Raw genomic sequence first — 72,089 nt, 5'->3', positions numbered from 1 at the left:
TGACAAAAACTTGTTGGGTGCACAACAGAACAAGCAAATAATGCCTCCCCAACTTCTTCCCCAGGAGACATTTTCATGGTCTGCTCAGTTGGACCTTCTCTCCTCAACACCGTAGCAACCTACATCTGGTGACAAGCCGCAGAGGCACTGTAGGGGGACATCAGACCTCCATCTGCCCTCCGAGGTTTTCACCACCTCTTCTGGGCATAAACTGGTCAGCTGCCCGGCATAGCCCTCCTTCTCCTGCACTGTCCCAGTCTCCTTTATTCTACTTTTCTAGCTTGCTGAAGACGTTGGCACGTTTATGGCACTGCAGGGTGAAAAGGAACTGAGATTTACGTTTTGCAATTCTTAAAACAGTTTTGGTGTCCTTTGGACATTCCAGGAATCATGGTCCCCACCCCGCCCTGTCCCTACCCACAGTCCATGGTGGCTCTGTCCACAGATGAAAGAACAAAGGAGGGTCTTGCTGGGGACTGTGTCAGGGACTGATCTGGGGGGTCAACCAAGGCAGCGTAGAACTAAGCCCTCCTTTAATCCGGGTGCCCAACACCCTCCACTGAGCTCTGGTTTTGAAAAGTACCCCTTTGAACCTCCCCGTACAGAGGTTGCTAGGGGTCCTTGCTGACGCTTGCTTGGATCATGAGCCGCCCTGTTCATTTACTTGAAAGTTTTCCCATCTCCCGGTTTCTGGACAGCTCTGGCCCATAAAGGTGCCTGTGAATTTACGCCACCCAGGGGACTGGTGCCAGTTGTCAGTGGTGACTGAGGGCTCTGCTGCCTATTTCCCTGGAGGCTCTTCTTAGAGAGGGATGGGCCATGCACTTCCCAGGTAGCCTTCTGCACCCACCCCACACCTGTCCTTGCAGAGTTGCTTTCCAGCCTCCACAGCTGGGGCTTCTGGGTGGCTGCAGCTCCACCGGGCTTGCAGTCTCAGCAGCCTAGCAGGAGCTGGTGGTCGAAGCATGATGACCTAGGAGGCACTGGAGGGCCACAAAGAACCATGAAATGTGGGCATGGAAGGGACGGGGACCTTGTGGGCAGCAGAGGAGGCTGAGGCAGAAAGAGCAGACCAACTTTCGAGGCAGAGGGAGCAGACAACTTTCAGACGTGTCCATCCCTACACCTATACAGTGTCTCTGCCCCCCTCCATGGCCCTACCAGGAGGTGGCCGTGGCCGACTGTGCACAGAGGTGGGAATGAATTAGAACTGGAGTGAACACCGACCCAGGACTGGGCACCCATAAGCTGCTCAGCCACTTACAGAAGGGCTTGGGGCAAAATACTCTGACCCATGGGGGTGGCGTTAGCTAAGCCAGTCAGATTTGGACCAGACTAGAGAATACAGAGCAACTGGGCTGTTGGGAGCAAGAGAACAGAAAGGCCACCAGATATCCCAGAGCTGAGCTGTGGCTGTCTCCATGCTACTTTAAGTTGCTCTGACCTCAGGTCCTAGTGGACCACAATTGTGCTCTTTCTCCATCACTGTTCCCATCCACTCCATGGCTCCCATCATGGTCACTGCTTTTCCAAATATACCAAAGTTCAGGGTTTCTTTTCACCCTCTATTAGGTTTATGGTTTCACATTTAGACCTATGATCTATTTTGAGCTAAATTTTGTGTATGATATGATCTATAGGTGGTGAATCATTTTGGCTTACAGATTTTATTATTTTTCTATGTTGCATCATAAATTGCCACGAACTTAGTGACTTAAAACAATACGCATTTTATTATCTCATATTTTCTGTCAGAAGTCTGGGCACAGCTTAGTTGGGCTGTCTTTTTAGGGTTTTATTAGGCTGCAATCTGCATGTTGGTTGGGCTGCGTTCTCATCTGGAAGGTTGACTAGAAAGAATCCGCTTCCAAATTCATTCAAGTCGTTGGCAGGATTCCCTTGCAGTTGTGGGACTATCCACCCTGGCTTCTTGCTGGCCACCTTCAGCAACTAGAAGGCCCAAAGATCCTTGTCATATGGACTTTCCAAACACAACTGCTCATTCCATTAAGCCAGCAAGGGGAGTGTCTGGAGCAAGTGGCTAGCAGGATGGAGTCTTATACAATGTAACAGTCATGGGAACAACATTCCACCACTTTACCATAACCGCTTGGTTAGAAGCAAGTCCTAGGTCTCACCCACACTCAAGGAGAGAGAGTTACATGACCAGGAAGTGAGGGTATATGGACATACCATTTCTGAAAAGAATATCCTTTCTTAATTGAATATCTTTGCAGTTTTGCAAAAAAAAAAAAAAAAAAGGATTATATATATGTGAGCCTATTTCTGCATTCTCTCTTCCATTTCATTGATATGCATCTGTCCTTTTGTCAAACTATAATGTCCTAATTCTGATCTTTATACTAAATTTGGAAATCAGGTAGTGTGAGTCTTCTCTGTTGTTCTTTTTCAAAATTGTTTTTGGATATTCTAGGTCCTTTGCTTTTCTGTATAAATATTATAACAAGCTTGCAAAGTTTACAAAAAATCCTGCTGGAATTTTGATTGGGATTGTTTTGAATTTATAGAAATTATTTTAAAAATTGAGCCATGATTTAAAAATTGATTTGAGTTTGCATTTTAAAAACTCCAGATTTCTAGGTTTTCTTGGAAAGCTGGATGATCAGGTCACGATCTCAGGGTTATGAGATTGAGACCCATGTTGGACTCCATGCTCAGTATGAAGTCTGCTTGAGATTCTCTCCCTCTGCTCCTTCCCCTACTCATGCTCTCTCTCTCTCTCTCTCTCAAATAAATAAATAAATCTTTTTAAACTAAACAAACAAACAAACAAAAAACGCAGGATTTGGGGGCAAATTTAGGCCTGCAGTCCTTCAGGGCACTAATCACTTCCTCTCTATGAATATGGGCCTTCTATGCTCAGTGCACCTGAGGTCTCCACCACTACAGTGACTTGGGTGTCCAACGCTCTACCTTCCACCATTGCTGTTGCTCACCTGGCCTCTCCTAGACACCTTGTTTTGTGATTATTGTTTCAGGTTCTCTATGTTCTGGCTTTTGGGGCAGGATGCTCTCACGTATACTTTTTACCTGGTTAACATCTTCTGATCATTCAGAACTCAGTTCTGTACTCATGGCCTGTGAGAGGCCTTCCTGGACACAAGTGATGGGGGAACCCCAGGCATGTGAACTTGGAGCTCCCTGTGCTTCTTCTCAGACCATGGCCCAGGGGTGAAGTGCTTTTTGGTGTGATTAATTGTTCAATATCTCTGTCTGCCAGAGATCTCCATAAGAGTAACTCATGGACCTTGGTCATTGCTGTATCTCCAGTGCCTACCACAGTGTCTGGCATATAGGAGATGCTCAATGAATGCTCAAAGAATAAATGAGCCCCTTTCCCAGGCTGTAGCTAATGATCTTATAAGCTGTTCCTCATGAACTTCCTCCCCGTTCATCTCTACCCCTGTGGTCTCCTCCCTTAATGAAATGCCTATGAAAGTGGCCAGGTAGGACCCTTGGTCCATGGCCTGGAAATGGCTAAACATTAACAAGACAAACAGGATCCTTAGAGGTTGGGGCAGGCCTCAGCTAGCAACCCCAGGACCAGCTTCCCTGTGTGGCTAGTTTTCTCTCTTCCTTTTTTTAAGTTTTAATTAACTTTTTAAAATTAAGGCATTGGGGCGCCTGGGTGGCTCAGTGGGTTAAAGCCTCTGCCTTCGGCTCAGGTCATGATCTCAGGGTCCTGGGATCGAGCCCCGCATCGGGCTCTGTGCTCAGCAGGGAACCTGCTTTCCTCTCTCTCTGCCTGCCTCTCTGCCTACTTGCAATCTCCATCTCTCTGTCAAATAAATAAATAAATAAATAAATAAATCTTTAAAAAAAATAAAAAATAAAATTAAAGCATTATTTACATGTATTAAAATGCGCAGATCCTAATTTTTCAATGTTCTGACAATTGTATGCACCTGAATAATCAGCACTCAAAGAAGATAAAGGACATTGCCATCAGCCTGGGAAGTTCCCTCTGTCTTCTCCCCTTATCCACTGCTTTCTGATTGCCATTCCCAAAGAGTACTTTTGTCATTTCTAGAACTTCATATAAATGGAATCATACAGTGTGTACTGATGTCTGGCTTTCTTCACTCATCTGTCCCTGCTGTTGTGTCTGTCTGTACAGTTGGGATAGTGTGGTCCAAGTACTATTGAGTAATTCCGTCATATGAATGTTCCACGATTAATTTATCCATTTACCTCTTGGGTACTTGGGTTACTTCCTGTTTGCTCTTAGGAATATGGCTGCTGTTAATATTCTTGTGCAAGTCTTTTTGTGCACATATGTGTTCATCCTCTTTGGTCATTACCTAGGAGTGGGATTCCTGGGTCATAGGGTAGATACGCATCTCACTTGCATATCTTCTGGTTTGTTTTCTAAAGAAGCCTCTGGTGTTCTTCCTACTCTTGGCCTCCTCTGCTCTGGATAAGAAAAAGAGATTCCAAGAGACAGGAGAGTTTGGAGCTGGAAGAGCTTTCAGAGGTCAGCCCTCCACCCCTCATCCTGAGATAGGGACACAGATCCAGGGAGGGGCAGTGTTCCTCCAAGGAACCTCTGTGAAACCTGGACAAAGCCAGAACCAGAACTGGTGTCTAGACTCTGGCCCAGTGCTTGGGAGACAGAGGTATCATGTATTTCCAAGAGGAAAGTTGCCCCATTTACTGGAAATAAACCCTAACCCTGGCCTGGTTGATTTAAATCGTATTCCCAAATACCATGTGTAGCAGAGTGCCCTGTCAGAGATTAAACCTGGTTTTACACTTTCTTTCCCCCATTTAGGACATCAAAGAGACCCTCTTCCGGGGGTGTAAGAGAGATTAGACTTGGGAGAGTTAGACTGTCTTGGGTGTCTGCTCCCACCGGACCGCGCTGGGGGAGGGAAGGGTCTGCCTTCCCTGCCCGCGGGGCCTCAGCCAGCTCCACTGTCCCAGGCTCTGAGATCCCTCAACAAAGAGCTCCTGCAGGCCAAGGGACTCATGTGGCAGCAAAGAAGGAGCAGCAGTGGGCACGTGACCATGGCAGCCACTGTCCTGCCCACCTGCTCCACCAGAATCTTCATCCTGACAATATAGTGGAATGGTCCCTTAAAAGTACAGGTAAGCTTGGTGACACCACCTCGTCCGGATGGGGGGCTTTCCTTGAGCTGTGGTGTACTCCTTAAAGCAACAGCTACTCTAAAGGTAGAGGAGATGGGTCTGGGAGCCAAGGGATGGAAGTCGTTATGGCCCCATCCCTTCCAGTGAGCTACTTCAGGGCTCAGGCTTTTTGTCCTCGTGATTTTCCAATCTTGAATCTGGAGGTCCTGGCTCCCATGGCGGGTGGTGCTTCCATCAGAGACACAGTGAGAGCCCTACTGACTTCAAGCTGTGGCCGCTGTCTGGTCACTTAGGGCCCTATGGACCCAGGGGCCTGCAGGCAGAGAAAGGAGTTAGCATGCTGGCGGGGGACCCTGCCCATCAAGGGCAGAGGGGACTTCTGCCACATCATAAGGGTAGGGAGGCATGTGTTTAGTGCCCAGATCTGCTGGAGCCCCACTTCGACCTGCCAGACCAGTTTCAACTGGGAGTGTGCAAGTACAGCAATGGGAAGGGCATGAGTCCCTACGGGGGTGAGGGTTAGGGTTCCTGCAGCAGACAAGTCATCGAGGACAACCGGAGGATGGGAATTCAGCATGTGTCATGCAAAAGGGAGATGATGAGAAGCAGGTACAGCCCCTGGACCAGCTGTAGGAGTTCATCCCATTGACCTTCCTGGGAACGCCCTCCCAGATGTCATGACCACATAGGTGCTGAGAGCTGCTGGGGCTACGTTCAAGGGGATGCAGTGGCACCACAGCCACACCCCGTGACTGGGCCAGCGTGTCCACGCGTGCTGGCTGATGCCTGCATCGGGGCTGCCTGTGTGGACGGCTACACTCCGTGACCCATCATCTCAGTGCAGAGCTGTGGCAAGGGGGGACTAGTTCGAGTACATCTCATACCCCACAGCCTCCTGTGGGGTCAGGGAAAGCCGTCTCCGCTGAGACTTTGTCCCTGGCCCCTGCTGCATCCCTCCTTCTCCTCCTGAGAACCTCCTTTGGTGAACCACTTCCCCAAATATCCCTGCAAAGCCTTGCTCTTAGGCACCTCTTTGGGTTCTCTTGGCCTCACCTGGCTCTTGGGTCCTCAGCTCCTTGCTCCTGGAGCTCCCCAGCTGCAACCCCTCACCATCTCAGTGTCTCACCTCCCTGGGGCCTCGTCTCCGCTTGTGGTGCACCTGTGTTGCTGAAAGCTGGAACAGCCCCGGTCTTGGGCGGCCCTTCCCAGGTCGGGTACTTGGCGGTTCTGGACTCGGAGTGGGGGTAACCCTTGCCACATGTTGTTACGTTGGTTCAGGGAGAGTCCCCTCGTGTATACTGTGTTTCCCACACCATTGAGCATGCACTGGGAGATCAATAAAGGCGAGCTGTGATTGCCGTTGTTTTGCGGGCTGCCCCTGCACCCCTGGGCCACAGCCAGTTGGCCAGGAGTGGGCTGCTTGGCACAAGCCGGTTCCTCAGACTCTACCTCCTATAGCGTGGAAGTGGAGCCTGGTGGTTGTAGTTGGTCCTGGTGCAGAGTTTGGAGCTGTGAGGCCAGAGAGGCTTGGCATGGCCATTTTTGCTGCAGGCACAGAGAAGCAGGGAAGCCAGGTCGGCCGCTGAGAAACAAATCCACTGGGGGAAAGAGATGGGGGGGCGTGTTTTCTTGATACCAGGAAGGGCATGGAATTTTGGTCCCAAGTGACAGGACTGACTGGCCCCTTGGTGCTGGCCCTTCAAGGAAGCTGGAAATGGAGGGCCAGAGGCATTGCTGCAGAGGGGACATCCCAGCCTAGGGGTCTCCGGGAGGACTTAGTCTTGGCTATTTAGTAACACGCTGCCATGTGACACTGACAGGCAGGGCCTCCCCAGACAGGCACTTGGGGGCCCAGTGGTGATCCCTCAGGCACAGGAGGTCCCCAGTCCCCATCCTGCCACCCACTCTGTTCCCCACAGGAATGGAGATGGGTTCGCAGGAATCTTAGGCTGCCTTCCTGTTCCAAGAGCCGACGAGGGCTGGATCAAGGGTTATCTGCCAGGCTCAGACATAGGCTCCAGAAGGGCTTTTCCAAAGAGCAGAGACTTACCCTGCTGGCCCCATGGGCCACCACCAGAAAAGAAGGCAGAACTCCTCCTTTAGGACAGAGCCAAACCCTCCTCCCTGATCTTCTCGAGTCCCTCCACCTGGCCTCCCTTTCCATGTGCTGTGTCCTCTGACAGGGGCAGTCCTCCCCATCCACAGCTCCCCTGTCCCCACTGGCTGCCCCCCAGCCACCCCATTCACACTTCTGCTCTCTGGCTCTCCGGCCCTCATCCCTCCTCCTCCCACCAGAAATTCAGAATCGGGCAGGTCTGAGTAGAAACTGACGCCGGTGAGTGAGCTGGGACACCCAGCAGCGGTTCCTGAGCCATTGCCGGAGCGCTGAGTGCGGAGGGTTGGATTCAAGTCTTGGCTCTGCAGGTCACAGAATGGTTCTGCCTCAGTTTCCAGACGTGCAAGGTGGGATAACCACTCTACCCACTGGCTGCCGTGGGGTCGGTCCCAGTAAGAGGCTGGCAAGCAGCTCTGGCTGAGACTGGGGGTAGCTGCGAGGGACACCTGGAAGGACCAGACAGAGGGGGCCTGATCTCCAGTCTGGACAGGCACTTGTGTCAAGTCCCTTGCTGCTGGGGCTGGTTCTCAGGCCCAGTCCCTGGCCCCATCATGCAGAGTTCCTGGTGATTACTCTAACAGTGGCATGGGGGCTTGGCTTGTCGGGGCAGCCGACGGACCCAGGCCTGGGTGCTGGAACGGCGGAGGGAGACTGCCACCGCTGCTGTGTGCGGGAGGGGCTCTTCCCGGCCCCCATCCCAGGGGGCCCTCCCAGGGCCGGGGATCTGGGACCGAGGAACCAGGGCACTTGGGCAGTGACTGTCCAACATCCCCACCCCAGGGGGACCTCGTCTCAGGCCGATCCTCCCTGCCAATGCTCCTGGGCGAGGGGTGCACCTGGCGGTGTCCTAGAAGAGGCTCTTCCAGGGAGGCAGTGGAGAGAACCAGTTGAGTCTTGCCTCACCCAATGCCCGACAGTTATGGGAACCCAAGCCGGCCTCTGTACACCCTGTGAAATAGGAATCCTCCCAGGCTGGACGACTCCTGTCCTTCCCGACAGTGTGTGCTGCCCCCTTGGGACTCCCAGGCCCCATCTGCGCTCTGCTGGACGGTGACTGGGCCCTCGGGGGTGTGCGTGATGGGCAGCGTGAAGGCACGGGTTTGGGGGAGAGCAGCATGCTTCATGGGGGCCAGGCGCCCCTCCCTTTGTCCTCCTTCAGAAGCTGTCCCGGGATGTGATCGGAGCCAGCTTCTGCCAGGAAGCGGATACACAGCTGGGCCGAGGGTGGGGGAAATCAAGGTCAGTCCTGCAAACAGGAGGATGCTGACAGGGGCTCCTCTGGCTCAGCGCTTCCCATGGCGTCCTGCCTCAGCAGCGTCTTGGGTTTGAAAATCCCCGAAGGTAAGACGAGGCCTCGAAGAGGAAGCCTTACTGGAGCAGGAGCTGTGTGCATCGTGAGGGGCACTGAGAGGCCTTCGAGGTGCATTCCTACCAGTGGGGATCAGGAAAGAGCAGCACTCGCCTGGGGGCCAGGCCCGCTTAGTGGGGTTTCATCCTGGCTGCAGCAACTCTCTGGGAGGGTGTCGGTTCACAATCTGAGGGCACCCCGGGGTCACCTGGAGAGGTACAGAAATTCAGATCTTGGTAGTCTGGGGGCATGGCCTGGCCACAAGCATTTTAGAAGCTCTCCCTACGGCTGACTGAAATGTGCAGCCACGGCTGCAAGACTCCATCTCCAAGGGCAACAGCATTGCCTCCATTTGGATGAGAAAACAGACCTTGAGGCTGAGTAACCTTCTCAAGGTCACACAGCAAGAAGGGCCGGAGCAGGGCCCAGGCCCTCGTGGCCAGGCCAGGATTAGAAAAGGGGCCATCTGGCTGTTCCCCCTCCCCCACTGTCCCCTGCACACATCTGCCGCTCAAGGACTGCCGGTGGACGAGGAGCTGCGGGAATCAGACGGGGGTGGGAGCAGAAGCAGGCAGAGAAGGTGCGGGTGTCCGAGACTCCCACCCCACCTCCACCCCCACGAGCCCGGCCTCAGACTCCCTAGCCACACGCTGGGGAGAAGCACGGCACCTTGCCCATCCTGGAGGGAACCCTTGGGGTGCTGGGCTGGCCAGGGGAGAGGGACCTGCTGCTGCGGAGACACTCTGGTCCGGGGAAGGCATGGGGGCCCAGCAGCAGCTCGCTGCGGGCTGTGGGAGGCCCTCTCTCTCCTGCAGCCTGCTCTGGTGTGAAACTCTAGACGGAAGCTGGAGCCAGACAGGCGGGCAGACAAGCGCATTCTCTTCAGGGCGGCCTCCTCCTCTCTGGGAACAGGATGGGGAAGGGCAGGGCCTGCCCAGGCTGACCCCAGACTGGGTTTCAGGCTGTGGGGCCCAGCAGGGCTCCCTGGGGCCGCGGTGGGGGTGGGAAGGAAAGCCCCCAAGCTGGAGTCGGAGGCCTGTGCTGGATGGAGTCTAGTGGGAGGGGCTGAGTCAAGAAGTCCCAAGGCCCCTGGGCTTCCAGCGCCAGCAGTGGCTGTGGGTACTCCTGCCGTTTCTGGCAAATCCCTGCTGGCCCGTCACGGCCACCTGCCCCTGAACCACGATGTCGGAGGACTGGAGCTGTGAAAAAGACTTCTTTCAGGTTTCAAAACCCCTCGAAGGTCCTCCTACTGATCTGCGTTGCCCTGAGTGAAGTGGAAGGTGGTGTGACGCACACATGGGCTTACTCTGGACAATGCTGGTCAACTTTTCCTCTTTGGAACTGTGTTCCTCTCCCAGGAACAGCGCTGGACATGGGCTTCGCCGAGCAGGGAGAGGGGAGGCAAGAGGCAGCTTCCTGTGGGCCCCCCTTCTGTTCACTGGGTGGGCGCAGGGTATCACCTCAGGTGCCATTGGGGCTGCCACGTCACCTCTGGGGAAGGTGATGAGTCTGGGACACGCTGGCTTGGAGAACTGCAAATCTCGCCGTAGCCCTGTGTTCCAGCTCCTCCCAGAGACCCCAGAGGAGTGTGGTGAGGATCACAAACAGAATCAGGTACAGCGGGTGCTTGGTGCCAGCTGTCAGGGTCTGCCTTCTCATGCACCCTGTGGCCAGGCGGTGGCTCTGCCCGCTTCCCTCTCTCCCCTCCCCGGGGGTGATATCAGAGGGGCCCTCCTGGCTGCCTAGCTTTTAGGAGCAGTGTCCTAGAGAGGTGACAGCTGGACTTCATGGCCCTGCTGAGGCTCTAAGGGAAGTCTGGTCCACACTCCTAGTGAGCCGGCAGACACGGAAGAGCATCAGAAATCCGGAAGACAACCTGAGCATTTGGAGACAAGCTCTCGAACTCCTGGTTAGATGTGGCGTGCACTGTACAGGTGTGAACAGTACGGGTGTCTTGGGGTTGCGCCGATCAGAGCCACAGTGATGGCTCTGAATGTCACTGAACGGGGCCAAGCGTCAGGCACTGTCGTGGATGCTTCATGGGTATGAACACACCTACTCTTCACGATGCCCCTGGCGTAGGACGTGGGATTCCATTACGTGTGTTTTACAGATGGGGGTGTGGAAGGCTACGGGAAGGTCGGGCTCGGACAGGCCTGGTGTCTGCCAAGCCAGGGAACTGAACAAAGAAATTCACATCAGGGAATTTTTCCAGACAGCCTCAAGAGGAAGTGGGGATGTTGAGAAGGAAAAGCAGCACCAGGAAACAGCCTGCTTGAAGGCGGGGGGGGGGGCTCTCCTCGAGGTCAAGTTTCAAATAAATCAGAAACTGTCAGCCTCTTACCATTTTCTGACTGGGGTGAACACTCCTAAGTTCTGTTTGCACCCATCTTTGGGATCTTTCTAAAGATACGATGGGCCTCTCCATTTAATCTGCTGAGTCTGGGAGCCGTGATAGCCATTTTACTCAAGACTCTTGATTGCAAGGGTTGTAAACCCAACTTGAACTAGCTTAAGCGAAAGGAAGTGCATTTCTCGACATCTGTGCAAAGGCATGGGTGCCATCAGGCTCCCGAGACAACAGCAGCCTGGCCTTCCTCCTAGGAATCTCGCTGTCCTGCTCCTGCTTCTCTACCACAGTCAGCTTCCCCCATGGCAGGAAATGGCCTCCAACAGACCTGGGCAGGACATTCCTCAGTCCCACCAGCAGGGGGAGAACCCAAGGAGTGGCTCTGACTCGCCTAGCTTGGGCCAGGTGACCACGCGGCTGGGCTCAGCCTGTCAGGTGCTGACCCCTGGGATGCAAGCTGTGCTGGGAGCCTTGGAGAGAAGCGGAAAGCCAGGCAGGTACCTCCCCCCACCCTTGCGGTCTACCACAGTGGAGTATGGATTCCCTGGTGCAAATGCCGACAGTGTGACTTCTGAAGGTCTTATGGCTGCCACGTACCACATCAAGAAGGCACTATTGTCCAGTTCAATTGAGCAGACGTTTATTGAGCACCTATTAAGTGCAAGGCACTGTGCTAGGTGCCATGGGAAATACAAAGAGTGAACACAGACGGTCCCTGCCCGCGAGGAGCTCACAGTCTAGAAACGGAGGTGAGACACAGTACACAATCAGCTGCGGTGACACCAGCCAGCGCGGCAAGTGCCAAAAGCCAGACACAAGTGCTGTGGGTCACAGAGCGCCATGGCGTTGCTTCTGGTCAGAAGCTTGGGCAAGGGTACAAAGAGGATGCAGGCTGGGCCTTTGCAGGGGAAGCCATTTGGGAGAAAGGGCATCTCGAGCAGAGCAAAGAGGTGCACGCGGAAGCAGGAGCCCACAGGTAACTGAGGAAATGTGTGTGGGCTGCAGCGAGCATCCGGGGAAGGGCTATTCCAAGTGGGGCAGTCACGCGTGGCCACGAGGTGGATGGCACAGATACTACACTCCGGAGCGCTGAGCTTGGTGCTCTGGTCGCGAGGCACTGAAGCACTGAACAGAGATGAGGGTGTGACCAGTGGTGTGCTTCTGCTGGATAAATCTGCGCGCACTGTGCAGTCTGGGAGGGAGAGGTGAGCTGACTGGTCAGGGACCCTCACCCATAGGGAGACCATGAGAGCATGACTGGTGGGCACTGTCAGGCCATGGACATGGGTGGATGGAGGGGACTTTGTGGCAGGGTGGAGTGGGGGTGGAGAACAAGGGACAGATCTAGGCAGGGGGTCTGGGGGCGGAGTGTGAGGACGGCATAGGGCTTCCAGGCAAGCTAGAAACATGCTCCTGCAGGGGAGGCCTAGAGGTGGGACTAGAAGTCGATGCCCTGGGTGGGGGGGAACACGTTGAGCTAGAGAAGCTGGGGAGGAGGAAGGCTGAAGTTGGTGAGCCCTAAGCGTGACTGCACTTTCTTGCCATGTGGTCCCCGGAGAGCCTGCGTGGGACACACCCAGGGAGCTGATGAAATCTTCAATTTCCACGCTTTACTCTAGGGCCACCGAATAAACAGCTTTGGGGGCTGGCTTTGCCCGGTAATCACAATTTTTACTAAGAGCTGCCCTCCCCACCCATGAATTCCATGGCTGGTCCAAAATTTGAGAACCACCTGTCAAGAAAGAAAAGGGTCTCAAGGACTGGCCTTTCAGTAAAAGAAGAGAAAGGAAGGAAGAACATTTGGGAGGGAAATTTCAGAAAATGGGGAAAATAAGGGCAATAGTATCAAATATTCTGGTCTCTGATATGGACACAAAGACTGAAGATTAAGAAAAGGCCTCTGAATTTGGCAATTACATGGTCCCTGTGACTTTTCCTAGACTATTTCCATGTGGTGGGATGAAGGCCAAGTTTGCCAAACAGGAAGTGAAGAGCGGAAAGGTGAGGGAGAGCAGCAGTGCATGGAGAGGATTCTGAGATCAGGTGCTGTTCTTACAGGATCTGAACTGTAACAACGGGGAATAATGGGGAGGTAGATCATGGAGAAACAAATGGCATGAGGCAGAGTGGCTGACGCAACAGACCACGGTTAGGAGAGGAGAGGGACACAGGAAGGAGGACAGGGGAGGACATGGCAGTGCTGGTGGAGAGCTGCAAGTAGGAAGGCCACATCTCAGAGGTGCCTGGAGGGGGCAGGCTGGAGCTGAGGGAGAAGGGTGCCCAGACCCAAACTCAGGAGGCCCGGTGCCTGGGGCATTTCCTGTGATGGAGAAGGGTACTTTGGAGCATGGCTTTCTCCGTGAATCCTATTCCCCAAGTGCCATAACAGACCTAAGGAAGCAAGACCGGCCCTAGCCCTCCTCTCAGAGACCAAACGCTGCAACAGGCCTGAGTCCCCGGCGACTCTGCCAAGCCACAGCTGAGCCTGCCAGACAAAGCTGACCCGTCACCCAGGATGGCTGAGATGCCTTCCCACTGTCTTCTAGCCCTCAGCCTACAAGGTCTCCCGTACAGAAGGGTCAAACAAGGTTTTTTTTTCTCCCAGAGAAGGCAGCGGGGGCCTGGGGCAGAAGGTAAGTCCGGGAATCATCCCGTATCACCATTTACTTAATTCTCGAACCCTGGACAACCACTCTCAGAGGAGCAGACGCCTGTCTCCTGAATGAGGTGGCATCCCCTGCCCTGCCACCTCCTTCTAGGAAGGCCAGGAAGTGCAGGATGCAGAGCCTCAGCACACTCGAGGGAGCAAGGCCGCCAACACCAGCGCGGCGGTTCAGAAATCAGCCACTGGGGGCAGACTGTCAAGCAGCGTTTGAGGAGCGCCAACACGCAGCCTAGTATAGGAGCAGGCTGAGAACAAGTAATGACTTTTTTTTTTTTAATGCTTTGTAAATTGGGTTTTTAAATTTTCAAGTTTCAGAAAGAACTGTGACTTTTGTGTTATGTTGTAATTTATCAAGGCAAGTAACTGACCCACTTAATTTCCTGCATCCTTCCTTCCTGTACCCTAGAAAGAGGAAAGGGGCAGGTAGAGCCCTCAGAAACAATACTAAAAATAGAGAGGCTTAGATAACCCAAAGGTCAAGGGTCAAGTCACTTCTGGAGCCTAGGAAACTCTGCAACGCCCAGTCTAGCCAGCCCCACCTGGTGTCACTTGAGGCCTAGTCCCCCCCTTCCAGGAAGACCTGTGTGGTTAAGCCTGGGCCAGTAAGGTTTACCGCTGAGTCCTTCTCTGCAAATAGGAGAAATACTGGATTGGGAAGGTTGTCAGACCAAACCTCAAGCCAGATCAGAGTCTGTGAGACAGCCCTAGACCTCACACGTCTGCCACACTTTTATAAACCACCAGTTCTGAAGCTGAGGCACGGGGCTGTGACTGCATCACTTCCTGCCTGCCCCAAGTCTCCTACCTCCAAACCCATAGCTGGTGGGTGACTCTGGCCACCTGCCCCAAAGCAGCAGCTGACAACCAGTTCCCCATTAGAAGGCATCTTAAAGGCATCTAGAGAGAAAACATGATTGAAAAATACAAGTCCAGCCACCTGGAGGACTCTGGATTCATCCCCTGAGGGAAGCGAGGGTCGTACACACCGGGAGGGAGGCTCCTGGGGAGGCACCAGCTCTGCTTCGTGGCCAACAAAGTCCCTTCACCATGAAGAACAGACTGGCCCCGAGTCCGCAGCAGCTGTTTCTGGGGGCTGGGAGGGGCATGACCCACAGGGCAGACACAAAACTGACCATGAGCAGCCGGGGAAGAGAAAGGTAGAAATTACAAAGCCCTTTGAAAGTCCAGAGAACAGTAAAGATGTTACGTATAATTACCCAGGAAAAGAACTTCACGGACACAGAATTTGAGCACTAAAAACACAATACTAAGATCCCAATGCTGAGACAGACTCACTGGAAGGACAGCTAAGAACACTAAAAAGACAAATCCAGGAGAAATAAATAAGGGGCTGAGCCCCCACGGCAGCTACTAATGCTATTTATTGGCTTGGGTCATTCTTGAGAACAGAAAACCACTTTTTGGCAAAGCTGAACGAACTTCGCATGGAGGCTGTGGACACAAAATTATGTTTAACAATGGGGCTCTTCATGGAATTTCCTCACATCCCACTATTATTTTCAGAGGCTAAGACATGACTGCTACTCGGTAGTGAGGCCTCAGCCTGGTGAGCGTGTCAGAGCACTGGACAAAGAGTCTGGTCCCTGCCCAGCTGCTCCACAGCTGTGGACCTGGGCTGTGTGGACACAAGTGTGCTGAGCCTCAGTTCCCTCTTCTGTTGGGGGCAGGGGAAGTAGGGTGGGACTACATGAGTTCTAGAAGCTCTTCTTGCCCTGACATTCTGGGAGTCTGTGCCCTGGTCATTAACAATGGCTAGGCACAGGTGCCATCTAGTGGCACCACCTGCCCCCTCTCACAAATGGCTCCAACAAAAGACTCACAGGAGCAAAACCTACTCCTACGACTCTAATTCAGGGGTGAGGGCAGAGGAGGCTGGGGGTGGTGAGCACACTTCATGTTAGTGGACGTTACATATTCATCTTCAAGAAAATATACTTTAAGAGGTCTTGCTTTCCCTAAGAAAGCAACTCTTTTTTTTTTTATTTAGAAAGGCTAATCATATCCATTTGTCAATATTTTCAGCTTTAAGGAAAATAGTTTAAAAAACATAAAAATGTAAATACACTCAAGAGTAACTGCTATTAAACGGTTCTGAACAGGCAGAAAATGTACTTTCCTTTTACAGAAAATGTTAAATCTGTAATAGCAGCATAATTTATATATAGAAAAAGCTGGTTTTGAAAACCCAGATTTTTTTTATACACAAAACATCTGTTTTCTATATACTACAACAGTGTTTCCACTGGGAAATCCGTCTCTTCACATTATGTGGCCCCCTGCCGCCGCGTGCAGACACGAGCTAAGAGTGCGACCTTCAGTCCAAAACCATGGCAGACAGCGCGTTCAGGTCTTTCATGTACGGATGGGCCGCCAGTATCTGGTCAATTTTCAGTCTTTGCTCTGAGTCAGGGAAGATCTTCAGCAGGGCTTCCCTCAGCTCGCTGGTTTCCGCAGGAGACCTCTGTGCCGGCATGGGCACGCTCTGCTGCATACTGGGAAGGTTCGGCAGAACTGGAAAGCGGGGCTGCTGAGGAAGCCAGTGGCTGGGCGGGGTGCCCTGAATCCGGGCGGGAGGCTGGTGACTGGCGCTGGCTGCCTGGGTGCCGGGGACTCTGAAGCTGGGGTCAAATATGCCCACATTTGGCAAGGCATTGAGTAGGGGCTGCATATCTCTGTGAACAGAGTTGAGTCTGGTAAGTTGGGTTAGGAAAGATGAGAAAGCGGCCAAAAAGGACCTGCCGCTGACCTTGAGGTTGGGCTGCTCCATGACCTTTGAAGGCAGGCTGCCCACAGATGGGTCCACGGGGAGGACGCCTGTACCACCCCCAACTGGTCATGACGGTGAGTGACAGCTCTCCACGAGCTACCCCACCATCCCAGATCTACAGCTACGAGAACGGACCCCAGCCAACCGTTGGCTCTAAGCCTGAGTTTCTTCTGGGGACTCTAATTCTGTGTGGGGGCCTTGGATGAAAGGGCTTAGAGAAAGGGCCTCCTTTGGGGAGAGGCAGCCACTTCCGATTCCTGGAGTCTCCACCCCCTCCCCCATCACCAGTCTGGCCGAGGTGTTGGTGCCCACACCTACATGTTCTGGGGGTATGTGTCTGTGTGAAAAGGGCATTTGTCTCATTAAGCAGCTTCCCAGGTGACTCGGACTTGCAGCCAAGAAATGAGGCTGGCTGAACACTTTTCCCAACTTCAAAAGCTAGACCCTCTGTGAGGGGTTATTATTTTTAACTTCTTACTCAATTAGTTAACACACTATAAAGAACGATTAAGTGTGCAGGCAGGACAGACCCTGCTGCCAAGCTGCTGAGGTGTGGAAGGAGTCAGAGAACTGTCTTTCCATGAAGTCTGATCCACGGGCACCGATGCCTGCACACAGGCACCAGGTCTTAAAAGCCCAGCAGCGATCCAACAACACTCAGTGGATGTTAAAATGGCTGCTATTCCCTTGGTGTAAGGAGAGAAGCAGAACCTTGGGAAGTAAGCCCTCATCTGTGTAATAAAACCCAAAGGCTCAAAGGAGACATCATTTCTCAGACCAGGGAGCTGAAATTACATTGGTCTCCTCTGTATAAGTACCTCTCTGTGAACTACCCCCAAATCCAAACCTAGAACTCCAAAGGGATCTGGTTATAAATAAAAAAGATCAGCTGTCACTGGGTCATACTATCTGCCAGTTGGGCACACAGAATACTTTAGTTAACAATGTCCATTACCTGAGAATTCTGAAAACAGAAACAACCACTAGCAACATATCTTTAAAAAAACAAAACAAAACAAAACAAACAAACAAAAAACCCAAACTACAATAAAGAAAAACCACACTATCAAATCAATTTCAGAAGAATATGAAATACCGGCTTCTCCTTTCAGTTGAGATAAAGAGTTCCCCAGGCAGTGATTCCTGAATAGTAAGTAAATTAACAGCAGCATAACAACTTAAAAAAGCAAATGATTTTGGAAAATGAATATAAAAGAATATGCACATGTCAAAACGAACCTAAGTGGCATTTGCTAATAAGTGACTGCCAGCAAAATCTGTGGTCTTTTTAGACCTGTCCTAGGATTAAATTAAATTAAATCCTGTCCTAGGATTAAAACCAAAAGGATCACAAATGAAGAACTGGTCTTTAAGGTGAGTGTCTGATTAGCTTTTCAAATATACTACACCCGCGCCATGTATAAGGCTAATAAAAATTTTAAAAGTGCCATCTTTAGTCCTTCAGAGACATCACTTACACTAAAGCACAAAGAAGTGAAACAAGTCTGTAAATACAAAACAGTGTGAAAAAGGCAAATACCTAAGGAAGACTTCCTTCCGAAGAAAGTCTTCTAATCGAGGTCCACTTCTTCCCAGAGGGTCATCAGGAACCATAAATATATCCCCAACGAAGGTATACTGAAGCAATCTACAACAGAGTATGATTACAATGCTGGAGAAAACATGAAGCTTTTACTGCTGCAGGAACTGAGAAGAAAGTAGCAGTGGCCACCTAATTCCAAGGCAACAGTCACCTATAAAATTATAAGGCTGCTTAATTGCCTAACGGAAAAAAACAACCAAGTTAAACCATCTGAATTTCTCTTTTGGATACAAATTCAATAAAGTAAGACACTTTAATCAGTTGGCCCTCACATTTTTTAATGAGACTTGCAGACTTTTTTTTATCTGGGCTTTTGGAAGCAGCTTCTTCTCCTAATACAACTTTGAAAACAAGATTTAAAAAGACTGTCAGCTTAGGACACAGCAGGTGCACAACAAAGGTTTTACTTTTGTTTTGAACAGTTGTGTCTACAGGCAAACCCACTGAAGATAACCTCTTAAAACAACAAAACAATATGATCTACGAGGCAAGAAAATCTGAGATCAGTTCAGTATGATTTAGTAAGTCTGGGCAAGATATAAGAAAGAAAAGAAGGCCAAGTGCTTGTGTAGGTTGTCTAGACCTCAGTTTCTGCCTTGTTTCATGAGTTCTGAAGGCAATGGGTTGGTGTACAAACATGAGTCCTGATTGCATTTAGACCTTTCAGACTCAGAGCAGTGTCCAGTAAATACTGACAATGAGTCCAGGGCAAAGATCCAACAGAAACATGTCCTCGAAGATTGATGGCTTGTTAAGTGTGCCCAGAAGGTCAAAGACCATTCTCAGTTCAGCTCTCATGAACAGCTTATTACCAGCATGTGAGTCAAAATGCAGAGAGTGTTTATCTCACACCTGGGCATTTTACAGTAAAGAATTATTTTCCAAAATCCTCTCATGATTTAGCAAAATACAAATATCAGGTAAGGGGCAACTGTGAAACCCCAACAGAGGTAAATACCCAGTTGTAGCGGTTACACACTACTACCAACACACAGCTTGAGGTATGCTGATTTACGTTTTTAGATTTGTGGCATATGGGCCTCCTCCATGGCACCATCACAGATTGGTGCTGTTAGGTAACTCGATCAGATAATGCCTGTTAACGAGAAGTCCTGGAACCCAGTGTTCGCGGATCTTCAGGCAGGCGGACACATTCAGAGTACCATCACAAATGAAACACGTCTGTGAATGCTCTACTCTTGACTTTATTCTGGATGATAATCAAACATAGTTTCAATGTACGTGATTTAACTATTGTGGTAAAGGGTCAAGAAAAGCATCACAGATTAAAAAGCACAAATATTCTTCCCACTCCCAAGAAGTAAAAACTCAACCAGCAGGTTGATTTTGGTCCCAACCTCTTGCTGGAATCACAGCTGTCATTAAATCCAACCTTCGTATTTCATGGTTGGTCAAGTACGGATGCCCAGTGAGCTGCCAAAGTCTCTCCTGGCATCCAGGGCAAGGCCAAGGTAGGGGCCACTTCTGCTCCACTATACTGTTAACAAGAGTTAACCACACCATAAACATGGGCCTCGTGCCTCCTGTCAGGGAACACGGATCTCTCAAAGACACCCTGCAGCCACCACAGTGTGCCTATACATCCCCTGCTGGTTTTGTGGCTTTGTACTGGGACCCCCACTTACCTAGAGGGACCAGCCATAGTACGGGATGGGGATGATTCTTATTTCCCTATACTGCTTTCTGCAGGGCCAAGGTGGACACAAAACAAAACCGAACAATGAACAACAAAAAAACACTTTACCAAAGACAAAGAAGAAAATATTACCTTTTTGTAATAATTTCTCTCCAAGAGAGTGACTCAGTCACAAATTCTCTGAAGTTATCATTTGTTACAATTATGCCACCAGTTTTGTCCGCTAAGTGTAGTAGAAACCTATAGTAATATAAGAGGTTAAAATGGGCAAGCAGGCATTCCTGGCTTATAGAAGCTATGTTATAAGAAAACAGAAGGATTTCCTCTTCATAGGAAAATCACCAAAGAATTTAACTATGGCTAGGAGGTAGAAAAGTTAAGTCCTTGTCAGCTGAAGATCAATCTGAAATACTGAATACCTCTGAAATTATTAGTGTGATTATAATGAAGGTCTGGTTTTCATACAATATTATTCTCTTTTTAAAAATGATCTCAACCATGATTTACACATTTTTCTAGAAAAGCTGTATTATCAACAGATAGCGGTCCTCAGATGATCCATGAGGACTAAAGTTGAGAATAAATTCGAGCTGACAAGCCTGTGAAATCACTATTCAAGCTTTGGTTGCTAAGCTACAGTACTCTGGTTCTGAGGTTAGCTACTTGGTACAATCAGCCTTGCATTAAAAAAACAAAAACAAAAACCTACAGGTTCACATCTTCTGCTGGGACTTGTGATGTTTAGAACTATTAGTGTGTTTAGCCCAAGTTAGAGATTCACTCAAATGCCATTTACGAGAAGCTGCACTGGTGATAAGGAAGGGTAAGAATTCAGTATTGAGAATTCTATTTCATTGCGGCAGATTACTCATGCTCAAACCCTCTTAATGAGAGATTTGTGAGGATAATAATGTTGAGTTTTATCCCTCAGTCAGGGAGACCGCATCTGTCTAAGGCAATGCAGACAAAGACAACAATACATTAAGAGAATCACTAGAATCAAAGGTGCGAACAACTGCTTTTATTAGTGAGAGTGAAAACTTCAAAGGAATGAAAAAACAAGCCTCATTAGTTTCAGAAGTCTTAGGATGCCTTGGAAAGTGTGAATACACATTCTGATTTATTACGGAGTATTTTATAAACTAGTCCTAGCTGGCGTGAATTGCAAGTGATGCGGTTCACTCATAGGTATTAGCAAAAGTAGTTAAGGCTTCTGAGTGCATGTACTATGAATCCAGACATAGATCCACGTCTGCTAAAGAAACAGAGTCATAATAAATTAAGCACAAGCTTATTTAGTCTGCATACTTGCACAGGACTTCAAATTCTGCAGGTGTGCAGCTGAAGGAACTTCACGAGCCCCGCAGCCCACCTGACCCTCCACCCGAGCCCTGCAGGGTCTGAGGCCAGTACCACTGAACTGGAGTGGGACCTGGTCTCCCAGTACTTCCTCACCCCTGCCCCACCGACGTGCTGTTCTCCTTCCACTTCCTCTCATGCCATTCTATTCTCTCACATCAACTCTGATTCTTCCCATCTGATCCGGCCTCTCATCCCAGCCTGGAGGACAAGGGGCTGTCCGTGAGAAGGCCCTCTGAACCTTCTGCTTAAGGAACATCTGCTGTCATCCCTAGTCTCTCCCCCAACTCCCTACTGCCGGGCTCCCCTCTTTTCATCTCTCACCCATCTGACTGTCATTCACTAGTCTGGGTTACAAGCGAAACACGGTCTTCGATGTAGGGGGACCACTTTGGTGGAATACTGAGGCAAAACCACCAACACACTCTAAGTGCTTCAGGCCAGAACACCATAAAGGGGGTGAATGCAGGAGTGGAAAGAACAAGAGGCCACTCCTTAGGGTCCCAGATACTGGTAGGGTTGCTACTACTGAGTTCACTCCAAAGAGGAGGGTTTGAAAAACTGGCCGTCACGCCACTGGTCATGTTTGGGACCTTCTCTTATTCAACCACAACAACCCACCCCACCTTATTTATTTGTGTGCCTTCTTTAGATCACAAGCTCCTTACAACAGGACATGTGTCTGAAATCACGTGTCCCCAGAGCCTAGCTCTGTGCATTGTACTTGGTAAGACTGCTAGAAAAAATGAAAAAGACAATAGGCTTTAATTGTCTCCAATGCACTAACACCTGCTTTCTGAGTGACCCACCAACCTAAGAAATGCAGCTTACTCTTATCACACTTTGCGTCAGCTGAGACCATCTTTTATTACGTGGAAGAAATACTGAGGGCTCAGGTATGGCAATGGCAAACTAAGTCACTGATCAAAATCAACCAGGAGGAGATGAATCATGTTTGAAAAGCATTCCTGAGGCTGACACCCTAAGACAAGACAAACTTTACTCAAACATTATTTTTAGTATGCATCAAAAAAGAGAACTCAAGGGGCGCCTGGGTGGCTCAGTGTGTTAAGCCTCTGCCTTTGGCTCAGGTCATGATCTCAGCGTCCTGGGATCGAGCTCCGCATCGGGCTTTCTGCTCAGTGGGGAGCCTGCTTCCTCCTCTCTCTCTGCCTGCCTCTCTACCTACTTGTGATCTTTCTCTCTGGCAAATAAATAAATAAAATCTTTAAAAAAAAAAAAAAAGAGAGAGAGAACTCAATGTCTGCTTTTACTTATGGTTTCTCAGTTATGTTTTATTAAGAATACAAATAAGCATATAAACAAACATTCTAACCAAACAGACTTAAGGTAATGTTCCTAAATCCATGTAACAACAACAACAAAAATAACCCACTGAGTATATAACCTTAATGACAATAAACATTAAAATTCTCAAACCCCTGGATCTTTTAAGCCCCTTATGCATGGGGGTCCAAGAGCACCATGAACTGTCCAATGGAGCAGGTGGTGGGCTCCTCAGCACCCCTCAACCATCTCAGGAAGCAAAACAGCCTTTCGTACCTGTCATCATGAGAAGCAATTCTTTCTCCAAAGACCATCCGGGCAGGAGTTAAAGATAATATTCCAAGCTCCTGGAGCTGAGTTAAGAAGTGCTGTTCTGTTCATGGAATAAGTTGAATACACATTCAGAAAAAGGCTATCTTGCCAGATGTTCAAATAAATGAAACTACCCCCAAATGTTTCACTTGGAGAGTTAGGAAAACCTTTACTGACTCAAGAAGACTCAATGTACTAACTCACTGGGTAGGGGAAAAAAAATAAATAAAAATAAAAAACAAGGAACATACATAACTAAGGCAAATACAATGTAAAAAGTGACCTTAGCTAATTTTTAAATATAAAAAAGTTCAACTCATTTGCTCCTGAAATTAAGAGTAGGCCATAAACCTGTATTTAATGTATCCTACCATCCAGGAATTTTTCACACTCATATCACAATCAGTAGGACAGACAGACTGACTACACAAGTTCCAGAGAGAGGGTTGGGGTGGGACAGGAAATAGGGTTGGAAGCAGAGGGTGTGGCAGGGACACGAGGCTCTGCCCCATCCCAAGGAAGGCCTGTGTGGACCCCATTGCAAGAGTCTGTCAAAATATCCCTCTAGCTGGCACTGTATCCAACTGCTCTCAGTTATCTGCACGAACCTTTACTGACTTTCATGACACAGAAGAAAAGAGGGTCAAAGCCAAACTGTAGAAAACCAGTCAATGGGCAAAAAGCAGCTAAACTTAGCTCAGGGTGAGGGAGTATCCCCTGCAACAGTACTCACTACTGGCTTAGACCGAAATACTGCCTCCCCTCCCCCACCCTGGCCAGTGTTTTACTGTCCTAGAGATGCACAGCATGGAGGGCTCACAGGAGGGATCACAAGATGCTCTCACAGGTCCTACTGCAAAAATTAGTGGCTCTGCCTCAGTCCTCAAGCAACCTCAGTTAAGACAAATATGCTCTCCAAAACGAGAGAAGTTGGGACACTTGAGAAATGTGTGGTCTTACCATTTCCACCTCAACAGTGACTAAGTTTCACTTCCTGTTCAAACGCTGGGTGAGCTCTGTACTCACCCTTTCTCTTCCCAATCTACCTTTTATGCTGTCTGACACAGTCTGAACACTCCTCCTACCGTGACCTAGGAAACAACCTTAGGTTTCTCTGGGCTGCTGCACGATTCACTAAGTTCAAAGCTCTGTATGCGGCCTGCCACACGATTAAAAGACGTAATTTATGTTACGCTATTAAACAGACTGCTCAAAAAACACTCTCTATGGGGGTTCCCAAATTTATCAAGTGACCATTTTAAAAAAGACTGTTTAATGAGGCAGAAGCCCAGACTAATGGAAAGATAGATTTAACTTAGTTTTCAGAAAGTTGGGAAAATTTTTGTATGTATAAAGAACTCTAACATAACTTTCCATATAAACAACTATGTTAACTTTCCATCCTTCCCCCAAGTACTTCTTATGCTGTAACACACTCCACCTGATGTTCTACTGGGCGCAACAGATTTACCATTTTGCTTTTAAAGCTACTGTCTAAGGCACATGGCTCTGCTCTAAGTAGCATGTGTTGCAAATAGAAGCCAACTCGTTAAACATCTAGAAAAGGAGAAATCTGGAAGGATCAGTTTGCCTTACCTGTGACATTAGGATCACGCCTTGTTCTCCACTGTGGGACAAATACAGTGATGTTTCTGTTGCCAAGCTTCCAAAAATATTCAACTGCAATTGCAATTCCACGACAAGAAAAGAACTTTTTCAGACCATGGCTAGAAAAAAACAAAACTTATTTCAGCTTAAAGTAATGTTAAGCTTCACCATGAAAAAGTGAAAAGGTGAACTCCATATATAACAAAAACAGCTGCAACAAAATTCCCTTTAATACGCTCTTATATTTTTTGGCACCAAACTGCATAGTTTATGACTTTACAAAGCCAAGACAGAAGTCTTTGCATGAGATGTGATTCTTAATAGCTTTATGATTTTTCTTGTACTTTGTTCAATCTAATTGAACATGCTATTGGGATAGAAGGCAGTTTGAGCTTCATCATAATACTTGTTTATTGCACTTTTTATTGTTTTCGCTCTTTTTAGAGAGCCCATTCCAAAAAGTCCTGCATGGTCATTTGACCTCTAAGAGCATTTTACACATTTTATTAAGGAACTTGTTGCTGGGGGCACTGGAGTGGCTCAGTTGGTTAGGCATCTGCCTTCAGTTCAGGTCATGATCCCAAGGTTCTGGGATTGCTTCTCCCTCTCCTTCTCCCTCTGCTGCTCTCCCTGCTTATGCTCTCTCCCTCTCTCTCTAATAAATAAACTCTTAAAGGAAAAAAGAAACTTGCTGCTGAAGCATTAGTAGACATGACTCTTCCATGGTCCTCACAACTTCCAAAGGCTACAGATGCCTCCAGCTCCAGGGTTCCATACCCTTTCTAGGGAACTGTGAAACCTACTCAGTTTACAGCTTCCCAGAGATAAGTTGAGGACACAATTCCAGTGGAATTAACTGGAGGCCATGGCAGATGCTTTTACTGAAGGAAACAGAAAGTGTGGGGACCAGATGCAAACAAATAATGAACTGTATAGAATGTAAGTCAGGATACGATTTTCTGTAAAGGACCAGATAGGCCTTGCAGGCCATATGGTCTCCGCTGCTCCACTCAAGTCCGCCAACTGGAAATGAATGAGGGTGGCTGTGTTCTTTATTTACAAAAACAGGTGGTAGCCAGATTTGGCCCACAGTTTGCAACCCCTGGTATAGTGGATTAAAAACTGACCCCACCCAAAAATGTGGTAACAAATTTCAAAAGAAACGAGAAAAAATATTTAAACTGTATCTTCCCATATAAGTAAAAGTGGAGACTTAAAAAAAAAAAAGGGGGGGGGGTTTCAAAGTTGGACATTTTGTTGGTGGTGATCCATTTTCTAACCATGAATATTAGAAAGAAAGAAAAAAAAAACAAAAACTCAAACCCCCAAACTGTGAAGCTACAGTTTATGAAATGAGCATAATCTATCTTCACTATTTCAATAGTTACTTAGGTTCTAGTGACAGGAAATCCTGCATCTTCAGTCCCGTCTTCTCTTCATGTCTAGGGTCTCCATATCAAAATTACCCGGTGGAGAATTCCATCACTTAGAAGTCCTGCCACCTCAGGCACAATGTGTCCCAAGTCAACCCCAGGCTCTCCTAATTCCCATCCCTCCTCAAACTCCAGTGAGACCCTGAAATACAGCCACCAGGCCTTCGATCCTGCTCAGGGTCATCAGTGGCAGCATTCCTTTCAACGAACTCAGGGCACGGCTTCAAGGTCCCCTCCATACCTCTCTAGTCAGGAGGGATCTAGCTATCACCATGCATTATCACACTCGTTTCTGGCCAGGTGGGCTTGCCATCGCCCTCTTCCTCGGCAGTGAGCTTTCTTTTCGCTGCTGTCTTTGTAGACCTTCTCTTATACCTTTCTCCAATGCTCTAGGCACACAATTCCAGACCTTCCTCTATGGCGCCATTTCTAGAAACAGGTCCTCAATCATCTCTCCTCTTTCCTGTCTTGCTATCCTGTATCGTCTACCGGAAGGACAGAATTTAGAAGAAGGAACGAAGTTAGATTCCTATTAGATAAAAAGAACGAAAGCCCTGAGAGGCTGAGCAACTTTCCCAGGCTGCACTGCCACAGGGTGGTTGTGCTGGGATTACTCAGGCTTCCTCACTCCTAAGCCAGTGCCCCTCCTACCACCCTACACTTGGACTGTCCCCAGGTAAATCTACATTCTCACGAAGGAGAAATGGGCTGGACATTCAATAAACATCTAACACTCAGAAGAACAGCTCAGAAACTTCTCCTTTAAGAGTCTAAAGCCCACTCTCTCTTCTCTGTGAGCCACAAATAAGAGACTGCACCGGCATCAGCTCTGCTTCAGAAAACATGCAAGTAAACCTTCTTGATGAAGTAACTCAGCAGTGATCTGTTTATCTAAAAGCATTCAAAACATGGCAAGAATGTAGCAACAGGACATCTGCTACTGGAGAAAGGCTGGAGGTAGTTTTTGTAGACGTCATCTTAAAAAAAAAAATCTTTAAAAACCATTCTAATTGCTTAACAGCAAGAACACACCCAGAGTTAATGTCAACCACAGCCTTAACATGAAAATAAAAAACAAAACAAACAAAAAAACAAACAAAAAAACCAGCCTATTGGTTCTTAGAAAAACCAAGGGATATGTATGTTATTTAAGTCCTGAAAAGAACAACCCTTGAGAGAAATGCACTGAAAAGGCTTGTAAAGTTTGGCTTATTCATCAGCTACAAATGTGTACTAACTTTTTCCCTCCCTCTAAAGCTTCTTTGGAGTGCAACAGTAGAAAGTAGGTGGAATCCAGCTCTGTCCCACAGGGTCCTGGGGGAAAAGGAAGGGAAATGCAAGTAGATGCAATCCCACTGCGCTATACCACGCCAAACTTACAGTGGAAGAAATGGCATTTCCGGAAACATTAGCTCTGTACTAATTTCCAGTGTTATCCTTAGTGGTAAGATCAAATCACTGTGGGTACCTTGAAAAATCTTGAGAGCTGTTTTAGGAATAAAAACGGCAGTTCAAAATTCTGGTGGAAAACACATAGATTCAGCCAAAAAATGCAACTATACAAGAAAATCAAGTGCAGCCAAATTCGTGTTCTCCAAGTAATACAGAAGGTCCCTGTTGCTTCCTACTTCAACTCCCCAACATCCTGGCTAGGCAGAAATGTGCCTCCTCACCTCCCTGCAGTCAAGTCAGAGGAACCTGTTGACAGGTAGACCCAGACCAACTGTCTATTTAGACTCTGAGACAAAGGGTTTACATACCGTAACTTCTCCTCTACTTCTGGGAAGGCCAAAGGTCTGGGGCTTCCAGCTCCGAATGCAGAATGAACAGATTAATAGGCCCGAGGGGCCAGGTGTGTTGGCTCTCAAGGGAGATTTAAACTCCTATTCCATGTAGTTGGAAACAAGTTACATCATCTGGTTGTTTTCCATATTATAGCAGGCATTAAACTGGAAGGAAGAATGTCCCAAGCAGAAAGGAGATGGGCAACAGACGCTGGATAAAAACTCACAGTAGTGATAGAACCAGACCATGCAATGTAGGGGAAATGGTGAAAAAACTCTTTTGGAGTTACCCCGGAAAAAAGAGTCATTTCCTTCTATAGTTTCCACTAATAAAAAAAAGCCATGGGACCCTGGTACAGAAGACTAGCATGAAAAAAATGCTGAAAATATATAGCGCTGAAAAGTGAAGGGGCAAACCTCATCTACACAGAAAATTATCTATCCAGATAAGTCAGGTGTCCTAATGCTAAAGTTTCAGAGTGACCGAGTCTGAGTGTTATCTAGCCACCACTGTGATGTCTAGCCGAGCGCCACAAACAATTTCCATTTACTCATCATTTGACTCATTCATGGTTACAAGGGGAAAAACCAAGTAGAGATACGCATAATTAGCAGCATGAAGTGGGTATTTTGGAATTTCTCACAGTGTATATGAATTGCAAACAGCATGCTGGATAGGCTAATATAATAAAGGACTGGCAGACACCCAGAGATGGGTAGGTCTAAGCTGCTCCAGAGTAGGATCAAACCAACAAATCCTATTATTTAAGAGTTCAAATTTCCTTTTTAACTACTTCCGCACCAGTTGGGTCAAATAAGTGAGGTTTACTCAGCAATGCTTAAGCAACTCAAGACTTAAGTACTCTACATTGCCAAGGCCTGAAAATTCCAACCTCATTTTCGATGGGAGGAGGCAGGATATATGATGGCTCTGGGAGTCTGTGGGCCCACATCTCCTATCTGTGAAATCTTGGATAAGATTTTTAAGCCATTTTATGTTATAAAAGTATAGATCATTTTTATCTCACAAAATCAGTGTGAAGATTACATTTTAAAAAAGAAAAGTACCTAAAACATAATAAATGTTTCGGTTTTAAGATTTCAAATATTAGCTGAAAAATGTCTCAGTTAAACTTTAATCTAAATTGATCACTGGAATAGGAAGTTATAAAAGAGTGGGGAAAAGTCATTTTAAAAATCCTAACATTTAAGTCTTTAGGTCATTCATTCAACAGAATGTTACTGAATGCCCACCATGTGCCAGCACCATGGACCCTGGGGGTATTTCAGTTAACAGGACACATACAAATCACTTCTTCCACGGAATGTACAATCTAGAATCCACATTTACTATCAAAATGATCTCAAACAAGGATCAATTTTGTCCCAAATTTAAAAAATGTTGAGTTGAAATTCACATAATATAATCATTTTGAAGTAACAATTCAGTGGCATTCAGTACATTCAGAGTATTGTACAATCACCACTTAGATCTTGTTCTAAAACATGCCATCACTCCAAAATAAGACCCTGTCCTATTAAGCAGTTCCTCCCAGGATAAGAGTTAACTTTAGTTACTGATATTTTCAGATCAATCTTTATCAAATTAAGTATAAGTCTATCTTTTTTGGATAATACATCCTTATAAATAAATGTTGCTTCAAACACAGACATCTGTGAATTCAAAGAAAACTGGAATCCTCCCCAAATAATCAGCTTTTAAAAGGAAAAGTAATGAAAGTCTGCTCATGGCTCCCCTTAGTGCACTAATTCAGTGGTTTTCAAAAGAAATGGCACTGCACCCATGAGTGTTAGGAAATATGTGCGAGTGTTCTGGGGTGTCATACTATGGGCAAAGCAGGAGGGACTAGATATGCAAAAAATCCTGTCATGAAAGGCAGTACCACTCTAGCAGTACCACTCTAAATTCCAATAGTGACCCCTCTGAGAAATACATTAATTACTACTCCCAAACGTTTTTAAATAGTGGCATCATCACCGCTCGTTCTATGTTAATTTACATTTCTTAGTCCTTCAACACCAATTTGGGAAATCTTTCCAGTTATAAAAATTGAAAAAGGATTACTATTACTCACAATCATGACCTAAATTTTATTATCACCACTTGCTAAAGAAATCATAACAACGAGGAACTGGTGCTGGGCTTGGACTGTGGGTGACTGAAACTGCACTTTACATTTTTACTTAGATAATGCTATGCGGTTGTGGGCCATTTGCTGGGTTTCCCCGAAAAGAACTGCCAAAAAGCAAAGTGAAATGACAACAAACAGTATTATTTAGAAATGAAGACAAGTGTATTACGTATTTTTCCAGCCTGTCTTCAAACATTAACATGGGGAATGCTGGGATTTTTCTTTCTTTTCTTTCTTTTGACAGCAAAATACAGCATCAACAATTCAGTCAAAAAATAAAAAGAATCCTTATTTTAAAAAACAGACATTAAAGTATTTAAGGATAAAATGACATATCTGAGCTTTTCTTTAAAATAACTTGGGTGAAAGGCAGTAGTGGGGGTATAGGCTTAACAAGACTGGCCATGAGCTAAGAACTACTGAAGGTGGGGGATGGGCACATGGAAATCCCAAATTCAAAAATAGATTCATCCTATTACCTTTTTATGTATTCGTTTGAAAACTCAGTAAAAAATTAACAAAACAAAAAAATATATAGCACTTATAGAATTCCTAGGAGAGAGGTCACATACACCTTCGCTAAAATTAAGAAGAGTTTCACCGTCTTCATCTGGCGTCCAGATGCCCCTTTTCTTAAATGACAGCCACTTAAAATGCCAGACCTTGCAGGCTTCTTCAAAATCAACGGAGTGACTGATTTTGAAAACTAGAGAGAGACTTTACCTACCAGTTGTTGAAATGGCATGATAAAGGTGCCCTTTAGGATAGGGCAAAGGCAACAGATTATAGCAAGTGAAACCCAGCAGACAGAAACCTACATAAGGTCAAACAGCTGGTCCACAGCAGGTCAGAGACTCCCACTTGATCCCCTCTCCTCTTCTTAGTCATTGTATTAAACCTCCCCTTAGAAAAGAAACCCAACCTTGTACCAGATGTATAAAATACAGACTCTTCAGAGGGTTCTAAGAGAGGTTAAATAGAAATGATCTTTTAACTCTTTTTGCTAAAAGCAAATATACAAGCTTTTCGTAGCAGCAGAGGACCATGAAGAAGCTCGAACTGATGAACTTCCTTAGGAAGGAAATTGCTATCACTCTATCAACAAAGAAGAACAGAAGTACAGCACATCCATTATCACTGCACTCTTCCCTAGAACCCCAACATACTGTAGCATAAAGAGACAGAAAAATCTTTTTGGCTTTAAGCTCCATCCTCATATTCAGAACCTAATGGAATTCATGGTATTAAGAACCTAATGATTAAAAAAACCCACAAAAAAACAGCAGCTAATGCTGTAAAAATCTCTATACCGTGATCACTGACTAGGCAATGCAAAAGTGAAGACAAATTTTCTATTATCTCTCACCCTCAGAAGGTGAGATGAAAAGCAAAGTTTACAACTCCAGAAGATTGAATAACACAACTTTCCAAACAGCTGCTTCATGTTTTCTTTTTCCAGGTAAGAAAATAGATCAGCTAAACAGATGCATAGCATAAGTTCCTTCAACTGCATTTAATTCTGAGACACTGCTTAGGGCCCTATTTACAACTATAATATAACTTGCAAATACTGGACTTACGTAATTGCAACATTGCTCCCATCTATAACAATGTGCTTCAAATCCGTTCTCCCTGGCTCATTTTTTAATTCCAGCTTGTAGGGTACTTTCAGAGTATCTCGGAACCTTTGAACGCCAGTGACGGAGGAATCAATATGATCAGACGGTCCTGCCAACCTTGCGTCAGTAACGGAAGGTAACAGCTGGGGCAGTGGCATTGGTGGAGAAAGGGGTGGACAATTTGGCTTAGACTGGGGAGAGCTACAACAACCTGATCGGTTTTCACAAGGAGACCTCATACTACTTGGAAGTAAGGGCTCTGCTTGCTGTTGCACACCATTTTCAGGAAAAACTGGAATTCTGGGCTGGTGACTTGAAGCTCCTCTTGAAACAAAACTGACAACTTCTTTGGGACTTGAAGGAACAACAGATGGTGAAAGGCCATCAGTTTCAAGGTCCATGTTACAAACGTAATTCTGGTTTGAACTCCAGATTTCTTGTTTCTGTTCTATTGGCACTGTTCTGAAAGTATTAATTTTGCAATTTGAGGTACATGGTTTTGATTCTTTGAATGGTAACTGAGAAAATTTTTCCACCATATTTTGCTGTGTGTGAGTTTGTGTTTTCTTTGGAGTGGAATCCGTTGTAAGCTCATTTACGCTGCTACAAACACCTTTGTTTTTGGTTCTGTTAGTTTCTGGATACACAGTACCAGGTGAAAATTCTCTGTCTTCTTGGAATCTTTTATTTTCTTTTTCAATTTCTTCTAAGAGCAATAATGGTTCAGTAGATGGCCCATACTCCCTAATGACCTTTTCAACAATTTCTTGGGAATAGCCCATGGTTTTAAAAAAGTTTACGAGGATGTTGTATTCCATTTCCTCAGTAGTGTCCTTTACATCGGGATTTAAATTTTCAGGATCAGCAGAAGAATCGGATAAGTCAATGATTACACTTCCAGCTAATGTCTTACCATCATCGAGAAGCTCCCCCTCTTGAACATTTTCCAAAGAAAACTGTTTCTTGGTATGCCTTTCTTCAGAATCAGAAAATCTCCTTTTGTGACAAATTCGGTCTTTGGATAATGTCTCTTCGTCTGGGCTTAGACCATTTATTGGAACAAAAAGTACATCTTGTGAACTAGAAAAGACCGTGTCCATTTGTTTTGTAAGCTCAGAAACAGGAGTGCCAGCTTTATTTCTTGCATCTTCCTGCAAAACAATTTCATCTCTGGAAATATTCAGCCCTGTGGCAGCATTCTGTGGAAACTCTGTTTGTTTAGAATCTCCAATTTCAATAACATCATCATCTCCTGTTTCAAAGAAATTCTCCTCACCTTGTGTGAGTGTTAAAAGCTCCTTTTTCAAGGAAGTGGGCAAAATCAACAAGTCCATTGTATAGTTGTCAGCCCGAGCTTCGACAAATTGTTTAAATTCCCTTTTCACCTCTGATTCTTTCTGACTGTTGGGTAGGTTCTCATTATTCTCAAAGAGCTTTACAAACTGCTGAATGTGACTCCTAGCCATGACTACAGCTTCGGCACTTCCTCTGATGCCAAGAAGACCAATGTCCAGAATGCAGAGATCGGCACAGGTGTCCTGAATCAAGCTTTTCAGAAACAGGCTTTGGGCCCCAACAAAAATGCAGTGCATGGCCTTGGGGTAACATTCTCTTTCTTCTAGTTCAGGTTCACAGATTCCTTTAATATATTCCTGTAAAGAGGAGTTAAGAAGTTAGATCAATTTTCAAAAGCTCTTTATAGCACCTATTATGTTACACATAATGACAAATGTCAAGCTGTACAAAAATCAAAAGCATGCTAATAACTTGGGGAAAAAATGCTACATTTTAAATAAAAGATTCAAGATAACAGATGTAAGTTGCTTAATCGTTTCTGTTGGACTTGAAAATTTTGCTTAAAAAGCCCGTGTTAACATTTTCAATAATGTATCCTGCAATATGATCTTTGGGATATGCCCAACTGCACGGTGGGTAAGGACAAGACTGGATTTATTTACATCTATAAAGAACAAACATTTTGCTTGCCACCAGGTATTTATTGATACAATGACATAATTAAGAGATAAGATAATCAAGTCAAACAGTTTACTCCAGAATAAACCTTGACTTTTGCTTTGCTACTATTGCCCTTAGTTTCCAGATAAAACAGAGATTCTGAAAGCTTTAAAAAATAAAATAAAATAAATTCCCTAGCTGGCTAGAACAATGCATAGTCTATATAATTTTGTCTTTTTTTTTTTTTTTTAATAGAAAGGGCAGACTGTTTAAATGTAGATCTAAATAGAAAAAACCAGAGAATGCTGGACAGTACTGCCCCCTCTCAGAAAACCGGAGTTTCTAGTAAATCTGGTATTAAATAAGGCCTCAGTGAGGTAAGAAGGGGAACAGGGTTCTCCAGCCAATTAGGTTGCTCCCAGAGGCCAAAGTGTGAATGATGTGAACAATGAACACGCACGCATGCACACACTCAGCCATGGTGGGATACACTTAGTAATGTGGGTGCTGGAGTCTGTTCCTGGGCTCAAACCCCAGCTCTGGAGGTCTGGAGGCCTTGGTACGGTTCCACAGCCCCTCTAACCTCATGTCCCCACGTATAGGAGTGAGAAGAAAATGGTGCGATCCCAGGTGTTTTGAGGAAATTCGACGAGATAGTAAAATTCTGACGACAGTGTCTTGTATCTAGTAAATGCTTCCTAAATAATAACACTCCTAAATTATTAGTGCAAATTTTCTGGAAGGACATTTATAAGAAATGAGCCTGGAAACACATGACCCATACTTGACACGAAAATCAGAACGGCGCTCCCCCAAATGTTGCTACTGAAGAGCTCCGGTAAGGTTCTGCAGCCCTGCCCCTGCTGTCTGCTTGTTGTCACAGGGGTCACACAGCTTCAGGGAGAATTCATATACCAATGGGTACGTATCCCTGTGAGTAGAAACAGGAGGAAAATGTCGGAGAGGAAACATCTGATCTAAGCTGTATCATGTTCAATCACAAGATCCTCTTAGGTCCTCTGGATAAACCTGGCCATGTAGGTGGACTTGGTGGTGAAGATGGGAGATGACTGGTGCAGGACAGAGGTGTGCTGTTTGTTTATTAGAGCGGTCTGCTAATTTTGCGACACGGTAACTGTGTTAAACACAAAGTATAGTAACCGAACATCTTTTTTTTCCTGAATGTGTGAGCAGAGTGCTAAATACTGATGTTAGCCTCCCTGAACACATCCAAATGGACATTTTGCTACCACTTGTTTGAAACTATGCTGCATTGTGTTTTGAAGTTATTTCTCTTTAAAAACATTTTTATTTTGAAATAATCATGGGTTTCCAGGAGGCTGCAAAGACAGGACATAAAGGTTCTGTGTACTCTTTGCCCAGTTCTTTCTAATCACTACTTGTATCTTACCTAATTACAGCACAGTATCAAAACCTGGTGTACACAGTTCTGTGCCATTTTATCACATTCAAGCAAATACCACTTCAATCAGCATAATGACTCCATCACCACAAAGATTACCTTCATGCCACCCGTTAGTCCTATTTACCCCTACTTCTACCCGCACCATCCCTACCCCCAACAACTGCTCATCTGTTTTTGTCTCTATCATATTGTGACTTCAAGAATGTTACATAAATAGAATTATACAGTTTCTGCCTTTTGAGATTGGCGTTTTTCTTAAAGTTTTACATATTTATTTGATAGAGAATGAAAGAAAGCACAAGCTGGGAGAGCAGAGCAGCAGAAGGAAAAGGAGAAGCAGGTTCCCCACTGAGCCCGTAGCTGGATGCGGGACTCAATCCCAAGACCTTAGGATCATGACCTGAGCCAAAGGCAGACGCTTAACTGACTGAGCCGCCCAGGCCCCTCCAGATTGGCCTTTTTCACTCAACATGATGCTCTTGAAACCCACCCAAGCGGTTACATGTATCAAGCTCATTTCTTTTTATCGCTGAGTCCTATTCCATGATACAGATGAACTACAGATTTTTAACCACTATCTACTGAGTGGCATTTTGGTTGTTCCTGTTTGGAGCCATTACAAATGAAGCCACTATGAACAATTTTCATGAACAGGTTTTCATGTGAATTTAACTTTTCATTTCTCTGGGATAAATGCTGCGCCATATGGTAGGTGCATGGTTAGATTTCAAGGAACTGCCAAACTGTGCTCCAGAGTAACTGTAACATTTTCCATTCCCACAACAATGTATGAGATCAAGAGATCCAGTTTTTCCTCATCCTCACCAGCAGTTGATAGTGCTACTATTTTTTATTTTAGCTGTTCTATTAAGAGTATAGTGTATCTCATCATGGTCTTAGTTTGTATTTCCCTAATGGCAAGCGATACTGAGTATCTTTGCATGTGTTATTTGCCATCTATATCCCTCCTTTGCAAACTGTCCGCTCAATTTTTTGGTCCATTTTCTAACTGGAATATTTGGGTTTTGGGAGTTGTTGATATGTTCTAGAAAGATAGGAGTCCTTTCTCAGATGCGCAGCTTACAAATATTTTGTTCTCTAGTTTGCTTTTTTTTCATCCTCTTAACAGGATCTTTTGTGACAGGAGACAGTTTTTAATTTTAGGGAAGTTTAGTTCATTGGCTTTCTCTTCACCAAGCCCCAGATCCCAGAGAGTTCTCCTATGTTAATCTTCCAAAAGTCTTACATTTAAATTTACAACCCATTTTGAGTTGGCTTTTGTATAAGACATGAGATTTAGGGTGAGGTTCATGTTTTTGCTTATGGACATCTAATTGCTCCAGCACCATTTCTAGAAAAGAATATCCTTTCTCTAAGTACTTTTGCAGGTGTCCAAAATCAGTTGGTCATACTTTTGTGGGGCTATTTCTGGGTTCCCTATTCTGTTCCACTGGCTTAGGTATCTATTCATTAATGCAACAGAACAGAATCTTTTTTTTTTTTTTTAAGATTTTATTTATTCATTTGAGAGAGAGAGAGAGAGCATGAGCAGGGGGAACAGCAGAGGGAGAGGGAGAAGCAGGCCCCCCCAATCGCCGAGCAGGAAGCCCAACGCGGGACTCGATCCCAAGACCCCAGTACCATGACCTGAGCCAACGGCAGAGGCCCAACCTTCTGAGCCACCCAGGTGCCCCAATGCAACACAATCTTGATTACTGTAATTACAGAATGTCTTGAAATTGGATAGTAATAGTAATCGCTATTTTATTCATTATAAAATTGTTCTTAGCTATTCTAGTTCCTTTGCCTTTCCATATAAATTTTAGAATAATCTTGTTTAGCTATCATTTAGCAGTTTTGTTAAACTAGCAGACTGACTTGAGGATAACAGACATTTGCTGAGTCTCCTGCTGTAAGAATAAAGTCTATTTCTCTAGATCTTTGCTTTCTTTCATCAGTGTTTTATGGTTTTGAGCATACAGACCCTGTACACCCAAATACTTGATTTTTGGAGTGACAGAAATGGCACTCTATTTTGATTTCTGTGTTCATTGCTAATAAATAGAAGTAGATTTTGATCATGTATCCTGTGACCTTGTTAAACCTATTTCTAGTTCTAGGATTTTTTTCTTATAGACTCCTTGGGATTTTCTTTCTTTCTTTCTTTCTTTTTTTTTTTTTTTTTAAGATTTTACTTATTTATTTGAGAAAGAAAGAGCGAGCACACACAAGTCGGGGGCAACCCTGAGATTACAACCCAAGCTGAAGGCAGACACTCAACTAAGCCACCCAAGTACCCCTATGAGGTCAGATTTTTATATATTTAAAAAAAATCATGTTGAGGAGGTCATCCTGTATTCCTACTTATCTAGGAACAGGAATATGAATAGGTATTGAAACTTGTGAAATGCTTTATTTACTTTATCAAATGTTCTCAAGTGACTTCACTTCTTTAGCCTGTTCATATGGTAGGTTGCACTGACTGATTTTTTGAATACTGAACCAGCCTTGTATCCCTGGAATAACTGCCACTTGGTCCTGATATATAAATATATTGATGAATAGTACCTGCTAATATTTTGTTAAGAATTTTTACATTTTCTGCAACTATATTCATGAGGAACTTTAGTCTGTAGTTTCCATTTGTACCATCTTTGTCAGGTTTTAGCATCAGGATAGTAATGAGTGAGTGAAGAAGGTATTCTCTCCTCTTGTATTTTCTAGAAAAGATTGTGTAGAATTGACATTAATTCTTTCCAAAACATTTTGTAGACTTCTCCCATGAAAAAATCTGGGCCTGGAGATTTCCTTTATAAGAATTATCAAATTATTAATTCAACTCAATAGCTGTAAGTCTATTCAAATGATCTATCTCATCTTGGGTAAGTTATGGTAGTTTGTACTTTTTGAGGAATTGGCCCATTTTTACTAAGCTGTCAACTTTATGCGTGTAGAGTTGTTTGTAGTGTTTCCTTATCTTTTTGATGTCTGCAGGGTCTACTCTACAGTTGATACCCTGTTTCATTCCTGACGTTAGTAATTTCTGTCTGCTTCCTTAAGGGTTGCTAAGAGGTCAATTTTTTTTTTTTTCCCCAAAGAACAAGCTTATTATTTCATTGATTTTTCTCTATTGTTTCAGTTTTCAAATTCATTGACTTCTGCTACTCCCTCCTGTTGCTTGCTTTGCACTTATTTTGCTCTTTTTATTTTTTTCTCATTTCTGTAAGTGGGAGCTTCAATGACTGATTTGAGATTTTCTTCTTTTCTGAAGTAGTTATAAATTTCTCTTTCAGCACTAATACTTTAAGCTACATCCCATACATTTTGATATGCTGTATTTTCATTTATTCGATGTATTTTTTAAATTTCTCTAGAAATTATTCAATATTCAGAGTGTTGCTTAGTTTATAAATATTTGAAGATTTTCTGGTTATCTTTGTTACTGATTTCCAGTTTGATTCATTGGTAATTAGAGAACATACTCTAAATAACTTCTATTCTTTTAAATTTGTTGAGATTTGTTTTATGGATATGGTCTATCTTGACAGATGTTCTGTGGATACTTGGAAAGAACGTGCATTCTGCTATTGTTGGGCAATGTTCAAAAAACAACTATTTGGATCTGGCTGGCTAATGATGTTGAATTCTTATTCTTGCTGATCTTCTGATGGTTCTGTCATTTGTTGAGAGGATGCTGAAGTTTCCAATTATAATTGTATCCTTTTCCCCTGTTAGTTCTCCCAGGTTTTGCTTCATATACTTTGTAGCTGTACTATTAGGAATATATACACTTAAGCACTGTTTCCTCTTCTTGGTGAATGGACCCTCTTATTATTACGTAAATATTCCTCTTTGCTCTGAAGGCTTTGTCTGACAGTAATATTGCCACTCCAGCTCTGTTCTGATTAATGGCTGCACAGATGTTTTAACCTCATTTGAACTTAATCTGTATCATTATATTTGAAATAACTTTCATGAAGACGCCATATAGTTTGGTTATGTTTTTTAAATCCACTCTGACAATCTCTTTTAATTGGTGTGTTTATACTATTTACTTTTAATGGAATTGTTTGGATTTAGGTCCACCGTTTATTTATTTTCTGCTTGTTCCTGACTTTTAATTCCTTTTTTCCCTACATGGCCTTCTTTTGCACTATACAAATATTTTTTAGTATTATAATTTATTGTATTTTTTACTATATCTCTTTGTATAGCTTTTAAAGTGGTCATGCTATCAATTATAACATACCTGATCCACTTCAAAGTCAGTATTTTATCATTTCAAGAATGTATAAACCTTATTATCTGCACTAGTCATGCTTTTATTTTCTCTATCTTATGATGTTCTGACATCTTAGGGAGCCTTTCAGACCTGAGGAGAGACTTACCTCTAATTTCTAGCAGGGGTGAACATGTGTCCAGATGACTGATCTAGTGCTATGCCCCCCACACCCATCTCTTTATCGAACTCACACACTAAGCCAGTATTTCCCTTACCTTGTATCAAGCCTGGGCCAGGAACCAGACAACTAAAACCAGCCTTTATGCCCCAAAGCCCCTGAAATTACCCAAACTAGCCAATTCCAAATGGTTTATTCTGTCCTGCCTTGCCTTCCCCCTTGCTCCTGCTTCAGCCTCCTGACCAAAGCCCAATGCTTCACCTATAGCCCAGCATAGTCAAGTATGCACCCTTCTCCCGAGAGATATAATCAAAATCTTCCTTCAGTGGCATTGACTTCTCTGGGCCATCATTCAGTCACTTCCCTAACTCAAAACCCCTGGGTATAAATTTTAGAACATCACTATCATCCTTTACCTTGGTCTCTATTTTCTCTGCCCTCCCTTGTACGTTACAGTTATCACATAAACTACATGTATACACATTTGAAATCCCATCAGACTACATTATAAATTTTATTTTCAACAATTAACTCATTTTAAAGAACTCAAGAAGCTCAAGTAATCGATTACATTTATCCATGTACTTATCATTTCTGGCTGAAAAACTTCCCTTACCAATTCTTTTGGAACTGGATACTGGCAATGATTTCATTTTAGTTTTTGTTCAAATGAGAATTTTTATCATGCTTTATTTCACTTTCATTCTTGAAGGATTAACTTCACTGGATAGGAAATTTTTGGGTAACATTTTTTGGTTTATTTTTTACCACTTCAAAAATATTGTGTCATTTCTCTGGCCTCTAGTTTCTGATGAGAAACCTGTACTCATTCTAGTTGCTGTTACTCTACATGTGTTTTTCTCTAAATGTTTTTGTAATTTTTCATTTGTCTTTAGCTTTCAGCACTGTGGTTATGATGTCTGGGTGTGGAAGTCTTGGAACTTATTCCATTTGTGTTCACTGAGCTTCTTAAATTATGTTTACATCTTCTGCCAGATTCTGGAAATCTTTAGGCATTATTTCTCCACATCTTTTTTTTTTTTAACACCACACTCCCATCTCCCCTCATTTAGACTAGATAACAACTTTTTTTTTTTTAAGATTTTATTTATTTATTTGATACAGGAAGCAAGATTGTACAAGCAGAGGGAACAGCAAAGGGAGAGGGAGAAGCAAGCTCCCACCGAGCACGAAGCCCAATGATGGCTTGATCCCAGGACTCTGGGATCATGCCCTGAGCCAAAGGAAGACACTTAATCATCTGAGCCAACTGGACATTCCTAGATACCTTCTATTTTCTGTCTTCAAACTCAGTGACTCTTCTGTCATGTCCACTTTAAAATCAGGCCTATCCAGTGAGTTAATTTAGGTTACTCTATTTTTCACTGCTAACCTTTCCATTTGGTTCTTTGTATCTTCTATTTCTCCGCTGAAACTTTCTATTTTTTAATTACTTTTAAGAGTATTTGTGATTGTCTGTTGGAGCATCTTTATAATAGATGTTTTTCAAGTCTTTGTTAGATGGGGCACTTGGATGGCTCAGTCAGTTAAGTGTCTGAGTCCTGATCTCAGCTCAGGTCTCTTGATCTTGGGGTCATGAGTTCGAGCTCTGCACTGGGCTCCACAATGGGTGTGGAGATAGGGCAGACAGATAAAGGATGCCTGGGAGGCTCATTCAGATGAGGGTTGATTCTGGGAGGGATGAGCTCTCGTTTCTGGCTCATGATCTCAGGGTCGGAGATCCAGCTACAGGTTGGGCTCTACACTTTGCAGGGAGTCTGCTGGAGAGTCTCTTATGCTGCCCACCCCCCACTCGTGGGCATGCTCTCAAATAAATAAATTTTTTTTAAAAAGTCTTTGTTAGATGATTCTAACATCTGTGTCATCTTGGCATTGGTGTCTGCTGTCTTTTCTCATGAGAGTTGATATTTTCCATGTTCTTCATATGCCAAGTAATTTTGTATTGTATTCATTCTAAATATTATGAGACTCTGAGTCTTATTTAAATCCAAGGATGAATCTTGATACTTCTGTTCTAACAGGTAATTGACCTAGTTAGATTCAGGCTGCAAGCTGCAACCTGTCTTCAGTAAGCTGTGATTCTAGTGCTAATTCAGTTTTTAAAGTCTCTGCAATGTTATCCATATCTGTCTCACATGTGTGCTACCAGAGGCCAGTCTGGGACCTAGATGGTAGTTTTTCTGTTAGTTCAGTTTTTAAGTCTTTGTTATGCTGATGAAAAGCAGATCCACACATGTGTAGCTTTGGGATAAACCCAGGAGATCATCAAAACTTTACGGAGTCACTTTTCTGAGCTCTACCCTCTCTGCCATATTTTTATGGTTTCTTTCTGGTTTCTGGTTCCCTGAGGCTCTTTTCTTCAGTCTTCCAGTTAGAAAGCTGGGGATTTGGTTACCCCACTTTGTCTTGTACTTCTGCAGCTCTGCGTGGGTCATGCCAGAGGATACAGACAGACAAAGTAATGAGGCTGGCCCCATCCTCTTGGGATCACAACTGCACCAACTGGAGAGGAAGGTTCTCCTCCCTCAGAACTTTGGTTCCTGCAACCTCCCCCTGTCACCATCACAGGATTGGCTGGAAGCTGGTATGCACTGGAATGAAGAAAATGGCCTTTGCCCTGTATTAGGTGCTCCCTTTTCTGCCCCTGGAGCCCGAACCAGAGGGCTTCTCCTACTGCTTTCTATGCGCTGGTGATCATTTCCACTTTCAGGTTGAGTGACGTTGAATTCAGGATGAGGGACCAAAAAGAGGAAAAAATGGCAAACTCGCCACTGGTTTGGTGGTGCTCTGAATTCTGGTTTTCTAACCCAGTCTGCCTACTATTTAATTTTCAGAGCCCTCGTATTAGCTGTTCCATGGATTCTGTCCAGGTTTTCTAATTATATTCAGTAGGAGTGACAGGGTAGAGTCTGGTTGTTCTATCTTACTCAGAACGGAAATCTCCTGGCTACCTGTTAATATTTAAGTAATGCTGCCTGTTTAGCATAAGCACATGGTTGAATTCACGAGTCGAATACTGTTGAGACTACTGTGCAGCCACCAGATGAGAAAAAGCTGATCACACCCACTCAGTGGAATGCCAGCAATTATTAGCCAACCCAGAGAGAAGAGGTTTCTTCTCCAGATAAAAAGCTTCTGAAACAAGTATCCTCTCAAACAAGGGCTCTCTCTCCAATTCATCCAATTTGTAAAGCCCACATATCAACAGATCCTGCCCAGACACAAGGCTTCCAACTAGTTTTTCAGATGCCACATGAAATATAAAAAGGACCCCTGCCAGATTAGTATCTCAAATATGAAAGACAGAAACCAACAGAGTAGAACATAAACTGGAGGGAAACCAGGTAATAAATGCAGGGTAGGAAAGAAAAGTTCAACAAAAGTTTAATTAGTGCTTTCAAAAACATATTATCTGATAATGAGTTCATATAACAGAAATCAAGATGCTAAAGAAAGACAAATAATCAAAGTAAGATTATTAGTAAATTAAGGATATGATGGCCAAAATACAAGTAAACATAAGAATTTCAAAGACACACTGGAAGAAACCTCTCTAAAAGTACTACAAAAACAAACTGAAAAACAGGAGGGAAAAGAAACTTTAAGGGTCCATCTAGGATATCCAAAACCCAAATAAGTGACACTTATTTAAAACAAATCAAAATCAAAAACAGAATGGCAATTAACAAAGAAGTAAAACAAATAATTTCCCAGAACTAAAATACGTAAGACCCCACGTATGATTAGTGAAAAAATTACATCAAATCCTGTTTGGACACTAAAGCACACAGATATTATCTTGAAAGGGTCCAAAGAATATCCAAGCATGATTACTTTTTAAAGGCCTACAAGAAAAAAATCCTGGGGGCAGGATGGGAACAGGGCACATATAAGAGAATCCCAATCAGAATATTAGAAATTCTCAACAGTAGATCTGGACAACTGGGTTGGATAAAAAGGATAGCAATGCATTCAAAATTTTAAGGGAAAGTGATTTTCAACCTCTAATTCTAAACCATTCATATTAAAGACATTTCTAGACAGGCTAAAAGCCAACAAAATCACTCTCCAGTTTCTTGAGAAACTATTTGAAGATGAAGGCCACCAAAAATAAGGGAGATGAAGTAATTAGTAAATCCAATCCAAGATTGGCAAATAGATGTCCAAAGACTATAGCTGTGCAGCAAACAAGCTGAGGAACTAGCTCAGTGGAAGAGGGAAAGAGGCTCAAGGACTGTTCTCCTGGAAAAGGAAGCTCAATGAGTATCTGTACAAAATTAAGGATGTGTTTACATCATGTTTCACAAGTAAATGAAAACAGGGCAGATAAATTACAGTAAAAATTAAAAGCTATATCAGAAGGAATACATAATATAATACAATACTGGGCTTTGCGGTAATATTTACATAAGTCATATAACTATATAAACCTTGCTTCTTGCGTTAGCTAAAAACAAAATAACTATATAGGTGTCTTAGTCCATTCACACTGCTGTAACAAAATACCAGACCGGGTGGCGTAGAAACAACAGAAACTTCTGACAGTTCTGGCAGCTGGAAACCTAATATCAGAGTGCCAGTGTGCTTGGGTGAGGGCTCTCTTTCTGGGTACAGACCTCCTGTTGTATTTCCATGTGGTGGAAGAAGCAAAGGAGTTCTCCTGGGCCTCTTTTATAAGGGTATTAACTTCATTCAAGCCCTTCATGGCTTAATCACCTCCCAAAGGCCCCACCTCCTAATACTATCTTATCAGGCATTGGGATCTCACCATAGGAACTGTGATAGAATACAAAGATTCAGACCGTAGCAAATGGGAAAATGGAGGGTAGTTTTTGCTTCACTGATTTTTTATTTTTTTGAAGATTCTATTTATTCATTTGAGTCAGACTGAGAGAGTAAGTTTGAGGGTGAGGGAGAATCTGAAGCAGACTCTACACTGAGTGGAAAGCCCAGTGAGGGGCTTGACCCAGGACCACGAGATCATGACCCAAGCTGAAACCAAGAGCTGGATGCTTAACTGACTGAGCCACCCAGGTGCCCCACCTCATCTATTAAAGAAAGTAGATAATGCCTAAAATTTATAAGAAATAGCAGTATATTACTATAATTCTTTAGGTAACCATCAAAACAAACAGCTAAAAACAGTAAAAAGTAGTTGCCTTTAGAAAGTAAGGGCCTGTTACTGTTTCTTACAAAAACACTCAGTACTACTTTTTTAAACCATGTACATATATTATTTTGGTATTCTCCTTATTTCCTAATTTAAATAAAAAATGTTTAAAATGGATACATAACATACTGCCATGCTACATTAGTGATAGCTTTCGTGTTTTGTTTTGCTTGATTCTTATCTGACATTTAAGATAAGAAAGGTTAGCAGTTTTGAAATATTGTGAGTGATTCATCTCTGAAACAAACATTTTCCATTATTTCTGTTACTTTTCTGGAGTGGTATAATCTTCAAGAAGAGTTATAACTAATTAATTGTAATTGTACTGACTGATTTAGGATGTTCTCAATGCTATGCAACCAAAAAAATAAAGTAAAATTAAACTGGATGCTGACACAAGACAGGTTAATTGCAAAGATGAGTGATAATCCTGACTTTGATTTTTTTTTAAAAAGACTTTATTTTTTCAAGCAATTCCAGGTTCACAGCAAAATTGAGAAGGTATACAGATTTCCCACATATAATTTGTTTAATGATGATCACAGAAGTCTCTATGTTTTTAGCAACTTCATCGATTTTATACATTTGAACCTACAGAAAATACACACTCTAAAATTATAAATCTGATGTGTTATTTACAAACAAATCAATTTACTTTTCATTGCTTATGCAATCATTTCACAGCAAGAAGTATTCTTGGGGAGGTATCCAGATACTATTTAGATTACCGTCTTTCAGAGACAAAAATAAAGTACAAGTTAGATCCTCTGAAAAGATCATAGAAGGCCTCAGGAGAGCTCGGGTGGCTCTCAATATGTGAGCACCAGGAGGACTGGCAGAGAAATGCCCAACACAAGCAGAGTCATCTGACATTATTTGCTAAGAAACTAAAACCATAACTACAAGATTAAATGCATAGTTTTGAGGGACAGTTGTGCTAAGAGCCTGTTACAGCTTCACATGCACAAATCTGTGTGTACTCCCAAAAGAAAGGAGTAATTATCCCTTGAGACTCAGACTCCCACTTTTTCATTAATAATTTACTCTTGTGAATTACTAAGTAGCAACAATTGACTTTTATGTTCAAATTCAGAAGGGAGCAATAAAGTATACAAGTACGCAGTATCTCTGCAGTCTAGATGTCTAGCTGTCAGTTGCATGGATGAGCATCTGTGGACCCAAGTATCCATTATTTGCATTTGGCTGTAACTGGTTATCTCAACATTTGAATGTTAGTCAAAAACTGTCTCCCCCACCTTGCAATATTCATATGCTGTTTACTCAGGCTTTTTAATAAAAAAAAGGAGGGGAGGGGGCATCTGATATATATAATTATAAGTTCCCTTTCATAGAGTAAAGTGACTTTCTATTATTCTACCCTCTACAAACCAGCTCTTCTCAACCCTATTCTAACATTTCACAAAACCAAAGAGAAGTTCCTGGCAACCTGTGCCATTCAGAACATATCTAAAACCAGAAAAGATCAGAGTGGCTACTCAAGAGTCCACAGGTTTGACCTGGGAAAGGTTTCTCTGAACCACTGTTCACCATCTACCATCGTTTACTATGGGTGCACACGTGAGGGGCTCTGTCAGCTTGTCTCCCAGGTCACATACGGTTTGAAGCAGCTGGTCCGAAGTATAGAAGGAACAACACAGGGTACTACTTGCAGAGCCCGTAACAGCAAATGACAACTGACAGCACAGGTGCAAAAACAAATTTAAGGAAGACATAATGGTTAGAAGCCACAGCAACTCAAGATCAGGTAGCGTGAGTGCGGATCTAACACATTTTGGCAGTTGCCAGGAGTGTAACTGTGCTAATTAACAGAAGACACTCAAGTGGACCACAAATCATTGAGGAAAAAGAAACTATGCAGTCAAGGAAACTCTTAATACATTATAGAGAGATTCCTAAAATGTTTTGAAACACTTCCCATCTCTGGCTGCACACTTGAGGATTCTAAAGATTTCTTATACTTAGGAGACTCTTACATAAACGTGCTGTATATTATCTCCAAGAGAAAAGAAAGGAGGAGTAATATGATTTTTAGACATTGACACGCATCGCACAGAGTAGGTCTAATTTCAAAGCACCATATAAGACTTAGAAAAAAAAAGATTTTTAACATCATTAATTTACAAATCTGTAACAGATCCATTTTAGGTCTCTATCTGGTTATCTATATTAATAATACTGCTATAAAATGAGTAACCATATTAGCCATTTTTCCAGTGCATTTCCAACATCTGCTTTCTGTTGCATCTTTCTCTTCCATCTCATTCTAAAATGTCTACCAAGTGCTCTCCCAGGAGGGGTGCCTTAACAGCTCCACAGGAAGAACTTTGTTCGTACTCACTCTTGAGTGTACTTCTTGACTCAGGACCAGGGACCATACTCAGTATTTACCCCTGACTTGATCCCCATTCCTGTAAATCTCTGAAATTTCTACAGCTTCCAAAAAACTCTCAGCTCTCCTGGTCAATTTATTCTTCGTTCTTACCCAAGTAATATCTTCAGGTACTGAACCTCATTTGTTACTCGTCTCACTCTTAGTAAAATAAATTATTTTATCACAGTCCAAAAGCCAACATTGTGAACGTCTTCAACTGCCTCTCCTTTTTCATCTAAAAAATTCTACCTTTCATGACTTTGTTTTCTCCTTCCTTCTGCTTCAAAGCCATGCCCCTTTCCCAGGTCTTGATTCATCACTCTCTTTTTACTCACCCCTGCCCATATACAAACCTGTGTGGGTTTCCCTGATCCTACAGAACACTTTCTTCAGCCTTACTGCCTTGGCATAAGATTGCTCCACCTCTGTCTTTATCGCCACACTTTTTGAAAAAAGTAGCCTAAACTCCATTTCACTGCCAACCCTTTGAAATGTGGATTCTGCCCCCATTCAAACTGAAACCACTTTCCTAAATGCCAACAATGACAACTATTGTCAAATGCAAAGGCCCATTTTCTGTACTCTCCTACTCAGGCTCTCTGTAGCACGATGTGGTTGCCCAACTTCTCCTTGACAAGTTATTTCCTCTCCATACTTTGGAAATACCGCTAGCTGTCCACTTCCTATCTTTCTGACTACTTCCCAAAATCCTCTGCTGCCACTTCCTACTGCACCTTAAATGTATGCCTTCCCCAAGGTGCCTTTCTGATCTTCTCCCTCAGTTATACTCTCAGAGACTCTTCAGGTTCCTACCATAACTTTTATTTCTATGATGTCAACTCCAAATTTCCATCTCTAGCCCTTAATACTGTTAGGCTGCAAACTATCCATCCCCTGGACACTTTTACCAGACTGTCCCACAAGTGCCTCAAATTTAATGATCTGCATCAGAGCTCAGAGGTCTCCACTTTAGTCCAAGTTCCCTTGAAAATGAAACACAGTTGCCTGGATTCAAAGCTTTCTTTCCTTCTCATCACCTGCAATTTTTCACAAATCCTGTCTCACGTGATATTACTGCAACCAACTCTAAACCCTTCTTTCTGGGTCTTGTCAGACTCCACCCCCAAGTAACAGTATCGGTGCCATGTGAAAACCTACCTGTTTCACTTTCCTACTCAAAAACTTTCTAAAGATCCTCACTACAAAGCATTAATGTTCAAGACCCTCAGACCCATATTCAAAGTCCTCTGTAGTTTGGATTTTAGTCTATTTTCTTATTTCTGCAGCCTAATTTAACCTTGCCTTCCTTATATTCATCCAAAAACATTTTCCAAGAACTGGGTGAGGGAGATGTTAATGTTTTCTACGCACACCAGTTATCTCATTATTTGAACTACAGCATTTACACAACTCGACGAGACAGTGTGGGGCCTGGCCTTGGTTATTTAACACAGTGGTTCTCAACCATGGATAATTTTGCTCTTCCTGGGGGCACTGACAATGTCAGGAGACACTTCTGATTGTCACACTGATAGGGTGCTCCTGGCATCTCGGGGGTAGAGGTCAGGGATGCTGTTAAACATCCTAGAAAGCACAATACCACTGAACAACAAAATATCCTCAATCAAAATGTCAATAGTGCCGCTACTGAGAAACCTTGAACTGAAAAATAAACGCCGAACAAATATGCACTCAAACAGAAATTAGGATGTTTGAGAACACAGGTTGACGTCCAGCCTAGTACCAATGACTGGGTAAACGCTGTCAAAGAGAAAATGGCCAGGATGACCAAAAGGAGGTGGGGGGTGGGGTGTCCCATTTTAATAGTTGTATAATGTTAAGAAAAGTTCTAAATACTCCTAAATAAGGCAAAAGGATGGCCTTTCAATCATAATGGAGCACTGTCTTTGGCCCACCCACAGAGTATTTAATTCTCTGGGAAATTTAGTTTTGTCTGACACACCATTCATTACTCATTTGGGCCTAAACAGGGATGCTACATATTAAAATGTAGATTTTTTTTTTTTTTTTTTTGTCCAGCAGAGATGTATCTCCATTTGACTGAAAAAAATATTACGATTATACTGCTCTGATATAAAGCAATCTGTATCTCATAAAGTAATTTTACTCCACTATTCTTTTAGTGTAGATCAATACTCAGATCCTCAAATGCTCTCTGAACCAGTTTTACATTCCTGCTGGTTCCCTCATTCATGAGTTATCTACCTGAAATCATGTTTACAGTTGTTGTTTTTTTTTAAATTTACACTTTGGCAGTTTATAGGACTCATGGAGATGTCCAAGTGGACTCCTCTGCATGGAACTATTAAACTTAACGGCCCACAAAGAAGCCTGCATGGTTGTGTAAGCCCAACCATGTCTCATTTTGGGTCCCAGAGTGAATCCCAAGCAGGAAGAGATTTTTACCGGTGCTCTTTCCTTGTTTTTTATTCTTCTGATTTTGTTTTTGCTTTAGAGTTCTTGGCCACATGTCCCTTTCTACACCTACACCATTGGTTACATACTACCAGGTCAGCCTCAACTACATCCATGATATACACAAACCTAGACTACAGGAATCCGATTTTACAATGTCTGACCAAGGGATCTGTCAGTGGATAATGGATCTATTTTCTGTTGGATGAGAGACTACAAGAAAATGTTTTTCGTTTTTTCTGTTTGTGTAAAACAAGTCTCAGCACCACTGAAAGAACAGCCTTTTTGAAATCTGTACCAGTTTCGTGTTTTTGGATTACTTTTGATGTATGTCTAACACTGTGGAATCAGAACTGAAAGCTCTCTGAATGCTTGTATCTATAAAATGAGGAAAGCCTTTATTTCTCACGGTGTGAGTATGAAATATATTCCTACCTCCAGGGGTATTAATAAATTAGATTAAAAAGTTTCTTAAAGAACCACTGTTCTAATTGGTTTATACAGAGTAACAAGCTTTTACTTAAATTCATATACCTAGAATTCCTAGAAAATAAAGAACTAAACATCTAATACTTATGTTAGTCTTTTAAGTACCAAAAGAAAAAAAATCCCACAAACTCACAGAAACTGACACTTCAAAGGAATTTTTATTTAAGAATCCCATTCACGTAATGAAAATAATCCTTAGGTCAGTTTGATTTGATAATTCTAATGTTAATTTAAAAACAGATATCCTTTTCCTGATTTCATCAGTGTAGAACACAATGCACTCGTGTATTTTTTTTTTTTTAATATATTTTTCTTCCTATGAAGGGACACATCTGAACTTTCTAAACTTTGCTGGCTTGCTGGTCAAATAAGCTATATTACTCATGATTACTCACATTTATAATTATGAAAAACACAAGCTTATATGTTCAACTAAATTGAATTGGAACACTAACAACTTTTGTAGTATCAGAAGTTATATGCTGTTCAGTTATCAGCGTAAACATAATTTACAATATCCTCAGTTACCTTTAAAATCTTGCTTAGACTAATGGTAAATGGTTAACTAAGGTCCTCTTCAGATACATCGTTAATTTCCAAATGAGTCAGACACCAAATGCAATGTAAGCACATACACATACAGGCTTTCTAATATAGCCACAATGTCATTACAGCACCCAACAAAATGAACAGTGATTCCCTAGTATTGGTAATACTCAGTCTATGTTTAATGTCCTTTTCCAGCTGTTCTGCTCTAATTATTCTATTTTTCACCATAATTATACAATTTTTTGCCCTATCTAGTATTTCATATATATAGAATTGTCTTACGTAAATCTTCTTTCACTCGACTTATCTCTGGAATTCATCTACATTAGTGCTGTGCAGTATATCATTCTGAAAGCATTAACTCCTATATTATCTCTGGGATTTTCCAAAGGTCCCCAGCAATCAGTCACAAAGATTTGTCTTTTACCTTCCAACAAGAAGGATGCTAAAACTATTTCTTACGTGGGGTAACACCATTAATTTGTGTCAAATCAAAAGGTAAGTCTGGTTTCTTTTACTTTTTCATGGCAATGTAGTTATTTGTGTAGGGATCAGTGACAATCTGTCCTCAGTTTGACTAGGATAAAATTAGACAAATTCAATGTGCAACCCAGGCCATAACTAGAATATCATATTTACAAATCCTGCTGAATCATTTATGGCAACATCACTATTACAAAATAAGGACTGTAGTTCATGCATAGAACCAATGCTTAGGAAACTGCTGTGGTACCTGTTCTGTGGTATACAGGGTCCCAGCCTTGCATATAGTATAAAGAAAATGACTTCCTGACAGGCCAGAAATTTAGCATATTTTGGGAACCTTGGGAAGAGAAGAATTCATGCAAATGTACAAATACTATGGGTGAAATATGGAGACGTGACTTTCTTGATTTTTTTTGGAGGTCTGCTTCCTCATTTAGAATAAGAGAGCCATAAAAGGCAATTAAGAGCAAAAACCATCTGGCTATTAAAAATGCAACAGAAGGTTCCTTATGAAATTTTCTCAGAGGATAATTCTCCAGGTTTACTAATTGCTAATATCTCCTACCATATTCCAAATACAATGAAGCTAGTCCGTATTCATGTGTCTCTATGATCAAGAGTCATCCTCGGAAGTTATTTATGATTACAAGGGACACAGTTAACAAAAATTATAGAAATTCAGGAAACAAGGTAAAAGGATGGCTGCATGTCCTTTCAATGTCATACCAGAGAACTGTAAGGTAGGCCCAAGCAAGGATTAGTTCCTATCTAGGGTGGCACTGTCCGACAGAACTTCTGGACAAATAGCACAAATGTTCTGTAACTGCACTGCCCACACTGGCAGACACTAGTTACATGTGGCCACAGAGCACCTGAAATGCAACTGAGGAAGTACATATCTAATTTCATTGAACTCTGGATAACTTAAATAGCCACACGTTGTAGTGGCTACATACTGGACAGTGCAAATACAGCCTCTGGACAATTTCTGTATAGCCCCCAAGATAAGAATCCTTTTTACCTTCAGAAAGGTTGTAAAAAAGCAAAAACAAAAACAGAGTATGAGACAAACACTGGGTACAGTCCACAAAATCTAAAATATTTATTATGTGGCTCTTTATTTATCAACTAACATAAATTAATAATCCTCTCAGCACTAAGCTGAACAAAACCCTCCAATTTGAAAGGAACCTCATAAAATAACAAATAATAATTCAGTTTCTTTAAACAAAGACGTTTCCTATGTTGTTTCCATTGGACATAACATAATTAAAAAAAAACAGTTCTTTAATTAATTACTCTAAGTATTGCCCTCCCCCCATCTTTGGTTTTGAAATGCAAAACTTCTAATTTAATACAGTTATATTAATTTAGTAAAAAGCCAACACAGAACAAGAATGTTGTCCTTGATTTAATTAAAGCCCTACAATACTAGCTGGTAAATAGGGAAGAGGAAACTACGGTCATGAGCAATCACTTTGACCCCAGTGATAACCAGTCTGAGTATCCTTTATTTCAACATTCTGGTATAACCCCAAAGTATTAACCATAAAAAGAAACTGAACAAACCACCATTTCTTAAGAAGATGATTTTCACAACCATAGTGAGTTAAAAAAAAAAAAAAAATCATTCTAGGAAATGCAAAGAGGCCACCAACCTCCTTTCTGGTAAAATCAAAACAAAAACTCCATGTCACTACCCAGTATTACATCTACAAATTATTTCCTCCATGAACAAATCAACTGTTCAAGAATTCATTCATGAAACCAGGTACCAACCTCTCCTAATAGAAAAGGAAACGAAACAATACAGTGTCCATTTTAACTCTCTGAAGTCAATGCAGTAATGAGCCACTTCTACTCGAATTCCTTTTTTTTTTAATCCTTATCTTTCTCCTCTCTTACTCTATAAACATTTAAGTAAAAACCCTAAGGATGATTGCCAACTCTTCATATGACGCTCTTTCTCCCTTTCTCTCTTCCTCACAAATTAAAATGGACCAGATGTTTGGTTTACCTTAGCATAGCTTCTTGAGTGTACTGTAATTTCAATGTTTAAGATTAATCAGTCCTCCAAATACCATCCCCCCCTTTTTAAAGATTTTATTTATTCACTTTGTCAGAGAGAGAGAGAGCGCAAGCATGCACAAGCAGGGAGAGCAGCAGGTAGAGGGAGAAGCAGAAAAAGGAGCCCAATGCGGGATTCAATCCCAAGACCCAAGGATCACGACCAGAGCCAAAGGCAGACGCTTAACCAACTGAGCCACCAAGACTTCCCAGTCTTCCAAATTATTCTTTAAGTCCTCCAGACTGGTGTTCCGGCTATGGCTCATGGTGGCTCCTCACTGTCACGAGGTAATGCCTGAAACACCAATTGACAGGCAACTGTGGTTAGCAAATCTAAGCCTCTGAAAAGCTGATGGACAGTTTTGTAAAAGCAGCCAAGCCATTTGTTTCCCATTACTCCCTCTTGTTTGTTAACCTCCAGGACAGGTTCAGGGATCAACCAACTAAACTAACGTTAGCACCCAAATCACTGCTATGAACCTTGCTGAACTCAGCACCGTATTATCTCCAGATGCCTCACACTTCCATTCGCACCCAGAATACTGAGGCACCACTCCTTGTTCTCAGAATTCCTCCATATCCAAGATTCTAATCTGAAATTCCTCCCTCACTTCAACTTCTACAATTCCCCAATACTCACTGAACTTGCCCCATCTATATGATTCCAAGAGTCTAGGAAGGGACAGGGTCTAAGGCCTTACTCCTTCCCTTGTTCTCCCAGTTCATTATGCCCCTTTCTGCCTTCTCCTCTCCAGTCTGAACCTTTATGGCTGTCAGGTCACTAAAAGTAGAAGGTAAGTCTTATACATTTTTGGATTATTCTAACCCAAATAATGCTGACCACTCAGAAGCATTTCCTGGGCCCCATTCTGCCTCATTCGATTACATCTTGGATTCCTTTAGTCCTTGGTGTGTTAGCTTTACCAATACCCCAAGTGGGGGAAATCATCACCTACTGGAGAATTTCTGGATCAAGTGATACTATAAATTCAGGCCATTTAACTTCCCCTGGTCCTTACTTCAGTTCCAATTCCCTTTTGTTCTTTTCCAAAGTACTTCCACTGCATCCACCCTAAAATATTCCACCATCTTCCAGCTCTCACCCTCCCTCTGCAGGCATGAACTGGTTTCCTACTTTACTGAGACAATACTATAGGCCATTAAGGTGTTCAACTGCCCTCTTCACCAAATGGGAGAGGGGGGAGCATATCTTCACTCATCCTGTCTCCTTTATCTAAAAGAGGTCCTAAAAACTGAACCTGGTCCTCTGACATGTTTCATTTAGCATGCATGGTTCTTTTTTTTTTTCCCCAGAATATACACTTTTTTTTTTAAAAAGATTTTATTTATTTATTTGACAGAGCTCACAAGTAGGCAAGGAGGCAGGCAGAGAGAGAAGGGAAAGCAGGATCCCTGCTGAGCAGAAAGCCTGATGTGGGGCTCGATCCCAGGACCCCAGGATCATGACCTGAGCCGAAGGCAGAGGCTTTTTTACCCACTGAGCCACCCAGGTGCCCCGCAGAACATACACTTTTAACAAGGATACATTAATGCAAATTTTACTGAGATATCATTCATAGCATGAATGGTTTTTAAAGCAGAAATTAGTCACCTCTTAAAAAACAAAATAGATTTCACATTATGAAATCTAAACCCCTGACTTTTCTCAGATAATGAGATGAGATATCACTGGGCCCCTACTATGTCATTGGCTAATAGTAAGCATTGGCAGTCACCTTCTCGCACAGAGCATAAGCACCTTCCTTATTCACCAGGTCCTCCCTATCAACCAGCTGCTTCGATATGCAGTCTCCCTACATGGACCCAGGGAGCATGGAATTCATACCACCTAGAGCTAAAGAAGAGTTCCATTTTCTTGCTCCCTGGGCTGAGATCTTTTCAGCCTCACCACTCCCCATCACTTCTGACTCCAAGGATCCCTCAGAGGCACTGCATCTTTGATCTCACTATGAATGAGGCAGCATCGAGTCAGTACCTACATTTCCTCTCAAAAATTCAGTCCTCATCCTCCTTTGATTCCACGTCAGCCATCCCTGACTTCAACCCCCTCCTTCTGGGTCCCCATGTAGAATGCTCTCTACTAGTATTCTGCTCTTTGAGACACTGGCTCTCCAGCGCTCGTGGTAATGTCACATTGCCATAAAAGCCACTAAACACTTGTCTCCAATTTTTGCCCTTACATCAACACAAACCAGCAATGGACCACACTGAGAAAAACAAGCCTAGGTATATAAAAACTGACATGGAGAAATTTCTTAGAAATGTAAATCTGATGGCATCACTCTTGGTCTTACAACCCTTCCCTGATTCCCTACTACCTGCCTGCTTGGTAAAAACCCATGTTCTTCTGTAGGCCCCAAGTGTTTGTGACTTGGCCCCTTTCTACCAATCTACTTCTAGACTTGAGAAATCAGTGATAAACTGGCACTATTTCACATCCCTGTGACTTTACACATGCTCTTCCCTCAGGAGAACTCTTGTTCATCCTTTAACACCCAATTAGGCAGAACAACCCTTTCTCTCCTGTCTGAATGTATGTCATACTGTACTATTTGTTTCCAAGTTTGTCTCCCCTGCTAGGCTGTGGATTACCTGAGGCCCAGAGGCAACCATCAGTGAACTTCCTGGCACATAAATTTTCTTTAAATGTTGGCTACCTGGGCCTACCAACAGGTCAAACAACATACCCACCAATCTTCCTGACACCAAGGTTTAAAACCCCTCCCCTTAATCCCTATACCCACTCAGTTGCCAAATTCCAGTGAAATCTTTGTCACCCACCCATGTCCAGCTTAAAACATGTCTCTTCCACAGTTGGATCTTCCTGCTTTCCAAGTAAAAAGAAGACAAGTTCTCCTCTCAAAAATCCTGACTCCTTACTGACTAAGGCCCAATGGCTTAACCTGGCATTAGGGTCCCTCGAGGGTCTGACACTTTCTGGATCTTCAATCTTACTGGCTCTTCAAAGCCCAGCTCAAGTATGGTTTCCTCCAATACATTTCCCCTTTGACAAAAGTGGCCACTCTTCTAGAGTGTGCCGGTTTTTTGTTTTTGTTTTTTTTTTAACCTCCTAGGGCATTATCACTTTCTACCTATAGGCCCCATTCTCTCTAGCCAACGGAGCCCTAACTAAACCTCCACATTCTCCTCTTCCCTAGCATTAGCTAACTGCAGTGACTTAACATTTAAAAGCAGGAAAACAAAGTAAACCATCTGAAGGGACCCAAAACAGTAACCTGCATCTTATTTTAATCAGACTTACTTACTAGTTAGCTTAAATACTTCTTATTTACTCTAAATCTTCCTTCCCGAAAACCTCCTCCTCCTCAACTTAACTTAAAATATTGTAGATGCTGAAGTTTGCTTCCTGTTCTTAATTTTTAAGTTACTGGTTTTCTCTTCCTCAAAAGAATGTAAAACAAACTCCAAAACCAACGAACAACTATGGCATTCAATGCCTACCCATGACTCTCAAGGGAAAAGAAAAGGATTGCTTACAAGTGGGAGGATTGGATTCTGAGTAATACACATCACAAAGATATATGGGCAAGTGACACCTACTTCCAAGATACTGTAAGAGACACCTTTTCCAGATAGCTTATGCTAACCTGCAGGGCAGGACAGGCAAGAGAACAGCCCTTGGGAGGGTCTGGCAGAATATGCCAGGTTTTTCTGCAGAGCAAAAGAAGCACTTTCCACACTTGGAATGAATACTGAGTAAAACTTAACTGGGAACAGGTGAAGCAGAATTAAAAGCAATGAGACTAGGCAGAAGACAGCAGAGGTTTAAGCTTGAGAGCTGGGAAAATAAGATGGGACTGGATTAGTAAATGTTTTGTGTCTCTCCAGAGGAGGAGTTTGGAATGAATGAGATAGCCAGCAGGACTTCTAGTAGTTCCCAGGGAAGGAAAATGATGTTCTGTGGGAGGATCAGTTAAATGCAAGTTGTGCTAGAGAGGAGGGAAAGAGGGAGGAATGGAGAGAGGGCAACGAACTAAGGGAGGGGCACATAACAAGAATGCAGGTCTTTTTTTTTTTTTTTAAGATTTTACTTTTTTATTTATTTGACAGCAAGCAGGCAGAGAGGCAGGCAGAGAGAGAGAGAGAGGTGGAAGCAGGCTCCCTGCTGAGCACAGAGCCCGATTTGGGGCTTGATCCCAGGACCCCAGGATCATGACCTGAGCCGAAGGCAGAGGCTTTAACCTACTGAGCCACCCAGGTGCCCCAAGAATGAAGGTCTTAATTGCAGCAGAGGCAATGGAAGGAGAGGAATGACTGCATCTAAGAGATTTTCAGAAGCACTGACAGGACTTAGTTACCTCAAACCTTTTAGCTCTGGGGAGTGGGAAGAAATTCAGTCGCCAGGGAGAAAAGAATGAGGGGCCTAAGAAGTTAAAATTTAAAAGTTAGGGGGTGCCTGTCTGGCTCAATCCATAGAACGTGTGGCTCTTGATCTCAGGATCTTGAGTTCAAGCCCCACTTAGGGCATGGAGCCCACCTTAAAAAATTAAAAATTTTTTAAAAACTTAGAAAATTTAAAGTTAGGAAAAATTAACTACAGGAAAGTAAAACTGATGGAACATCTACAATGTTTTAAGTTATGCTGTGAGAGATAGGACACAGAGTCCTATCTCTTCTGAAGATATTAAAACAAACAGCACCCAGGCTTTTTTTTTTTTTTTTAAATCAAAGGGAGTCAGGAATTACAGCTTGTCCAATTCTCCAAGGACACTGTGAAATTTCTGAAGTCAGATGCTAAAAAAAGATCATTTTCTTCCCAGCCAGAGGGCTCACCATTTGGGAGCCAGGTATCCAGAACAAGGGCTCTAAGTCTGAATCCTGGCGCCTCCACGTAATGGACGGCAAAACCTAGAGAAACTTGCATACCTGGGAAAGGGGGGTATGTGCTTTGTTACTGTTTCTTGGCTCAGGAAGGAAGGGCAATAGTTGAAGGTGTTGCGTAGGTATAAGTCTGAAATGCTGATTCTGAGAGAAGGTGAGTCACCACTTGCAGAGTTTCAGTTTCCCCAGCTGTTAACTTACAGAGAGGAAGATAAAATCCACCTCACTGGATTTTTTAAGAGCTGCATTAGATAATCCTTATGAAGTGTTTAGCAAAACGTCTGATGTGCTATAACCATTAAATAAATGTTAGTTGAACATAATATCGATACAATGATTAATGCTCTTTTAACACTATTATTAAACATCCCTATCTCTTCTTGATATTCTGTGCATTTTACCACTAGAATGGTTTTGTCAGATTCTCAAAAGGGACTGAAATCCCAAAAAGGTTCAGAACCACTGTACTGGAGACCTGGGAAGAGAAGGGTGGCTGATGTGGTGGTTAAGGAGGCGGTAGGCCCTGGTATTAGGCCCTACGCACCTTCCTGAGGGTCGGGAGGGGAAAGATAACAGGCAACATTCGCAGCGCGCTCACCCCAGGCCAGTCACTGAGCTCCGCGCTTTACAAAGGCATCTACTCCAATCCTCGCGACAGCCCTCTGAGGGAGGTGCTTTCGTCAGCGCCACTTCACAAATGGGGAAACTGAGGCGCCCCAGGACTGAACCGCTAGCCCAAGGTCACATGGCTCGAAAAGCGGAGAACGCAGGTCCGTGGGCTCTGGAGACTACGCTCTTAACCACGTTCGCTGCGTCCCAGTACGAAGAGCAGGGAGAAAGGGGGTGGGGGCGCCCTGGAAGCTCTGCTGAGCCGAGGCCGCGGGGGCCGGGCCGCGGAAGGCGGGCGCGCGGGGGCGGCGGCGGGACTCACCTTGGCGCTGTGCACCGCCTCCTGCGCCCCGCGGAGCTGCAGCCAGATGCGCGCAGGCAGCGGTTCTTCGGCCCCGAGCGCGCCAAGCACAGCCAGGCTCACGCCGAACAGGCCCTCGATGCGGCCGCGGCTCCGCTCCAGCAGCGCCGCCTTCTCCGCGGGCGCCGTGAACTCGTCCAGCACCGCCCGGGCCGCCATGGCGGGCGCGGCCTCCCGCGGCGGCGCCGGGGGCCGGCGGCGCCGACGCCCCCTCAGCGTGCTGCCGCTACACCGGAGCCCGTCAGGAGGCGTCGGCCCTCGCGGCCGCCTCGCCCCAGCCCGCGCCCCGCCGCCTTCCCGCAGGCCTAGCTACACCATCCCGGCACGGCCGCCGCAGCTTGGCAACTGAGGGCAGAGAACCCCTCCGCCCCTTCGCCGCCGCTGCCGCGGGCCGAGCCCCGCCGCCGCGCATGCGCCCAGCCTGCCGCCGTCATTAATGCTCGCCGCCTCAGAGAGACGGAGGGAGGGCGGAGGCGACGGAACTCGACGTCACGCGCAGTAGCCATGTTTGTTGAGGGCAAGGCGACGACTGCGGAGAGGGCCTGGGCGGCCTTCTTTGGTGAGGGCAGAACACTTTGGGGCGTCTTGATGGATGGTGAATCTCTGGTTTTAAGGTTGGGGAAATTGAAGCTCTGAATCATCTGACAGGACTGACCCAGTATCACAAGAGATTTGGCTTGTCTTCCTACATCTTGAAGCCCAAATTAGGGCTCTAGCAATAGAAATTCTCTAGCTTCTCAGTAATTGATAGGCAGATGGTCTCTCTCCATCTCTTCCTCTCCCTTCCCACCTTCCTCCTCTCCTCTCCTCTCCTCTCCTCTCTTCTCCTCCCACCTTCTCTCCATCCTTTCCACCCTCTCTCCATCCCTTCCAGATTCTCAATAATTGCTAGGCAGATTTCCTCCCTCCTTCCCTCCCTTCTCTTTCACCCTCTCTCTCTCTCCCCACCCATCTTCTTCCTTTACATTCTCTTTCTTCTTTTCTTTCCTATTGCTTTTTCGGTAAAAATGGTAACAAGTAGAGAAAAAAATAATAATAAATATGGAGAATTGAAGAGCAAAGAAGTGATTAAAAAATTCAGAAGAGTGATTTCTTCTGGGAGGAAAGAAGGGAATGTATCATAATAGAGGTACAAAAAGTGGGGGACTAAGGAAGCATCTGTTTTTCTGTGGTACTTGAATAAATATGCCCTAACCCCACTCCAACTTTGTTTTCTCATCTATAAAATCATGGGTTTATCTTTAAAGACTTTTCCAGATCTTACATTCTCTGAGTCCATAACAAGAGATGGAAGATAAAATGTTGGTTTCCTTTCCCTGGGCTAAATGTCATGGATATTGTAGATAGATAGACAAGGATCATGGGAATATTACTTAACTTCTCTGTGTCTTAATTCCTGATTTGTGAAATGAGGGCAGCAATAGTGCCTCCTGTTGTTGTGAAAATTAATGCTACCTGGACACGGTAAGTGATCCCTAAGTATTAGCTATTACTATTGCTGAATTAACAATGCATTTAAGGTTCTATTTTCATGGAAAAGCTTTGTATGGATTATACAACCGTGGTGAACTTGTGGGCCTGGGAGCCCCCTACATCTGTGTAGATTTCCCCTTAAGGAGAAAGAAGAGGATCTAAAGATGTTACAGTTGGAAATGCCAAAGGTAAACGGTCTTGGTAAGAGGGATTACCCAAGGTAAAACCTCTCAGGGATCCTGGCTGCTGGGGTTTTCCATTTGTATCAGAAATTTAGGCAGGTGTGGTTCCCTGGTGCCCCAGTGAGAGATGACTCAACACAGGGAAGAGAACCTTAGGCTCACAGACCAACAACTTCCTGTTCCCCTGGGCTTTTCCCTTGGTGTCTACACAACTAGAAGTCTTCCTCCAATCTTCCTCCACCTCCTCAGGTAGGTGACCTGAGACTGGCTGAGACAAGGCGGGTGGTGAGCATGGCCTTGCTGATAGATTGCACTCAGAGCTAGAGTCAACACATGTTATTTCCTGTCTTCTTGCTGTACTCACCTTAAAAGGAATTGCTATTGTTCAGTGATTGGACAAGGTTTTCCCCCGGGCTTTCCTGTTTGCTCCCAGTGACTTCCTGGCCAGTGATTCTTAATTGCTTAATTGTAAAGGGTGAGGAGAGGTTGCCTTGAAAAACACACAACAGCTCCTTCCCGTCCCCCAACAAAAACCCGCCCTATGCCAACAAAAGTAGTGTATACACACACACCCATAAAAGATAGCTGATACATTACATGTATAATGTATATTGTGTTCATAAGTCACTGGATGGGTGTATCACTGGACATAGAGCTGTTGGGGTTTTTTCCCCCCTATTTAAAAGACTTGTCAACTCATATCTGGTCAGCATTTCCTTTTAGGGAACTCTCAAGGTTTTCTGAGTGTAGGGAACTAGGAGAGAGGGTGAAAGAGAAATCCCCTTTTTAAGAAACTCCCTTGATTCCTGCAATTTCTGAACCACAGTTTTCCTCAGTTGACCAGCCTAGCCTATCTTGGCTAGTCTCACCAGCCCAGGACAGTCGATGCCAAGGATGAGACCTTTATGGAGTCTATATTCCAAATCCTTTACTTATTTTTTTTTCTCTAATATCCCATGAAACAGTGTTAAGAGAATCTCTTATTTCCCCTTCTCGTATTATCATGGAGGTGGGGGTGGATTCCTGCTTTAGCCCTAGCAGAGACAAGTATGGAGGAACATATCCCAGCTTCCATCTACTTCTCCCTCACTCTTCCCCAGGGCAGGAGGAAGACTTACTGGGTCCAACAGACCAGTGGCTTTCTGAGAGGACTAAGCTGGACCATCCTGCCTCCAGAGAAGGTGTGTTATTGTGTGCTGTCTGCAGTTGCTCACTGGGTCATTTTAGCCACATCCTCCAGGCCAGCTTACTCAGTACAAAAAATGACCTTTTGACTTCCACCTGTCTGACACCTGCTTTTATTTCTCAGTTCTGAATGCAGGAGGGGCAGAAAGTGTGTATTGGTCTTCTAAAATGCCAACAGTGATTGCTATTATTATCATTTCTATTTTAAAGGTGAGGAAATAGAGGATTGGAGAGGTTTGGGAATGTTTCACAGATCTGGGAAGTTAAGTGATAGGAATAGGAATTTGAATCCAGGCCCTCTGTGCTGGGGCACCACTAACTCTTAGGCTCTGCTTGCCTTGGAATGCTGTCAGAAATAGACAGATTTGCACAAGTAACATTTCTTGGCACAACTAACCAGTCTGCTATACTGAGTCAACATGCCCTCCAGCCATCAGTCTCTAGGGTGATGAGTCCTCCTGGGTTCGGTTCTCTTTCTTTCTTTCTTTCTTTCTTTCTTTCTTTCTTTCTTTCTTTCTTTCTATAATGACACCTACAGCTTTAGAGTAAGAAACAGGAATACAATTGTGTCTTAGCCACACACATTTTAATATATTTACAAACTGTTCAGTTTTTCTCATCTCCCTTGTCACTAGTCCAAGCCACTATCATTTCTCCCTTTGACAACAGTGGGGTCCAGCCCCCACATTCTTCCTGCCCTCTCTCCCAATTTCAAGAGCTACAACTGCCATCCAGTTGGGAGAAATTATTTACAAATATCGATGCTGCAGCCAGAGTATGTTCTCAAATGGCAGATTTCATCAGTCAATCTCTTAAGACCCCTCAAGGGCTTTCCCTTATGCTCAGAATAAAATCCAAACTTCTTTTTTTTTAATTTAAGATTTTATTTATTTATTTGACAGTGAGAGAGATCACAAGTAGGCAGAGAGGAAGGCAGAGAGAAAGGGGAAAGCAGGCTCCCTGCTGAGCAGAGAGCCGGATGTAGGGCTCAATCCCAGGACCCCGAGATGGTGACCCGAGCAGAAGGCAGAGGCTTAACCCACTGAGCCACCCAGGCACCTCCAAATCCAAACTTCTTACTGTAGGTTTCAGCTTATGCAAGAACTGTCTCCTGCTTTTTCCTCCTGTACTCTTCTCTCCATCTAGCCTTACTTACACTGCCTGAGGGCATTTGCACAGGCTGGCTTTTTTTCCTCCTATCTTCTTTTTACTTAGTTGATGCCTGCTTCTCCATCATTTCAGCTCAAGAGCCACTTCTTTTAGGAATTCAATCACTGGGGGCGCCTGGGTGGCTCAGCTGGTTAAACGTCTGCCTTCAGCTCAGGTCATGAACCCAGGGTCTCTGCTCCACAGAAAGCCTCCTTCTCTCCCTCTGTTGCTCCCCCTGCTTGTGGTGTGCTTGCACGCGTGCGCGCTCTCTCTGTCAAATGAGTAGAATCTTAAAATAACAACAACAACAACCCACAATTCATTCACTGGCTTTTCTGATTGATCAAATTGCCTTGTCACAGGCTCTTGGGGGCACTGTGGCCCTCTTGCTCATATCACTGATCAGTCTTACATATGCTTGTGTCATATGATTGATTCACATCCATCTCCAGATGTCATCAGACCATCAGCTCCATGGGGGCTGTCCCGGAGGCTGGAATTAGCTCGAAGTATTTTAGGAATGAAAAGCAGGGCAGCATGTAGCCCTTTATGGCTAGAGAGTGCTGAGGCAGGGGGACACCCATAGGTAGGATGAAGTTGGAGCTTCCAGAACCAACCTGGTGGGCCACAGATTTTGTGTTTTAAGCACACTGGGAAGCCTTCCTGGGTTTTAAGCAGCAAGTGCTCCATTCAGTGTGTGCTCTGAGATCTCCTGCCTTCTCTGGGAGAGGAAGCATGGAAGACCAGAGTGGACCTGGGAATAGCACTTAGTTGGTGTTGATCCAGTAGAGGGATTGTAGTGGTTTAGATCAGGGAAGCCGGAGTGGAGACAGAGAGGAGGAATCTGAGAGGTGTTTTGGTGGCAAAACCTCAACAGGAAAGTACAGGGGCCCCGGGGGTGGGATTGGCGCTGGCTCCTGGGTGTGCTCAGGACGAGGGGCCGCCTCTGTGTAGTCCCCTGTGGCGTAGGCCGGAGCCATGGAGCCCCTGGACCGCCTCTGTCGCCCTGTCCAGGCAGCCCACTGCCAGCTGGAGCGGAGACTGCAGCAGTGCCCCGAGCCCTTGCCTGCCCCCCACGCTGACCTCTGCCTTACAGCTGCAATGGGAAAGCTGCAATGTTTCTGTTTTATTTAAAGAAAACCCAAGATTAAAGGGTTTTGATGTCCGTGAAAAAAAAAAAAAAAAAGTTTTGGGTGGTGTGTTATGTAGCACCATCCTTTTGGAATACTTGCTTGTGGAACAGTCCTGACTGGAACCTAGTTACCTTGTTTCTCCTCAGCTGAAGAAAAGTCCTAGTGTTTCTGCTGCTTTGCTCTTATGCTTCTTTCCCTTTATAATTCCTCTATGTTGTTATTACCCATGTCATTGGAACTCATCTGACCTTAATTCAAACTGCTAACCTGCTACAGCATGGGAAGTCATTTGTAAATCTCAGTCGTCTCAGGTGGGAACGCAGTTTCTAGGCCAGGTGTTACTCCATGATTGCCTGCAAACTCCCAGCTCCGAGATGCTCTGGAGCTACAGTGTTTTCCTGTCACCTTTTACAGCAGGGTTTATCAATAATGGCACAATTGACATTTGGGGCCAGATAATGCCATAGCATCCTTCCAGCCCAGTTATGACAACACCAAAAACGTCTCAGACAGTTTGTAATGGCCCTGTCCCTACTAAGAAATGCTAGTCTACACAGCAGTTCAGAGAAAGCCTTGTCCCTGGAACTGAGCCAGTCAGAATTCTGTCTCCTCCTCTCTTCTGCATTCTCTCTAGGGGACACACACACACACACACACACACACCAAATCTAATGAAAGCTCTCTGAGTTCCCTCTGATATATTGTCCTGTGTAGACTGACTTTGGAACAACATGGATTAAGAGGGTCCTGGTCTTGTGTGTGGTCACCAAGCTAGTGACCCAGCAACTGGCTGCCCCTTACCCATCACTGCTTCTCATCAGCTTACCTATAAGGCACGTTCTTGCCAGGCCCGCCTGTCTTTAAAGCCCAGCTTAAGCCTAACTTCTGAGAAAACATGCTGGCCTGTTTAGCTGACTAGGGCAATTGAATAACTGGTTGTTTAATTCATTTGTTCATTCAACAAATAGTTACAGAATACCTACTATGTACCAGGCACTGCCTGAACACATAGCAATGGATAAAGCAAAGTATCTGCTTTCATGGGCAATTGAATGACTGGTTGTTTAATTCATTTATTCATTTAACAACTAGTTAAAGAACAAATGAACAATGAACAAAGCAAAGTATCTGCTTTCATGAACTCACTAGACGGGAAGAGACAGTGAATGAATGAATGGTATAGTGCTGGGAAGGGGCTGTGGGAATTTAGGAGCTCAATATTCTATCCCGCATCTCTGGTAGCTAGTCTCCAGAGACTGCCCTCAACAATGCTTTTCCTCTCCGTGTGGTCATACTGCTCTTTATATCAGGAATCTGGGCTGCTCTGTGATTGCATTGACCAATAGCTTCTAGAGAAATGATATTTCAGGATATCCAAGACCAATTCTTAAGAAGACTGTTAGCTTCTACTTCCTTCCTTTTGGAATACTTGCTTGTGGAACAGTCCTGACTGGAACCTAGTTACCATGCCAAGAGGAAGCCCAAAAAACTATGTGGAGAAGGGCCAAGGTCCTCATTTTCCCAGCTGACAATCCCCAGATGAACTCTCAGCTAGTGACCAATAACCAAGTACCAGTCATGTGAGTGAGGCCATTTTGGACTTCCAGCTGGTTCAGGGTTCCAGCTGAGAGACAACTTGTGAAACAAAAGAACCATCTAGTCAATCCACAGACTTATATGAAATGGTAAACTGTTAATTCAGCTACTGAGTTTTGGGTGGTGTGTTATGTAGCACCAGATAAAAGAAACCTTGAGGGGTGCCTGGGTGGCTCAGTGGGTTGAAGCCTCTGCCTTCGGCTCAGGTCATGATCCCAGGGTCCTGGGATCGAGCCCCACATTGGGCTCTCTGCTCAGCTGGGAGCCTGCTTCCCCCTCTCTCTGTCTCTGCCTGCCTCTCTGCCTACTTGTGATATCTGTTAGATAAATAAATAAAATCTTAAAAAAAAATAGAAACCTTGAAATTCATAACCAACTGATAGGCAACATAGAAGCCAGATACTGAAACTTATAACCGATGGTGTTGAGTGGGGGTTGTGACTAGTTATTGACCTACTCATGAACTAGACGAGTCCCGTGACAGGCACCGCTGGTCACCCTCCAGTCTTCTCTTCTTTCCCTACCCTCTGGGCACATGGGAAGTCCCCTTTCTACAAGTCAGAGAGCAGTCAAGGGTGTGCTCTCTGAAGCGAGGCTGGCTCCCCTATAGAGGGCTGAGCTGCACATGCTCATCATCTTCTCCCAAACTCATCAATCAGGCAATTCAGTCTTCCCATAGAGAGGAGGGAGAGATCAGTAGGGACATAGGCCAAGAGAGAGGGTCTGGCTGGTCTCCTTCACAGGAAGCATAAAGAATAGAGAAAAAGGGTGCACCAGCAATGATGGGGATTCTGAAATGAAGAAGATGCATTTGTTATCCTTTAGATGGGCAGGATAAGGACAACCCTTCTGAGGAGCTGACATTTGAGCAGGCATCTGAGTGGAGTCGGGAGCCCCGGGGATATCTGGAGAAGAACTTATAGGCCGAGTGTAGTTACTGTGTTTGCAGAGCAGCAAGGAGGCCCATGTGCCTGGAGCTGGGTGAGCACGGAGAGGAGGAGAAGAGGTTGAGGTTGAGACATGGGCAGCGGCCAGAGCATGGGGCCTTGTGGGCCTGGGAAAGTGTTGGACTTTATTTTACATGTGATGGGAAGACATTAGAAGGTGATCCATGCTCCTTGGTTGATAGATTCTGCAAATCACAGAGCAGCGAGGGCTTCAGAAGTCTTGTCATCATGTTTCCTGTTTGTGGAACTGTGTTGCGGCCAGAGTGGAGGAGCTGTTGGGTTCCTGGCACGTGGGCGAGGCCACCACTCCGGGCGTGAGACTCCAGGTGCTCAGCGGCATGTATCACAATCCGGTCCGGGTGGATACAGTAGCTTCTAGGATAACGTGGCCAAACAAGGGGGTCCGCTTTGTGAGACCTTTGGTCTGAGCTACCTGGGCTGTGGAATTTCAGACAAAGTTCATATGAGTGCCTGTAATGTACAGGATATGCTAAAGTCACCAGTAGGGGTGAGAGGTAGGGATAACAGTGACTAAGGTGGTCTTTGCTTATCTTTCCCGAAGAGCAAGAGAAGGCAAGTAATGTCTTCATAATAAAAGATAGGATACTGTTACCACCACGAGGGACAGAAATCAAGTGGTGAGGGGCAGGCAAAAGATGCAGAGGAAATGAGGAAGGGAAAATACCTCACAAATGAGGAAGGGATTGGATGGAATTGCTCTGGCATGGAAGACATGCTGTCTAAGCATATGTGTATATGTCTATATATACACTGTTTTTCCAAATGCCCCTTTGCATGCTTGACCAATACAAGGAAATGGGCTATGCACCCAGCACTTAGAACAGTATGTGTTCCACAAATTAATGATTGGCTGACTCCACACAAATGATCTCATTTGTCCACTCCCACCAACAACTCTATGAAGTAGGTGTTATACCCATCTTAAAGATGGGGAAGCTGAGACTTAGGGAGTTCAAGTAACTTGTCTAAAGTCTGTACCACTAGGAAGGGGAGGAAGGCGCAGAGCCAGAACTGACACAACAGGTCTGCAGTATTGACACAGAAGCAAAAGGGGGCACCCATGCCTTGGTTCCCCTGGTACTCACCCAAACATGACAGGTTCCTTCAGTGACTGCCCAGGATCCCAGTTGGGTCTTGCTCAACTAAAGATCTCTAGGAGTCCCACATTCTAGGACTGCAGGACCCAGACAGCAGGAGGGTCTTTTTCCTACTTGACCTGTCTCTCGTTTGTGCTCTGGAAATGTGCAAGACAGGTCTGGACGTCCTGTTATAAAACTCCTGAATGCTCTGGAAGACAAGAGTTGGCCAGGTGACATCTCCTCCTGACAACCCCCCTGAGTTGTACTCTGGAGAGGCGCTTGAGGCTGACCCTAACTTAAGACCCCCTGTCCAGTCTATCCTCTTTACTGTATAGATGAGAAAACTGAAATTCATAGAGGGGAAGTGGATTATCCACACTCATGACTGTCTTTCCCTACAGCCCAATCCAGAGTGGACAAACCTTTTTCACAGCCAGGCTTACCCTTGTCTAGAGGAGGGCCTCGTCTTTCTCCAAAACCCATCCCCAGGTCCCATGCATCTTTTCCTGCTATGCTAGCAGCAGGCACCTGCTGGTGTAGATGCCTGAGCACCCCTGCCACCCAACGGGGGCGGGGAGATCAATCCAGCTACAGGGGACTGGCTGGGTGACCTCTTAGGACCGCCTCATCCTGAGATGCTATTTTTTGCATTCCCTAAGAGCTCCAGGGTGGGGCAGGCTCACAGGAAACTAGGTCTCCACCCTTCCCCTCCAGCTTTCCAGACTAAAAAAGAACTTGCAGTTTTCAGAAGTTAGTGTGTACTGCAGGAAGGCCATGGAATATGTCAGGGTTCCCCTTGTTCACAACAAAGTCAACATTGTGGCCACCTGGCTCTCTGGCTCCCCCTCACCACCTCTTGCTTCATCTCCTTCAGAATTCCCAGGAGAAGTAGTTCTAGAAGCCCAATTTTTCCTAAAGCGTGGAAAACACCACTGATGGAACGGCAGATGAGTTTCATTGGTAAACAGCCAGACTTCAAAGAAGTTGTAATTGTTATATATTTATTTTTTACAGTCCTGTTTTTGGCAGAAATACTGAACTTCCAGCTGTAGCAATGAACTATTTCCCTTATAATTATATTTAACTTTAAAATGTGAGTTGATTCAAGAAAATGTGTTAACGGAATGATAACTGGGGTGGTGTGTGGAAAAGTCCAGAATCACCCAAGGGACATAAAGAACTCAAGTGTGGGAAATACTTATGGTAGTTGGTGCATTGGGACCCCGTCCCTTGTCCCTTATGCAAGGCATGTGCTAATAGTGGCAAATCTTTCGCAAGACCCCAGTCTGAGGGTTTAAGGGCTGGCTCTAGGCCGACCGAAGGACCGCAGGGCAGGAGTCTTGGCTCCGCCTTTTTTCGTGGGTGCCTGGGCGAGCCTCCCCTGCGGTGGGCTGAGTTCCCCATTTCTGCAATGATGACGTTGTGGCCCTTCCAGCTGACACATTCTCATTCCTATACCCTCCTGCTAGCGGTGGAGCTTGCACCAGGGAACAGAGTGTCACGGGAAGCGATTCCACGTTAACGCGCACACTCGCTCCCTTATCAAGTGTTTACTGCGCCCCTCCCCGACCCAGACACCTCTGCTCTAAGAAAACTGGCTTCTCACCGGCCCTGGTCTAGGCCACCGAAGGCCGTCCGGGGCGCCACCTGCTGTCCCAGCGGCGCCAATGCAGCTTCCGACAGCGGCGGAGCAGGCTTGATTTCAAGCCTTCCTTCGCAGGGAGCGCGCGCGCTCTGTCTGCCTCTGTCTCTGTCTCTGTCTCTGTCTCTCTGTCTCTGTCTCTGTCTCTCTGTCTCTGTCTCTCTCTCTCTCTCTCTCTCTCTCTCTCTCGGGACAATCCCCTGGGGAAACGGGGAAGACAGTTCTTTTGGGAACAGAGGGTCAAGGCCGAATGGGGATGCAGGTAAATTCATCTGTGTGATTGGCAGAAAAGCGTCCCGTGGATGGAAGGGCCTCAGAGGGAACCAAAAGAAATAGGCAAGCAGTGACAGCCCTACTTGGCCATGCTTTTCACGGACGTAAAGGCTTACAACAAGCACCTCGAGGCAACGAGAAGGGACTGGGTCTGCTCCCCACCACAATTCTGGGTGTGGAGAGAGCAGCTAGGGAGCTGCATCAGAGGTTCAATAAATGGATGATGAATTAGTTTGTTTGGGGCTTTTCATTCTGTTTTTACCTTAAGTGGAGAGGAAGGTGTTGCAAGTTGTCAGCGCACAGAGGGCAAGCTCTGCTCCCACATGTCGGGAAATTGCTTGCCAAAGCTCGCTTGCTTGCTTGCTTGCTTTCTTTCTTTCTTTCTTTTCTTTTTTTTATTTTATTTTATTTATTTGACCCAGAGAGAGAGATCACAAGTAAGCAGAGAGGCGGGCAGAGAGAGAGGAGGAAGCAGGCTCCCTGCTGAGCAGAGAGCCCCGATGCGATGCGGAGCTCGATCCCAGGACCCCGAGAGATCATGACCTGAGCAGAAGGCAGAGGCTTAACCCACTGAGCCACCCAGGCCCCCCCCCCGCACAAGCTCTCTTTCTTAGCAGTCTCAGTGATGGGGCTGGAACTCCTCTGTGTTCAGAATGCAGCATCTGAGTGCCAGTCTAACGGGGATGCCACTCCCCAGGACCCAACTCCTCCATCGTGCAACTTTGAGCCAAGATTCTCAAAGTCCACCTGAGTTTTCACTTGGAGGCCAGGGGGTGCCGTCTGGGTGCACAGAAACTTTTCACCTTAGTTGTTCTCTAGTTTTGGTCTATCTGAATTAAAGGGACGGTAGTGTTGAAAGAGAAGTGTCTGGTGGGTGTGTGGTGGAGGGGGGTTTGGACGGGGTATATTTCTAACAGGTGCCCTGGGTGATTCCTGTCTTCCTAAGGTAACAAAGCATTTGCACAGGCTTAAAAAGCACTCTTTTGTCCAGCTTCTTCCGGATGCCATGAAAAATACCACCGTGGACTGAAAGCTTACTTTTTTACTGTTCTTGGTGCTCTCTGAGGATTCTCACTTAATGCTAATCACATCGTTGTAAGGGGATATTCACCGGTTTTTGGTGCACTGTCGAGGAGGGAGAGACTTAGGCTTAAAGAATTTACTTGACTTGCCTAGACCAGAAAATGGCAAGGACAAAGATTTGAATTCAGTCTGTTTTGATTTCAAAGCAGATGTTCTTTTTCCTTTTTCCAGTACAATGATTCTCTTTATTCCTATTATCTGGGCATGATGATTTTAAAATTAATTTTTAAAACATAAGCAATATAATTATGGGGTTCCACAATTCAAACAAATACTAAAATATATTCAGTAGCGTCATGCAATATTGTGAATACACTTAACACTACTGTACACTTACAATTGGTAAAATCATGAATTTTATATTCTTTTTTTTTTAAAGATTTTATTTATTTATTTGACAGAGAGATCACAAGTAGGCAGAGAGGCAGGCAGAGAGAGAGGAGGAAGCAAGCTCCCTGCTGAGCAGAGAGCCCGATGTAGGGCTCGATCCCAGGACCCTGAGATCATGACCCGAGCCGAAGGCAGCGGCTTAACCCAATGAGCCACCCAGGCGCCCCTTATATTCTATTTTTATGTTTTTTGCTTTTAGTAAAAAGATAAAAGGCATTCAGTGGAAGAGTTCTCTCTTGCCTTTGTCCTTTCTCTTCCTGGTGACTCCTCACCATAGGAAACCATGTGCATTTAGTTTTATAGGGATCTTTCACTTTTTAAAAATACACACAATACAGGTAATCCTCGACCTCGACCAAAAAGAGCCTCAACCCCGGCTCTTTTTGCACAAAGAGTAGCAAACTCTCCATTCATACCAATCATCATCTTATTATTGTCTGGGGACAGTAATATCTTGGAGATCATTCTACATCAGAACATCAAGAACCCCTCATTTCTTTAAAATTTTATTTATGCTTATTTATTTTAATTGAAGCATAATTGACATATAACATTATATTAATTTCAGGTGTATAGCCTAATGATCTGATATTTGTATATATTGTGAAATGGTCACCATGATAAGTCTAATTAATATCTGTCACTGTACGTGGTTATAGAATTTTTTTTTGTGATGGGAACTTTTAAGATTCTCCTCTTTCAGCAACTTTCATATATGCAATACAGTATTATTAAGTACATTCAGCATGCTGTATGTCATATTTCCAGGACTTGACTTATTTTGTTGCTGGAAGTTTACACCTTCGGACTTCCTTCACTCATTTTGCTCCTGACTCCCCAACCACCAATCTGTTCTCTGTACTGATGAGCTTGGTTTTGTTGTTGTTGTTTGTTTGTTTGTTTGTTTGTTTTGGTTCCACATATAAGTGAGATCGTATAGTATTTGTCTCTCTCTCTCTTAGATTTCTTTCACTTAGCATAATACCTTCACAGTCCATCCATGTTGCAAACAGCAAGATTTGCGTGTGTGTGTCTGTGTCTGTGTGTGTGTGTGTGTGGGTGTGTGTGTGTGGCTGCATAGTATTCCATTGGATGTATATGCCACATCTTCCTTATCCATTCACCCATTGATGGACTCTTAGGTTGTTTCCACACCTTGGTTATTATATATATATATATTTTTTTTTTTTTTTAAAGATTTTATTTATTTATTTGAGAGAGAGACAGTGAGCGAGAGCATGAGAGAGGGAGAAGCAGACTCCCCATGGAGCAGGGAGCCTGATACGGGACTTGATCCCAGGACTCTGGGATCATGACCTGAGCTGAAGGCAGTCACTTAACCAACTGAGCCACCCAGGTGCCCACACCTTGGTTATTATAAATAATACTATATCTCATTCCTTTTTTTTAGCTGCTATAGCAGCTATCATCCAGGAATTATAATTTCTCTCACCACTCCCCAGCTGGTGGGTGTTGAGATTGTTTCCAGTCTCTTGAAGACACTTTGTTAACTACCACCC

The 72,089-nt window shown here is 44.4% G+C and overlaps 1 protein-coding gene across 2 annotated transcripts; it reads right to left on the bottom strand.

Moving 5' to 3' along the window:
• Positions 1-14,954: 14,954 nt before the first annotated feature.
• On the bottom strand, positions 14,955-58,808 carry N4BP1 (NEDD4 binding protein 1). Of its 2 annotated transcripts, XM_032854541.1 has the most exons (7): positions 58,378-58,807; positions 31,153-32,843; positions 24,191-24,321; positions 22,559-22,655; positions 19,769-19,876; positions 17,917-18,024; positions 14,955-16,281 (listed from the first exon to the last, which is right to left on the bottom strand). In XM_032854541.1, exons 1-7 carry the CDS (start codon positions 58,573-58,575, stop codon positions 15,924-15,926), a joined length of 2,691 nt encoding a protein of 896 aa, XP_032710432.1. In that variant the 5' UTR covers positions 58,576-58,807; the 3' UTR covers positions 14,955-15,923. The 2 variants fall into 2 exon arrangements, with proteins under 2 accessions (XP_032710432.1, XP_032710434.1); XM_032854543.1 differs by lacking the exon at positions 19,769-19,876 and having other exon boundaries at positions 58,378-58,808.
• Positions 58,809-72,089: the final 13,281 nt, after the last annotated feature.

The sequence above is a fragment of the Lontra canadensis genome, unplaced genomic scaffold, assembly GCF_010015895.1.
Source record: "Lontra canadensis isolate GAN:19392208 unplaced genomic scaffold, GSC_riverotter_1.0 scaffold8, whole genome shotgun sequence".
NCBI lineage: Eukaryota > Metazoa > Chordata > Mammalia > Carnivora > Mustelidae > Lontra > Lontra canadensis.
The sequence above is the reverse complement of the archived record's forward strand: the minus strand, read 5'-3'. Positions and strand labels throughout refer to the sequence as shown.

Bases quoted from the DNA above. Each gene is read 5' to 3' on its own strand.
- N4BP1 (XM_032854541.1), bottom strand. From the start codon at position 58,575: ATGGCGGCCCGGGCGGTGCTGGACGAGTTCACGGCGCCCGCGGAGAAG. The intron at 22,656-24,190 runs GTAAGGCAAACT...TTCCATGAACAG, and splicing joins GCGTGATCCTAATGTCACAG to AACAGCACTTCTTAACTCAG. The intron at 19,877-22,558 runs GTACGAAAGGCT...ATATTACTATAG, and splicing joins ATTGCTTCTCATGATGACAG to GTTTCTACTACACTTAGCGG.